The sequence below is a fragment of the Melospiza melodia genome, chromosome 3, assembly GCF_035770615.1.
Source record: "Melospiza melodia melodia isolate bMelMel2 chromosome 3, bMelMel2.pri, whole genome shotgun sequence".
Lineage (NCBI taxonomy): Eukaryota > Metazoa > Chordata > Aves > Passeriformes > Passerellidae > Melospiza > Melospiza melodia.
In genome coordinates this window covers 32,897,291-32,968,701 of record NC_086196.1, presented here as the reverse complement: position 1 = coordinate 32,968,701, position 71,411 = coordinate 32,897,291, and the positions used below count along the sequence as shown (strand labels likewise).

General features: G+C 39.8%; 1 protein-coding gene across 1 annotated transcript; it reads left to right on the top strand.

Moving 5' to 3' along the window:
* Window positions 1-18,328: 18,328 nt before the first annotated feature.
* MOXD1 (monooxygenase DBH like 1) lies at window positions 18,329-68,072 on the top strand. Its single transcript, XM_063153439.1, has 12 exons — window positions 18,329-18,622; window positions 31,172-31,318; window positions 32,726-32,893; window positions 33,257-33,340; window positions 50,569-50,748; window positions 53,032-53,134; window positions 55,872-56,038; window positions 57,466-57,657; window positions 60,320-60,379; window positions 62,155-62,297; window positions 64,729-64,897; window positions 67,582-68,072. The coding sequence occupies exons 1-12, from the start codon at window positions 18,344-18,346 to the stop codon at window positions 67,744-67,746; spliced, it is 1,857 nt and encodes a 618-aa protein (XP_063009509.1). The 5' UTR covers window positions 18,329-18,343; the 3' UTR covers window positions 67,747-68,072.
* Window positions 68,073-71,411: the final 3,339 nt, after the last annotated feature.

Sequence of the window (71,411 nt, the reverse complement as noted above, 5' to 3'; positions counted from 1 at the left end):
CTGGGATTTTTGGTTTCAGACTACACTAGTCTAAACTAGAACAGCAGTCAACATTTAGCCGGGTAGCTTTCTTACCAATGGACTGTCTAAAACTGACTTTGGAAATTTCCTGGCTTTACTGTTTAATAAACTCTTTGTGCTACTGCAAACAGGCACAGAAGGATGACCTAATCCTATTTGCCCAGGAGAATCTTTTCCCTGTTGCAATACCTCATATCTGTCTCTGTCAGTGACTGATTTCATTGACATGCTGAGGAATGAAAAGAGCTCTTTGGCAGCAGAACTTCACATCTGACTCCTGACAGATCAGAAATTCTGTCTATGGTTGATACTCATTACATTGCATTTGTTCTTGTTTGGTTTTCTATTAGGAGGATTCTCTACTAAAATGCATACCACCTTGAATAATATTGTTCTTAGAAAGAGATGGCATATTTACCATCTTGTTTGATTGTTTACCTTGTGAAGGGGTGAATACCCTCTTCACTGAGTTTGTCCAGTAGTGAGTGCATGGTGGGACAGCCAGTACATAAAAGCTTCCACTATGAGGAGCTGGTGAGAATCAAGCTGGGGCAACAACACCAAATAACTTGGAAATTCTGCAAGTTTCACAGCATTGCATTTCCCAAACCCCTGCTGCAACCTGCGGTCACTGCTCTTCTGTGTCTGATTTGTGTGCATGTCTTTATTTCCCACATGGAATTGTCTCTTTATTTTCAGAGTCATGTGCCTGTTCAGCTGCTCTCTGGTGTTAGTGGTTGGGGCACTCTGAGGGAGAAGAATGCTGCTGAGAGTGCCCGTGGGTGCCTTGCTTTCTTTCATTCATGATTTATTGAAATAAAACCCTGTTTGTGGTGTGGAGGTGCCTCCCCCACATGCTCTCAGATGAAAGAATTCTTCCTTGAATCCTATGGAGGTGTGGGGTACTGGAGCTCTTTACCTCTGGATGAGACAATGGGCCAGTTCTCAGAAGTCACAGGGATGTTGTGGCAGATATGGTGGTGGCTGCTGTGGCCCCAGGGGCTGGTGGGGAGGTCAGTGCTGGAGTGTTTACACACAAGCTCCTGTACCTGTTGGAGAGACCAGCCTGCAAGGCCCTAATTGCATATTAAGGATCTTGGTGCTGTTCATTTTCAAACTTGATTAGGCAGAAACAAAGTGCTGGGAGGGGTTGTATTTAGTGTCCATGTTGGGGGGCATAAATACTCCTTTCTAAGCTGCTCTTAATGGAGCTTCTCTCTATCATTTCCCTCCCCTACATGCATACACTCTTAAATGTATGAAATGCAACTTTCAAGTTTTTAAAGGAAGTTTTGATATCTATTAAGAATCCAATAAAACATCTGGGTGTAACATGTATGAGTCAATGTTTTTAGAACAAAGATTTTGGCTGTTCTGAATTATCCATCAATATCTGTCAGATTAGGAAGGCCAAAAAATGCAATCAAAGCACCCTTCATTTTACTGAAGGAACCTGCTAAGAATAGTTCCTTTGTAGTTATCTTAACCACACACCAGGGGTGTTTTTCTGTTCTTTCTTACTTTTTCAAAGGGCTGAAAATCACAGGGGCACACAGCTTTTTAAAGGTTTTTCTTTTCTTTTTCCCTGCACCCTTTTAAATTGTTCTGGTAATCAGCAGTGTATGCAATACCAATACCAAGCTCACTTCGTACCTAGGAGCTTTCTTAAGTCACCCACCCGCACATTGTGTGTGTATTGTCAGCAAATATGTTTGGTGTCAGAGGAGTGGGCTAGATTTTGGATATCAGTAGTTTGAAACCATGAAAAAAAGGAGTAAGGCGTCTAAAGGTGGGGGGAGGGAGGGAGAGAATGACGTGATCTGTTAGTGAAGTTGAACCAATACCCTCATAGTTTATCACTGGCCTAGGATGTTTCAAGCACTGTGTTGTTGAGTATCACATGTGAAATAATATACTTGCTTGGCTTTTGTTTAATTCTGATTGAACCTCGTTGATGATTTAGGGAGCACCAGTGAGAGAGGAAAGTACAGAGATCTCCTTGCTGCTGGGTATCAACAGCTGATGACTTTCTGTTTCTTAGGGTACCTGGGGTGCAAAGTGGTGCTTAAGTGGGTACCACACAGCTTTCCCTTTCAGTTTGCAATTAACTCCAGAGCTCTCACCCAAAGCTGTTGTGGAGTGAGGACTAATTATGCTCTGATGAGGTGCCCACCTGCGGAGCCATTCTAGATGCCATTGCAATATAAGTGTTGCAAGAATAAATATCTGAAAGCAATCAGCTACCAGGCATCTTTGTCCATGTAGGAGTCTCTGAGGGGGCCCCTGATGCTACAGGGGTTTCTGTAGTTCAAGAATGCAGATAACAAAGTATTTACTTAGCTTTCTGTATCCTGATACATGATATCCTTCTATGATAAAGGGAGTTGTGTTTGCATAATAATAAAGAACTCCACAAATCCAGGAATAACCAGAAAAGTTAGCAAAATCTTCACCTTTTAGAGGCAGAGAACAACAAATGATGCTGTAACTTGCTTCTTAACTCATTCTCAACTTCTCCTGTTGGCTGTATTGAATGTCTAGTGTTAAGCACAGCTGTAGTGATTTGGTTTGCTCCTATCCCAAGTATATCACTATTTCAAATACCAGAAAAGTACTCAAGAAGGGAAATGCATCCCACTTGTGGGTGTGGTGCAGAGGAGCAAAATGGCTGGAGCACCTCCTTTCTGAGGTCTGAGAGAGCTGAGTTTGTTCAGCCTGGAGAAGAGTTCAGGGAAACCTAATTGTGGCTTTCCTGTACTTGAAGTCCTCCAAGAGACCTGGAGAGAGACTTTTTACAAGGGTGTGTAGTGATAGGACAAGGGGGAATGGTTTTGAACTGCAAAGTGGGTAGGTTTAGATTAGATATAAGGAAGAAATTATTTACAATAAGGGTGGTGAAATGCTGGCATAGGTTGCCCAGAACGGTGGTGGATGACCCAGCCCTGGAAGCATTCAAGACCAGGATGAACTGGGCTCTAATTACTAATTACTGAGTAACCTAGTCTAGTTGAAGATGTCACTGCACATCTCAGGAGGGCTGGACTACTTTTAAAGGATCCTTCCAATCCAAACTATTCTATGATTCTGCATTTGCAAGAATATCCTAAGAAGAAATACTCAATATAAATGTCTGCTCTTTAATAGTTATATCTCTGTGTATATGAACACAACACTTCTTTGCTACTGCTGCTAAAATATATTTTTTTATTTAAGATAAAAATAACCTAGATTAAAATGCTTGTTAGCACAATAAAAATAATAATTTTGAAGCTTTTTCTTTTTATTGCTGTCACATCTCAAAATATGTCTTGCATATTTTGAAAAACTGTAAAAGCAGAAAATTAAAAATAAACACCAAGAAAATTGGAAGTCACTAGCAGCCCATTTCACCCCTCCTTCCTCCTTCAAGATTCATCCTGGACTGAGTTGTAATTGTGTTTTTCCTTTTTTAAATATTTATGCAGAAAATGTTTGGTCTTTGGCAGTACAGTTTGAAGTCTGAAGAGATAATAAGGGTGGGAAGGAGTAAGCACACTGCGTAATCCAGGCAGTATAAATGATAATCTGCCTTCCCACCTTTACTCATAAAAGCTGCTGGAGCTCACTGTAGCTGCCAAGTTTGATCTTAGAAGGAAGGACTCCAGGACCCACAGGGAATTCCTCAGCAACAGCTTCAGCTGCTCCCAAGTCCTGCAGGCTGGATGGACCTTTATCTAAAGGAGGTAAGCAGGGACAAGGAGAGGATCTTTTCCCCTCCACAGGAGAACATCAGCCAGCAAAATGGGGAGGGGGTAGATAAATACACTCCTTGCCATCTGCACCATGTTTACTCCCTTCCCACCCACCTCCTGTCCCCCCTCCTCTCTCCCCTCTCATAGACACAGATGTTCTCAATGCAGAGGAAACTGGAACCCCAAAATCGGGTCCTTCATATCTTGTCTTCAAGAACTTCTCTGCCACAGTATTACTGAAATAGGGAGATGCCTCATTGCCTAATATGCTGTTCTCCAACAGCTTTGCTTCAACTAGATAAAGAATAACTATTGTCTTGGAGATTATCCACTGTGTTGTCAGGGAGAACTAGGCTAAAGAAGTTTGGGGGATCAGAAATGCTTATTAAAAAGTAGATTTGTACTGTCTTTGTAAGATGAGAAAAACAAATTGAGGCTTTCTTATCGTGTATCAGCCATAGTTTTGATGTCTTCAGCAAATCATTATTTAAAATAATCTGAGAACTTCAAATAGAAAAGCGAAGTAGACCATTTGTCTCTGATTTGTATTGTTTCTGTTAGTTTACAAAGCAGTCTGTAAATTCCCAAGCAGGGACTGCAAGGCTTGAAGCTCTAGGGTAGGGGAGATGTCTGCAGCAGTGAGCCACTACTGTTCATCTGCCCCACAGCGGCATCCCTGGAAAAAGGGCAATCGGGCACTTGAGTGGCCACACAACAGAACAGGGTATCATTAATTTCAATTATCTCAGGTCCAAGGAGAAGTAAACAAAGCTGGGGGAGAAGAATGTATCCACAAGGAAAGTCAATTCAGCAGCTGTCCTGAAAATCAGCTCTGTCTGTTTGGGGCAGGGGGAGGCCATAGCCCACAGACTCATTTGCTAAGGTCAGGTATACTCACTCTGCTGCTAGCTGAGGGGGAGGAGAGGTTTGGAGGGTTTGGGGAGTTTTGGCTCAGTTGTAAAGGAGGCAGCTCTCATGTCTTAGAAGGGGTCATAAATCATCAAAGACCCTCAGACTCATTCCTGAGACCTTCCACCAGAGGTCTGTTAACTGCTGGGGAGGAGGTGCTTGGGTATTCCTGCATACACCTGAACATATAATAATCCATTGAACTCCATGTTTCCTGGAGGCCCCACTGGGAGCAGGGTGAAGAGTAGCAACAAAATGCCACTGGATCCATGGGGGTGGGGTCTCTCTTCCTACTTAATCTGTTTCTCACTCTCTCTTCTCCTCTATTTCTCTGTCTCTCTCCACCTGATATTTACTGTTAAATAAAATCCGTACTATTGACTTTGGCACGTGGTCTCACCTGCACTTTGGTTTGGGCAGAGGAATCTCTCTAATAAGCATAATCATATCTTAACATTGTGTCAATTCACCCAAACAGGAAGTAATTTTTTAAAATAACAACACTGCATGACTTTTCCTGATCTTGCCTTTTGTACCGGCAACTTTTCCTCTGCTCCCCTGGCAGCCTGTACAGGCAGAACCAACTCTGCTTTAAGGCAGTGCTCACCCCACTGTGATGACTCTCTGCAAATAAGGTCAGTTAGGTTGGCTACATGATTGCTGTACAAGTCAGTAGTTCTAGGCTGGGAACAAACATTGTATTCACTCAGTGTCAAAGGCATTCAGTGATGAAGCAATGTGACATCATCAATTCAGAAACTTCCATGAACTTCTCAACCAGTTATAGCCTTGATCTTATCACTCTCCTCCCAGTAAAGATAAAAATTCAGATCGTTTATTCTAGCAGATACTGGAGTGAGATTTTTTTGTTATTTAATCCCTGCAGTCCTAATTTTATGATGGAGCTGCACCTGAAAAAAGGCAAGTGTCCAGTGAGCCAAGCATTTCCTTGCAATACAACCCTCCTGTCATCTCCTCTCCCCACCCACAGTCCCAAATTTACTTCTGAACATTGCCAGGACCATAGAAGTTTGACTTCAAGTTTCTTTCCCCTTGGACATAAGATATCCATAAACACTCTAGTTAAACTTCAACTCCTCTGCATTTTAGGTAGAAATTATTTCTCAAAAAAAAAAAAAAAAAAAAAAGAAAGTTATGAGGTTTATGATTCATCCTTTTGCAAACACAGCTCTACCAGAAAAAAGAAAAAAAGGCTAAAGGGATATTTTGTAAGTCTTGCACATAGACTAGAAGAGTTCTGAAAACCCAGAAATGTTACAAAAAGACCACAAGACTAAATGAAAGTAAGAAAAATATTTGAGAGGAGAGGACAGGATGAGGAGGGGAGACAGAAAAGGATCTTTCTATAGCTTGTGCTCTGTAGCTTGTGCTACAGAGAAGGGCAGAAACAAATGTAACAACTGTAGGTCTGAGAAACTGGAGGTGACTGTGGAGGGTTGTACTGAAGAACACCATGCAACTTTGTTCTGGGCAATAAATGGTGGCTGACTGTACAGATGTCTCAAATTTTGGAAATGACTCTTCTATGAATAGTCTTCTGAAGCTGGCCTTCTCTACAGCCAGAAAAACCATCTTTGCTGTTGTTGTTTTATGGCTTTGGAAGGGGAAAAACAGAAGCTGTTCTGCATGTTGTATTTCATTTGAATCCTGAGAATTCAGTAGTTTGGTGGAGTCATTTTGGCTATGACTCTAGGGAAGTGGTCAATTCCCTGAACTTTTATTGACTTGCCAGTTGTTTTCTTGTTTTCTGGGAGGGCTGCAGTTGGAGTAAAAATGCAAAGAGGGCTGGAGCCCCCCAGGACACGTTAGGAAGGGTTGCAAAAGGATTAAGAAGACCAAAGTAGTGGCATTACAGTAATATAAAGAAATTGAGATATAGAGCCATAATTCAGTTTGGCTATGCATGAATGAGACAAATGTATGTCAGTCTCAAAAACTTAAACACTTTACAAGTCAGATATTTTATTAAATCATATTTAAAATTTCAAGAAGGCATAAATATTTTTGCCTTGGTAACATCCTTGAGGTTGCAAAGTCAGAGGGTGTTGTATTTTAATTACTTTTTGTTCGTCATTACTTTTATGTCTCATCTCTTCTGCCAGGAAGGTGCTGTTGAAATATGAGATGTTCTCTATGCAAGTTTGTTCATTTGTGCTTTTCAACATGATTCCTTTGCACCAAAATCATATCTCCAATACTCCTGCTCCATTCTGTTGGGATGTTTCTAACAAGAACTCTGCCCCAAGCTGTGTTCTCTGCTTGTATGCAACAATTCCAATCCCCAAAGGAATGCAGGGACATGACTCTTCAAGACTGATATAATTTGAAAGGTGTGTACAAAATACCATGGCTGGTATGGAAGAGGTAGTAAAATCTTATGCTAATCTGACTTGCTGCTCTTTGATGCTAAGGACACCTTGAATATTTTCATCAGGCAACTGAACTCCTTTTCTTTTCTTTTCTTTTCTTTTCTTTTCTTTTCTTTTCTTTTCTTTTCTTTTCTTTTCTTTTCTTTTCTTTTCTTTTCTTTTCTTTTCTTTTCTTTTCTTTTCTTTTCTTTTCTTTTCTTTTCTTTTCTTTTCTTTTCACAAATTTGAGCTGGTCTTCTGAAATTGTTTCGAGAGGGAGAAGGGAGGACGTTCCTCAGCTACCTGCTGTGTCTTTCCTCATTAAGTTTTGCCATGTAGGTACACAGAGGATCTTTTGATGAGGTCCTTAACAAAATCAGACCAAAAGCTTTTAAGGAAGGCAAAAAGTACAACATTATCAAACGCTTTACCAGGAAAACATTTGTCTGATAAAACTTCCTTTATCTGACTGATGAAGAAAAAAAGACTTATGGGGATTGTAAATCAAAATGAGAAAGGACAATGCAAATTGTTTAAAAATTGTTTAACCCAGTTCTAACACAAGCTCCTTTTAGGAGTTGCTTGTTTTGTTTTTTCTACTTATGCAAAATTTTTCATGGATACTCATTACAGGATACTTCCCACTGTGCTGAGTGGTGCCTAATGACCATTAGTCATTATGGTGCTAATAGTACTGATTTGCTTTTAATGGGCGCCAAGGTAACTTGAGTGTTTATTCCATGAAAGATGCTGTGGGCAAGGGGAGGAAGAAGACTTAACAGGATGGCACAGGACTGGGGCTAGTCTGGGCTGCTGCATGGGAGTCATCCTGGATGAGAACACGTATGTGACAACTGCACCTCTGAACTGTGCTGCTTCTGAGGTAGTGATGGGGAAATCATTATTTTAAAAATCCAACAAGCCAACAGGCAAATCAACAAACCCAGAGTGGCAGCCTGAAACTCACGCAACAGCCTAGCAGTAGAGTCTGAGATGCTGTGGCATTCCTACTTATGCTGTCTTCTCCCTCAAAGAAGATCAGATCAATCGGGACAAGCTCCACACTAATCACTCTATTGACAGCTTTATTTTCCACCAGATGTAAGAGCAAGGTTTGGTGACACACAGTACAGAATCTGCCCAAGACCTGCAGATGTTACCTGGAAAACCCTAAAGACTTTTGTTTTAAATTATTAGTCGAGATGCAGGTTTTCTGGAAGAATAAACAGGTGACTGTGGATATCCCTTGAGCTAGCAGCGACATACTTCACAGAGAAAACCCTGACAAGAGGCTGTGAGCAGTAAACTAGTAATTTGCAGGGAAGTCTGGGTTTGGACTGAAACCTCACATCCTACCAGGGATAACAAGAGTATGGTGCTAAAATAACACAGATGCTCCTGAAAATGCTGAGGAGTCAGACTCTGGTCTATACTTAGCACTATGAAATTGCAGTACAGCACCCACAAACTAAAATCCATCACATGTGGACCTTCTATTTAATTGAAAACTGAGATTTTGGCTATTGCAATGTCAAGCTTGTAAGAATAGAGAGAGATGAATGAAGCTAAACAAAAAACGAAACAATTTTGATTTAAAGTCTGTGAAATGGCACTACTTACTGAAAATGACACATTGTGTATCTAGGTTGGAAAGAGGTCAACAACAGCATTGGCATCAAATGAACCTTCTGAGGTTGTGACCGCAGATGGATGTGTACTGTGACCGCCTTCTCCAGCTTCTAGAGGGTCTGGGAAAGATGCTGAATTCACTTTTTCCTTGAGGAGCTCTAAAGCACTAAAACTGCTTAAGGAGTTTCTAAAGCAGAACCACTATGGGTCCAGATATGTGACCTCCAGAGTGTTATGCTGCCAGGAGAAAATGTTGATCTCACTAGGGTGATGTTTTTCTCCTGCTGATTGAAGAAAAAGGGGAAAAAAAAAGAAGAAAAAGAAAAAAGCTTATTTTCCTGATAGAGTAGTGTATAAAAACATCACTTGTCTTCAAAATGCTGTATCATAAAGAAATCATGGACTGGTGAAGAACTTTCTATTTACAAGGTGCTTATAAATCAAGCAAGGACCCCAAACTGGTATCACCTGAAGAATGTGTTGACTACAGCTCCTTCCAGAAGTTCCCACAAATAGTCTGTGGTTATTGAGTTCAGCTGGTACAGCCACATGTCCAAAGGTTGCTTATATAAGTCTGAGTTTCAGGCTACACTCTCATGGGTATAGTAACAAACCTGTCATCACCAAAAACCGAAATCACATGTATTCATTCATTGGATTCGTATTGTGTGCTCCAAGCAAAGATTTGTTTAGTTATGTTTGGAATACTCCAACTTTGGTGAAGTGAGCCCTAATTTGAAAAAGTTGTTGCTTAGGAATGTCAGGCAGCTGCAAATCTTTTCTGCAGTGCTCATATGGGAGCATCAGACAACTGCTTTTCTCCTGATGTTTAGAAGAAAAATCTGCAGTAGTCTGGAGTTCAACTTTCTCAAAAATTCTAGAAATCTGTCCGTCATATCAACTGTTTTTCTGCAGGACTTGCATAGTGTCTTTGAAAAAATGTCAGTGATTTGTAAAATAATATGTATTGGTAACACTGTATCCTCAACATAGCTTTTTTTATAAAAGCCTAAGAACACAAATGTATAAATAATTCTGTTGAAATAACTCTCAAATAACCAGACTGAGCATCAACCTGCCTTTTCAATGTGTGGATCCTGGCAGAGGGGACACAGCACAGCAATGCTTGTCTTCTTCCCTGGTGGCAGAGCCAGTTCTACTTTGTCTCGTTGTTTCACACTGAAAGTTCCTGCTCAGTAGATTGTGTACCAAAAGTTAATACCAAGGGTCAGTCTCTTTCAGCATCACAGCCTTCAGGCTACTTTTTCTATCATATACCTGTGGCTTCATTTTTTTAACACTTGATCTTCTGGTTCTGCATTTTTTTATTCCTTCTCAAGGAATATCCCTGGATGTTATTGAACCAATGTCAATAGGTGATATTTTAGGGATTTTAATTTGATTGCTTTTTGTCATATTCCTTTCACTTTCATAATAAGAGTGCTTGTCATTCTAGGTTGTAAACTTGATAAAAACATCCATGACCATGACAAGCAACTCAAAAAATTCAGGAGAGATGTCCAGACACTTTCATGATGGCCATTTCCATGGCCATTGGATGGAAAATTCCATTTCCATGGCAATTTCCAAGATTTCTCTTGGAAATCTTACTTTAGACTCACTATCAAATCAGCAGGCAGGAATCTCATCCCTCAGCCTATGTACACTTTATATGCACACATTCATTTATAAGCTCCACATTTTGACAGAATTTTCTTTGCTTTAATACAAGCCGTCTTATGTGTGTGTAAGTGCCTGGGGGCGGGGATGGGAGTGTTTTATATGCAGGAACAAAATGTACTGCATCAGTTCAAAGTAAAAAAAGCTCATCAAAATGCTTAAAAGTTTTAGAGATGGGTAATTTTTTTTCCACCAAAACACATCTTCCTTCTCAAAAGAAAGGTTACTTCTCCTGTTTGCATTAGAAACTTACCACTGACTTCAGTGAAAACAGGTTTGGGTTCTACATTTTGCTGCGTCGAAAAATTCTGGAGACATTTTCCTTAGATGGAGTAACTGCGAGCTAATCTTAATTTGTGGGAAAGACAGATGTTTCTGTGGTTGTCCAGAAGATGCAGAGATTTGGCACCCTCTTACTGATACATTTTTGGCTTTTGTGTGCATTTATGGGCTTGACTGACTAAGGAGGCTGTTTGCACAGGGGGTAGAGCATGGGCATGCTCTCCCTTTCTGCAGAGCAACACATGCCCCCAAAGGCCCCAAGTTCCTCCTCCTGCTCGCCTTCTGTTTTGTGTTTGTTCTGCTAATTTTAACATTATAAACAAGAGGGGGAAACTAAACCCAAAGGCCAATTATGCTCTCTGAATCCATCTGTCCAATTGGGAAAAAAAATGTAGAGACTGTTCATCTAGATTTAGAATACTGGACGCCTATTGAGCTTTGTGAAGGCTGCACAGGATGGATGCTCTTCATTTTCTTGCAAAAATCACACAGGCTGAAAACCTATATCCACCAGCTGCTTTCTGAACTAGATCAAGACAGAAAACAAGGCAGTGAGAGGTAGGGGCCAGGAAGTGCCTTCCTCCCCTCCAAAAGCAGCCATGTTGGCTCCCACACAGTCAAATAAATACATAAGGTGCAGAACAGCAGTCATGGGCCTAAACTGCTGCTTCCAAGATCAGCCACCTAACAAAGCCTTCTAACAGGAGGAATGATGATGGATCAGAGTTAATTCTACCCAAAGGGAGAAGGAGAAAGGCGAAGAGAAAAAAAGAATTGCACTGATAAACATCATAATTGGAAGGCTAGACAGACACCTCTCAGGTCTGACACAGGAAAAAGGTGATCCTGCCCATGAGTCAGGGTTTGGCTTAGGTGGTCTCAGAAAGTTAATTGCTACCTGGGAAGTGCATTACTCAGATAAAAATTTTTAATGAGTTCTGGAAATGTGAAATGCACTTAGCTTCCTGGTTTTACCTTAGTGAGAGTGCTCCCAGATATTGGTAAGAGCTGAGGCGCAAACAGCAAAGATCACAGATCCATAGAATGATTTGGGTTGGAGGGGACCTTAAAGATCATCTAGTTTCAACACCTCTGTCATGGCCAGGGACGCCTGCCACTAGATCAGTTTGCTTAAAGCCCCATCTAAACTGGCCTTGAACACTTCCAGGGATGGGACATCCACCATGTCTCTGAACAACCCGTTCCAGTGCTTCAACACGCTCACAATAAAGAATTTTTTTCCTAATATGTAAATATTAGATCTCTGTATCTAATATCTAATGCTAAAAAGCATTTAAATTGTCTATGTCCTGTGTGGCAGATGGACAGACAGCTAGAATTGTAAATAACAAAGATATATATGAAGCATAAGCAACCATTTTTAAATGGTACTTTATCCTTAAAAGTACATATGTTAAAAGCTATTCCACCTCACAGAACATCAGCATCAGAGCAGATACACTCAGTGAAAAGAAAAAACCTCAAATCAGGTTTAATTCAAATGAAAGGGAATTAATTCTTCCCCACACCTGAGGAGACCTGTATAGAAATGCCATTGCTGAGGTATCCACTTGTGGGAGCTGCTATGAATCAGTGCCCAGGATTACACTGCACCTAAGTGCCTCCTCTTGCAGAGGTGCTCGTAAAAGAGGGGAAAAGACAACAACCACAACCAAGGGAAATGAGAAACTCTTTGCTATAAAGCCTTCTGGCTTTTCCAACTGGTCTAATAAAACTCTTGCCCTCCAGTTTTCTCTCCCAGGAGAAGTAAGAAGTTTTTTATGAACCTGAGTCAAGGTATTTGGAAATTTGGCAACGTCTGCAGAAACCAGCCTGCTGATGAGGAAAAGAAAGCTAAATCAGTCTGCTTTTGCCCTGAGCAGAGGGCTGGATAAATAGTCTTTTTCTAACAATGATTTTATTTTTGTCTCCTCAGGCAATTAATTTAAAACATCAACAGACATGAGTCCAAACTCATCATAAGAATAGCTGAAAGCAAACTAGTCTTTATTTGTACTAGTTTGAGATTAACAGGCGTTTTAAAATGCAGATTGTAGGTAGCACAGCAAAGATCCAAAACTATCCTAACCTGAGCCAAAGTCAGGCTGAATCAAGAAAGAAAGGTAGAAATGGTTCACCTCTGTACTCACTGGTCTCAAACTTTGCTTCCAGCTCTGGTGATTAATGTATATCCCTTCATAAGAAGAATTTGCATCTCCTCAGTATGTGTAACTGAAAGCAAAGCCAACTGTGTCTTCTTCTCTAGTGCTCCCTGCAAAAGAAAAGAAAAATTCAAAACAAGGACATAAAATGCATAGAATGAGAACTAAAAATTTCTAAAAACCTTCATACAATTACTCTGTTTACAGTGATCACTTAAATTGTAGGCATTTTCCACTTTAAAATGTAAAAACAATTTTCAGGTATTTGGGAAATGGAACAGGAGAAGGCCAAGGTGGGAGTAAAGCTTAAAAAACCAATACACAATTCCTGCTACATTTACATGGCTATATTGCTATTCTATTCTCCCCAGCACATCTTTAATCAACATTAATAAAATAAGCATGGTGCTTTGTCCTTTCACCTTAGTTTAGGAGGTTAAGACAACAAACAAAATTTGAAGGTTTTTTTCTTTAAGATATATACTTTAAAACATGTTTGAGAGCAGCCAGGTTATCATGTGTGCCTGAGGAAAGGTATGATGCTGACAGAGGCATGGGTGGAATGTGTCCACCTTGCTCTTCGTGAAGCACTGGACTTGGATCAAGACAGAAAAGTTTTCTAACCCCTTCTACCTGTGCTGGCAGTAATGTTCCCTAGGAACCCATCCTGCTGGCTCAGCATTCCAAAGACAACATCCAGTTCAACCCAAAACCTTTCCTGCTCCAAGTTCCCTGTCCACATTGAACACAAACTGGATTGCCAGTGAAGCTGGTTTTATTCTGCATAGGCATTACCCCAATGTAAAAAGCTTCCAGCTGGATCTGCAAGATGCTTCTCTAACCCTTTTGCATTGCATTGATGTCAAAATCTGGATTAATGGAGATCAATCCAATGATAAAAATCATTACATTAAAAAAGGTAAGTAAAAGGTGATTAATTTACATTTCATAGGTGAGAGCAGAATTCTTGTTGCCCTCTATTAGAAAGATGATGTAGCTATTGGCTATCTATTTTACAAAAATTTTTATAAGACTTTACATTCATTATTAGTATCAAATCAATGTTCAATATTCATGAATTTCCTGCATGGAGGCTAAATTGTGTAAGAGAAAAGCCAGCAGGCAACTAAGCATGCCACATAGTACAGGGTACCTTAGAATTAGGCTGAAAACAAACCTTTTTTTTGCCTTTGAGAAATCCTGCTGCCTGCAAATGGGACAGGACACACAGCTCTTGCTGGACTGGTCTCTAGCAAGAACACCTCGGTGCCAGGATCCACCAGTAGGGATAAACCAGGTGATAGTAACTACCCATGATCAGGCCAAATCTTCATAATTAATTGACTCATTAAGGAACAGTAGAGAAGCACACACTTGAAAAACAGGATGTCATCCAGAGGGATCTGGGCAAGTTTAAGTGTGCTCAAGGGAATCTCATGTGGTTTAACAATTCCAGGCACAGGATGCTGTATCTGGCTCCAGGCAGCACCAGGTATCAACAGAGTTTGGGGGATTGGAACAGACTGACGGGCTGCCCTGCCCAGAAGGACTTGAGGATGCTGGTGGGTGAGAGGCTGGACATGACCCAGCAATGTGCACTTACAGCCCAGAAATCCAGTTGTATCCTGGGCTGCAGCCAAAGCAGCGTGTCCAGCAGGGCCGGGGAGGGGATTCCTTCCTTCTATCTGCTCTGGTGAGACCCCACCTGGAGAGCTGCATCCAGCTCTGGGTCCTCAGCACAAAAAGGACATCAGTCTGTTTGAGCAAGTCCAGAGCAGGCCACCAAGCTGATCCAAGAGAGGGAGAACCTCTTCTATGAGAAAAAAGCTGAGAGAACTAGGATTGTTCAGCCTAGAGAAGAGGCATCTTAAGAGATAACCTAATTTTGGCCTTCCAGTATCTCAAGGGAGCCTACAAGGAAGAAGAGGAGAGACCTCTTACAAGGATATGAAGTGACAGGACAAGGGAGAATGGCTTCAATCTGAAGGAGTAGGTTTAGATTAAGTATTAGGGGAAAATTCTTCCCTGTGAGGGTGGTGAGGCACTGGAAGAGCTTGCCCAGAGAAGCTGTTGGATGCACCATCCTTGGATGTGTTCAAGGCCAGGCTGGATGGGGCTTTGAGCAACCTGGTCTAGTTGAAGGTGCCCCTGCCCATGGCAGGAGAGTTGGAACTAGCCAATCTTTAACACAGACCATTCTATGATTCTGTGACTTTTTAATCAGTACTTCAGTATGTGAACCATGCCATGCAATGGTTTGAGGGAGCAATGGACAAGCTGATATTTAGTAATGGTAGTAAGAGTTTTTTAAAAAGAAAAACATTTTCTGAATCTCTCTGGGCTTGGTTAGGTGACTGCCTTCCTCCAGAAGAGGAGGTTCAGTTCAGAGAAGGTGGTAACCTGATGTCTCCCTGTGCTCCTGCCAGCAGCATCACTTATAGGCCAAGATCAGATTTAGAATGATTTAGACTGTGTTTTCTTCATATGTTTGGTCTCCTAATGGTGCAAAAAATTTCTGGTGAAGTTGCCAAAGTCTCTTAACGTGAGTTTTGGGAATTTTGCAGCCCTACCCACAAAGTGCCTTTTCTACTAGGAAAGTTTTATTGCATGAGCATTGTTCTTGGGATTATAAATAGCAGCAAGTTGAAAAAGGTTGGTTTTGTCACAGTATTTGTAGATCAAGTGTGCATCTCTGTAAAACTGTTTTGATGATTTATTTTAATGGAAAAATATTTTCTGGAAATTGGAAAGGAAGTGGACTGCTATTCCTGCACTTGTACTGGTGTGAACGTTGCCATCACAATGGGGTGAGCAGTGCTGCTGAGCGTGTGTAATGCCGGAAGACAGGATAGCATCGCCACCAGGTTTGGGTAGAAAGTCACAAGGATTTGGGAGGTACAGACTTCAGAGCAGCAGAGAAGCAGCAGACTAACCCTTGAGCTCTGCACAGACAAAATCATTCAGTCCCATAGGAGATTTCAAGAATTCAAGCATTGTTTCCATTCCAACTCTCAGCCTCCAAAATGCCAATTTTCTCTGCATAGGCAAAGTAAAGCTCAGGAGCAATCTGGTGCTAGCTCCAGAGCCATGGAACAGGAATGCCCTGGCCACTGGCTCTGCCAGCACAGGACTCCCATGCTGAGCTGGGTGGAACTGCCCACCCTCCATGGCCACTGCAGCTCACCAGAAATAGCACAGCTGTTTCCTGTGAGTGTCATCACTTCTACCCGACCCACTACAGCAAAACTCTGGCTTGTCGTGCCTGACATACTGAAATGTGTCCAAGGCCCTAGATGGTCCTGCTGCTTTGGCTTTTGGCAGAATGACTGGGAAGATCCCAGCCAACCACAAGTTTGTGTGTGTTGGAGTTTTCTTTCTGTGCCTGTGTGCTGTGAGAGGAGCAGGGGGCAGGGTCGTATGGGGGGTGTGCAGCTGTTGCTTGGACAGCATCTGCAGTGCACATCCATCTCCAGCCCTGCTTCCCTCATGGCATCTGCATCCAGGCTAGTTGGGAAACCCTATTTCTGTCCATTGTGCTGTGCAGCCCAGCATGCTGTGTAGGATAGTCCATCACCCCTCCCTGTACTAGAACATCCCATGTTGGGTACGGGCTCCTAAAATGTCATCAGCACCACCTTTACCAAACTGAGAAGTGCTGGAGTACTTCAAGTACATTTTGCACTCTTTTGTACAAATGCTTATACAATGCATGCTCTGGGAAGCACTAGCTGGACTTCAGTACCACCGCTGTGCTTTAAAGGCAGCAATTTTAAAGGCAGTACCAGATGTGTAATTCAATCATTCTTTTGAAGAGTGAGTATGTCATCTCCATGTGATTGAAACTTTATCTAGGACTTTCTGTCATCTAAGAACATAATGCACAGTCTTATTTGAAAATTAAGAAAAAACCTGCATTTAAGAAACATTCTTCATTCCTTCATTGTCCTTGCCCTCAGAAAAGATAAATGTGCACTTTTGGAACTGTGCTAAGGATTCCTCCCTCCTTTAGCACACAATTTTACAAAGGCTGAGTGCCCCCAGTTAGGTGCCAAGGTCACACCTTTGGCCTTGGCAGGGCCTATCACACACCTGCAATTTCTCCTTAAATTAATCCATATCCACTTGCAGGTGTTAACAATTTTGTAGAGGAGAATCTAAACACTCAGCATCTCACAATTTTCTGTTTTGTCAGTAATATGAGTACTTGAAGTTACTGCTGTAATTGCAAGAACGGTCACACTAATCTATTCCCTCTAAAGATTGCTTTCATTTCACCAGTATTTAATTTTTTTCCCCCTCTAAATTCTTATGATGCCTTAGGTAAAAGTGATTTTTGGTGCTTATCCTTTTATAAGCATTTTCTTTTCTAAAAGTAGTTTTGTAGTTTGATATATCCCTCACATTACAATGGGTGGCTGTATTCTAGAAACCCTAGTGACACTTGTGAAATATTATCATGCAGAAGCCAAAAAAAGGGAAGCAATACTAATTTCCTTTATGTACTAATTTGATCGGTTTTTACTGAATTAGTATGTATTTTTGGTTGACTACCAGGCTCTTTCTCTTTCATTTAAATGTGAAGAACACACATTTCAAATAGCATACCTTCCTTTTAAGGAAGCTCAGAGCTTTTAAGGGTCAATATGACTTCTTGTGATCTCTAACTTTCCCGTTTTGGGTGCCACGTTTTGGGTTTTTTTTTTTTTGTTTCCGTCCAGATCTGCAGAGGGCTGGGGAGCATTCCCCCAAGAGCATCTTTCTGCTCGTTGCTCTCGCCGCCGCCGCGCTGGTGATGCTGTGAGCAAGGGGAGGGAGGCAGCTGCTGCTGCTGCGGGAGCGCCGGGTCCGCATGGCCGGGCGGGCCGAGTGGCGGAGCCGCCGGGGCCGGTGCGGGGGTGTCAAGGGACGCCAGCGCGCTTTTGAGATGCGCTTTTGTAGCCGTCTCAGTGCAAACCACTCGGGGGGTCCCCGTTTTCCACTTAAAATGCAAAAAGAACTCTCCCGACGGGGGATCTCCTGCTTAGCTCCGTCCGTCCGCCGCACCGTGCGCTCCTCGCACTGAGTGAGGAGGCGGCCGAGAGTGGGGAAGCGCTCCTTCGCCTCCGGGCTTCCTCCCGTGAATTCTTCCAGCGGAGTTAGGGTTGCCGGGAGGCCGGGCAGGTCTCCCGTCCACCGCCTTCCCTCCGCTCCCCTGGTCAGGAGGGGCGTTTTGGGTCGCTAACGCGCACTCCGAGCATCTCGGCGAGAAGCCCCCGCGGCCGTGCCCGGCAGGTGCTCCCGGCGCGGCGGGGTCCGGCCCGGCCCCGATGGGGGCGCGGGCAGCGCCGGGCCGGGCGGGGGCGAACAAAGCGCGGCCGAGGGCGTGCTGCCCCGACGGGGCCGGCGCGGAGCCGCCCGCAGCGGGGGCGGGGTGACCGGGGCACCCGGCCCCCCTTCCCCACACACACACACACACACACACACGCACAGACACACAGACAGACACACAGCCCCCGCACACGTACACCGCGCCCGGACACACGCCGAGACGCACGGGCGGCCGCTGGTGCGCGGCGAGAGGATGCGGCCGCTGCGCCCCTGGGCGCTGGTGCTGGGCGGGATCCTGTATGCCTGGGCCGGGGCCGGGGCCGGGGCGGCGGCGCGGAGCTACCCGCACAGCGCGGTGCTGGACGGCGCGGGCGCCTACCGCCTGCTCTGGGGCCGCCGCGGCAGCGCCCTCGCCCTCCGCCTGGAGGTGCGCACCCGCGGCTACGTGGGCTTCGGGCTCTCGGCCAGCGGCGGCATGGCCTCGGCCGACATCGTGGTGGGGGGCGTGGAGAGGGGCCAGCCCTACCTGCAGGTAAGGCCCTGCTCCTTCCCCTCGGCCGCCGAGACGGGTCCTCCTTGTCCTCCCACTTTCCCCGCGCTGTCCCCGTCTCGGGACGCCCTTCTTTCCCTGCCCCACGTTTCTTCTGCAGCCTTCTTGTCCTGCATCCCTTCACCTCTTTACTTCTTCCTTCCACCCTTCGGGTAATCTCTATTCTGCCTTCCTTTGCCCTGGAGGAGACAGTTCTTTTCGATCCTCTCCTTACCAACCTTCCCTCTAAACTTCTACATAGATTTCGTTGGAGGTGTCAGGTTTCTTTGCTCTTTACCCAGAAGATGTAACAGCCCTATCCTCTCTCCTTGGGGCACTCTCTCCTGCCTGCCCGCTGAGCCCAGACCCGCGGAGGGGAGGGATGGGAGGGCAGAGTCTCTGCCGGGGAGGTGCGGCACCTTTCCCTTCACCTTGCCAACAGCTGCTGCAGCTTGGCCCTGCTGGTGCCGCCTGAGCTTGCTCTCTCTAATCCCACCGGCATGAGGGCAGCATCCCACCAGCTTCCAAGCCTGCTGACGTCCCCTTCTGCAGGGGCACAGCCGGTGCTGCTCCTGTTCTTGGTGTTCCTCCTCTCCTCCCCTGGTAGTGTTTTGAGCCAGATGTTGGAAAGGACTTGCAGAGTAACCACTGGGAGGACTCCTCGTACATGTCCTTGGTCTGGCAAAGCAGCCTCAGAGGTGCCCAACTCTGCTGGTATAATTTCCTTGGGATATTTTTGTAGTAGTCTGGATATTGTCAGGGCTACGTCTGGGAACAGGAGTGTGGAACAGAGGCCTTGCTGGTGCTTAGAGCAAGTCATCCCCTCCAAGAGGCACTGGTGGAGCAGGAGCTATGAGAGGGGAGGGGACCCACACCTTTTGTCCCATCTCATCAACCTGAGATCCAGCCGGCAGGAGTTGCTCTGGGGTCAGGGGAGAAGGGACAGCTTGTCCCACGGATGACTGAAAGGGCAAGCGGGCCAGGAATGACATGTTGTCACCCCCAGATGCTTGAATAAGTCAGAGCTGCAGTTTAAGAGCAGAGTGGTTGTTAGAGTATGGTCTAGGAGAAGTCATCTGTCTTTCCTTCATTATGCTAGAGCTAGTTGATCTTTGAAGCTCCTGCTTAAATTTTAAGAGGTTTTCCCATAAGAATATGGATTTTCTATTCACAATTCACCATAAGAAAACAAAATGCATAATATGATCTCCCTACTGTTTGTCAAGGTTTTATAAAATCAAAACTTTTCCAGAAGAATTGAGCTTTCAGTACAAATATTTTGCTTTAAAATGTCTTTTTCTTTCCTCCATTCATTTGCTGTATGAAGTTTAGGCAAATATTTGTCTTCCTTAAATGCAGACCAGTGATTTTCAGAATATTGCTTTCTCCATATTTCAAAATGAAGATAATTTTTCTTGAAGTATAAATAAAAGACTAATAACAGTACAAAAAACCCACTCTAGACTACTCATTGAGCAGTGAGCTCTTCACTCACAGAATGAAAGGCTTTCTGAAAGGCTTTGCAATTCTCAGAAGACACACCTATTAACCATTAAAAGAAACCTCAGCTTTTTTCCTGGTTAGTTCATAGATCCTGTTAGGGTAAAGCAAGTATTTTAGAGAGACATCCAAACCTAGTGTAAAGACATCCAGTGGTGGAGGATCCATCACTTCCGTTGCTAGTTTGTGGCAAAAACGAGTCTGTGCTGTTCCTGATTGCCAGGATTAGTTTGTCTTGATTTAGCTTTCAGCTATGCATTTTCTCTACTATATTAAAAACTCTACTCCCCCTGCATACCGCCTTCATAAAGTTATTTATATACTGCAATCGAGACAATCAAGTTGCTGCTCCATTTTCTTTTTTGTTAAATAAATAGGCTGAGCTCTTTAGCATCACAGGACATTTCCCCCAGCACTCACAGCACTTTTCTGGCTCTTTTCAGCACTCTTCACAGGTTTTCAGTATCTTTAAAAATGGCCCCATGCTAACTCCATTCTTCCAGCTGGTTTTATCCACCAACATTATGTTACAAATAGAAAAGGACTGTAGCCAATGCCCACCGATAGAAACCTACTGATATTTTTCCTGAAACACTAATTTAGCACATAAATTGTTATGCTAAGAGCTGTGAGTTATTTTGTTGCACTTTTGAGCAGGTAAGAAGAATTACTTTCCTCATGCTTGCTTGCCACTTGGGGCTTGCTCCATCCCCGTTCCTTCTTCAGTTCTAGGGAGCATGGTTTCTTTCTAAACAGAACTGAGGTTTTTTTAAAGTTGCTCGGTTAAAATTTTTCCATACTTGCACCAACAAGGAACGGCCAGAAACAAAGATGATAAACAAAATTTGTCCAGAGGCTTTTTCTGGTCAGGCAGCAGGGATTGCCAGAAAATGAACAAATTGTTCTAGGATGTTGTTCCAATAATATTCAATTCTTCACTTTACTGGACAAACAAATACAGTTAATATTTTAAAAATACATTCTGTGTTAAGTGTAGACCATCATAATTTAGATTATTACTACTGAAAAAGATTTTTTCATAGATAGCACCCTTGAAAGTATGTGGTTTTATGCCTAGCTGAACTCCATGAAATATGTACACCCTATAATGAATGAACTTACTTTTCTTTTTGGTTTTAGAAATATGTTTTTATTCCATGACCATCTGTTGGAAAATGTGCATCGTGGTCTAAACTCTTAGAGGGGTCATTTTTTGGTTTCTTTGAAAGTTTTGAGACGCTTGTTAGTGGCCTGACATTCAGATGTTCTGAAACACCTTTATAGCCTTTCAAGTGGGCATTGAAATTGCTAGTCCCTTGGGTCAGTTTTGCCTTTTTCCCCCCCCCAAATTCTCTCACCTTCTTTAAAAATAGAAAGTGTTCTCAGAGGTAAGAGTTCTCTTCTGGGAATAAACATGTAAATATAGTTAGACTTACAGCTGCCAGTTAGGGTAAAAGCACATAATCCTGTCTGTGGAAGACCCATGTATTGGGGTAGAGGAAAACTGCCAGCTAGTTTTCAGAGAAAAGAAAAGAAAAATATTATTTCCTCTGGCATTTAGTCTTCATCCTCTCAGTGCAAGTAAATGCTATTACCACCATCAGCAGGCAGTGTTTGCCTTGAAAAAACTCCAAGTCCTGGATATCCTGGGTTGGATTTTACTTTCTCAATTTTCAGTGTATCCCGAACTTGGGTGCAATGAGCTGTTGGTTTTGGTTTGCTTTTCCATGTTGGAGCTGCATTTAATCTGAAAGGGTGTCTGACATAAGGAAAGGCTAAAACAATTTGGAAGCCTGTGGCTTAGTTTTGTCTAAATATATCAAGATGGAAAGTGTTACGATGTCAGGAAAGAAGAAGAAAAAGTTTTTTGAAGAGCATCAGAATGATCAGGGAATTATACATTTACAGTCCTAACATTTAAGAAGTTTGATACTTGAAATAGGGAACCTTAACATATTTTGGGAGAACATAGAATGGATATGTGTACACATACATGCATGACTTAGTGCTTTGTCATGAGGGAGGCATCTCCATCAAGCAGAAGGAGAAAAAGGAGATCAGTGAACAGGCTGTTCTCACACACTGCTGAGAGCCTGTGGTGTCAGAGCAGCAGATTGTGTGGTGTTTGGCTGAGCATGTTTGAGAACAAGAAGATGCCAATGGGGGTCGGTATTGGAAAGCTGGGAGCTGTCTCTGTAGGGAGGAGTTGGACTTAGGAGAGTTCATTCTTAGCAAAATGTTACCTTGAAATATTTCCATGGTCATTTGCAGCATGTGTTACTCTTCATACAAGATCTTGGGGCGGCCTTAGATTTTACGTCTAGTTTTCTTAATTCTTTTTTTCTTTTCTTGTTTTTTTCCTTTTTTCCTTTTTTTTTTTTTTTTTTTTTTTTTTCCCTTAATGCATCTCTTTTGTGCTTATGAATTGACACAGCATGCATTTTCTTGCTAGACCCATGCCTTTTCCTTGGTCTCCACCCCTGTCTGGAATTGTGCATCCCCACCCACAGCACGTAGCTTCTGAGAGCCCCATTTTGGGGAGAGTAATCCTCCTTGATGAATGCCTATTTTGTGCAAGTTATACAAGAGGGTTGCATTGTTAGAATCTTCTGTTGAACTTGCACAAAAATAGTCCCTACTCAGGGTGAATAGGGACTGTATGTCACTAAAAAGTACTTTATTATTCATTAGAGCCCTGCTTGTTAACTGTCACCCAAACTAAAGAATATCTGTTATCAAATGTATCCCATAGAGTTAGCTTAATTGCTCACAGGGAAGTACTTGGAAGAGATTTTAAAGGACAGAAAACAGTGAGCATTTTCAGTACTTAACGATATGCTGCTTTTAAGTGCACTCATGCCAACAGCAACAAAAGAAGTGTTTAGAAAACAACTTGAAAGGCAGCAAGAGAGAGATGCGAAGCGAGTGCCACACTGACATATCTCAGTCGGTGTTTTGTTGGAGGTATTTCATGCCTTTGGGCATCGGGGCAGAATCTCCAGATGACTAATATCTCCCTCTTGGCTTCAGTGTGGGGCATAAAGAGACACTCCAGCGTACATCTCCACTGGCTGGGTGCTTTGTAGTTCCCTTTGAGAGGTACAATAGTTAGGACAAGGAAGCAACAGTTGGTGAACAAAAGATGAGAAGAATTCTGAAGCTTGTAATTTGCAGGCCTTCAGGGGACTGTTTTCAAGTGTTTGGTTGGGATTTTTTTTTCTTTTTTTTCCTTTGTCATATTTTTTTTTCTCCTTTGCATTTGGAAACACCAAGAAAATTAAATTTTCTCACATCTCCCCAAAAATATGGAATTTTAGCCACTGTGAGTGATGCAAAGACTTAAAATAATGGGAGGATGATTTAATTCCCCATATAAACAAGTACCACAGAAGGAGGAAAGGGAGGAAGGGAGATTTTCTAAGGCAGATCCAGAAATTTTGGGAACAAGTATCCCTAATTGTTGTGCTTGAAAATCCCCTAAGTGTTTTTAATCTTCCTCATAATTGAAGTAATTAAAATAATTAAACCCAGAAAACTTGTACTGAATAAATGTGGCTCCTATGTAAGGAATGTTCCTTGTGATAAACTGCAGTTCTAAGATTGTATCGTGCAGTATCGCCTCATTACTGATTTTCTTTCCCTTAAAACACTTTGCTACATGTTTTGTCTAGTCTCTTTCTGTTAGGACAGCCTTTAATCTAGCTTTATATTTTCTGATATAGCTGGAATATAAACTCTTAAATTGACATTTATTCTTGATGTAAAGACTTGTATAGGGCCTTGGGACTCCACCACAATGTCAAATTATCCATGTCAATATGCAATATCATTGTAATGGGGTGACTTTATGATGTGGAATTGTATCCCCATTTGTCTTTTCAGCCCAGAAATAAGTTTTTGCACCTTTCAAACTAGATCTGAGAGTGAAGGGGGGGAGAAGGAGAAGTGGTGGATTGTCTGAGGTGACTGTATTCAAAAACAGAGATGAGAGCTTCAGCATTCCTGCTCACAGACTGTGTTGCCTGCAGCATGAACAGCAGGAGAGAGCTCTCCTTTGGTTTGGTTAGGGTGGTTTTTTTTTGAGCTGGCTGAGGCAGAGAAGTACCTTGGACTGTGGCTTTTCTTTTTCTTGGAACTGACTGGCCATGCTCTGGATCAAAAAATCCAGAACATCGGGAGCTCACACCTGTGGCCCCTGGGGCCTGGGACACGGCATTTTCCAGCACAGGAGGGACTGATAAGAGACTGAGCAAGCCAAGCTACAGCCCATCACAAGGACTCCCTGAATTTGCCATCTCTTCAGGACAGCAAGAGGTTTTATTGTTTGATATTATTCAATTTTTATGCTTGTGAATACTTTGTTTGCTAAATAAACGTTTTTCTTCCACTTTTCTCCCAGGAAATCTTTTCCTGAACCAGTTGGGGGAGGGGCAGCCGGAATCTGCTTTCTAGAGGAACCCCTTTGGAATTTTCCTCCTAAATTTGCCCTAAACCAGGACAGTCATATTTCAACCTCTAGCCACTAGTGCCTCTCATACCTTCTTGTGCTAAGATAGACAGGTCTCCACACTTCAGTGTTTTCATTTGTGTGCAGAGAAAGTGATGGGTTTTACTTCTCATGAATTTCACAAACACAAAGGGATGCCACTGCCAGCTGTTGGCCTCCCTGGGCACCATTTAACTGGATATAAGAAATATACAGAAGTGTATTCAAGTGAATATACGCTTCTATAAGAAGTATAAGAAATGTAAGAAGATATTCTTCTATTCTCTCGTATAAGAAATATACAGAAGTGTATTCAAGTCTGAATGAGAAAAGGCATATTTCTAAGTAAATAATTGTGTTTCATGTATAAAAAATACAAACCCTCTTTTGTGAAGAAAATATATGAACATGTACACACATATGCAGGCATTATCTGTTTCTGTAAATACACAAATGGAAATGTGTGTCTTTGTGTATATGTTTATGTCTGCATTTAAAATACAGACACACACACACAATCATTTGTTAGAGATAAAAACTTTCTGTCCTTGTCAGAGTTAGTAGTGCACCTGAAGTAAATAATCCACAACCTAGTGTATGTCAGCCAGTTTAACTGGAGTTGTACCAAGAATTGTGTACAGCTTCTCAAAACTGTCCATGTGAGCGAGATCCAGGCTTCCTAGCAAGGACTGAATCCCTTCTGATAATCTGCTGTGTAGGTAAAAATGTAAAACAAAAGAACCCAAACCCACACCCCCAACCTCCCAAAAACCCACCCACCCAAACAACCAGAAGCAAACAAAAAACCTCCTGAACAAAAGCCAATGCAACATGCTCCCACCCCCCCCTAAACTAATAAATCAATTATAAACTGACTGCCCATGGGACAGTGGCTGTGAACTTACTGATCCCAGTTACTTTAGGAACGTACTGCAACTACTTGATTGCTGTTGCTGTACCCTTTTGTATGGTTATTTTTTCATTTGCAGCCAATCTCAAGATTGGTTCAGTCAACTGGAATGCTCTCAAGGTGTTCTTGTACAGAACAGTGATGCTTTCAGGCTCCTGCCTCATGTTTGGCTGCTGTGAGTGGGCTCTGCTTTTCCCCAGCATAAGAACATAGTAAGATCTTTGCCTGAAACTCAAGCTGAAATTTATTTGAGGTTGCAAAACAGTTTGGTTTGCTTATTTGTAAACTCATGCTCTGTTTGGTTCTTGCCAAATACAGTGTAAAACCAGCTTCTTTTAGGTGGTAACATCTAGCGTGTACTGGAACCTTGAGCAGCAGGATTCCATTTAAATTGAATGCAACAATAAAAAAAAGAGAAATGTTAACCACAGTTATTTTTTTGGAAACCCAGAAAGGCATAACTTGGTGCTTATTTCAAACAAATGTTTGGTTCCATTCTTTTCCTTACCGTAGCAGTTTATCCAGCCTATTTATACTAAGATAAATCCTCTCCTACACCAACTTTCATCTTTGTTACAGCTTCATGATCCTTTTTGCCAAGCTTCTCTTTGGTCCTGGTCATTGGCATCAGCTTGGTAATTTGGGGATTGTTCTAGGGTGACTTTATCATGCTTGTATCCCCAGTTGTCTGTTCTGTTCATGCTGGATGTTAAGTTCTGCACCTTTCAAAGTAGATCTGAGTAAAGTGGGGAGAAGGACTGGAATGTCTGAGGTGACTGTATTCAAAAGCAGAGATAAGAGCTTCAGCATTCCTGCTCACTGTGGTGTCTGCAGCATGGAGAGAGCAGGAGAGAGTTCTCCTTTGCTTTTTAGCTAGTTTTTAGCTAGCTGAGGCAGAGAAGTTCCCTGGACTGTTTTCTTGGAACTGATCAGCCTGCTTTGGATCAAAAAATGCAGGAAAACACCAGGAGCTCACACATGTGGCTCACTGGGGCCCAGGACATGGCATTTTCCAGCACAGGAGGGATGGATAAGAGATTGAGTGAGCTGAGCTATGCCCCATGACAAGGACTTCCTGAATTTGCCATCTCTTCAGAACAGCAAGAGGTTTTATTGTTTGATATTATTCAATTTTTATGCTTGTGAATACTTTGCTAAATAAACAGTTTTCTTCCACTTTTCTCCCAGGAAATCTTTTCCTGAACCAGTTGGGGGAGGGGCAGCCGGAATCTGCTTTCTAGAGGAACCCCTTTGGAATTTTCCTCCCAAATTTGCCCTAAACCAGGACAGGGATGTTTCAAATTCCATGGATTGGCTGCAGAACGTCAGTGAGGACAAGTAGAAAGATGGCTTATTTTCCTGTCATTTCCCGTTCCTGACTTGTCCCTTTTTCCACTTTTGAGTGTTAGACTGGTGCTGGAGCAGCAGTGATGGCCCAGTTAGAGAAAGGCAGTGCACATAAATGGGGTGGCTGAGTTTCTCACAAGCTGAGCTCATGAGGCAATTGCTGGATGGGGCCACAATCTGAGAATTATTTTATGCTCCTTGAGGTTGAAAGGTGATATATATAATTTAGGACGGGAAACTGATATCACAAACAAAACAATCTTGTACATTGTAAAGGTCTGGGGGGAGAGTCCCATAAACACCTGTTTCAGTGTGTGATGACAGCTGGTGGGGCTTTTGGGGTCAGGCTTCCCTCTGCAGCTGTGCTTGCATTCTCAAAGGAGAAACCAGCATCTTTTCACATCCTTAAGAAATTACTCTCCCTGACTGTTTGTGGAACAGAAATCAGAAACCATATATGCCACAAAGTATTTTTTTTAAGAAGGAGAGTGGCTAATGGTATCTGAAAAACAGTATAACATGATCTGCCGCACATCTGGAAAAGAGCATAAAATATCTTGTAATGTCAGGAAGATTTTTCATTTTCCATATCTTATTTCAACTTTTAGGTAATGTGAGGAAGGAGATACTTAATTATTTGATGGATTGCACAACTTAGTTCAGAGTTCAATATGCCATTTTATGCAATATCATCAAAGGGTGTACAACAAATTTAAACAATGGTATGTAAACAATTTACATACCTAAATCCTGAAACAGACATCTTTGTTATCATGTAGCATGACCAGTAACACTTGTGAAGCTTTTTTAAACACTTAGTCTTTAAAGAACAAATAGAAAAATAAAGTTACTTTATTCTTCTCTTTAACTAATTCTTATAGTTCTGCAAAGCTGATGTGTAATTTGAAAACTTTATTAAACATATGATATATAATTTTTGTCTGGAGAACCTGGATACAAGTACAGAATCAGTATATAAAACCATATTGTGGGTTTTTCCACATACATGAGAGTGTTTTAGAAATCCAGTTTGCAGGACTTGACAATTCCTGTAGATCTGTTGGAACTTCATGAAATTCAGGGGACTTGTATCAGTATAATCTACCCTACAAAAGACACAGGTTTTCTGCCGAACTGTCTGGGGTAGCAAAACCAGATCTGTGTAAAAAAAGATTGTATCATGTTAGAGCCTTTTTCTGCTTGTTGGGAAGGATAAACTGTTCCAGAAGCCCATTTTAGAACTATCTCTGATAGATATCAAAGCTCTGCAATACTGTGGATTAAATCATCCCACTGCTTTACAGAATTAAATAAGTGAAACTTGTGAATTTGGATAAACTCTGTGTTATAGTAGTTGGGACCTGAGAGAGTTTCAAATTAAATTTATATTCCTTTAGTTTAACTGAAACCGAAATGCCCAGTTTACCCTCTCTGGGCTCTGTAGATCCATCCTCTGTACTGCCACATTTCAAAGGCCTTCAGAGCTATACAGCTTTCTCCTTTGACTAGATAAAAGAGTGGAGTGTAGGCAGTCCAAATGTGATGGTTTTAATTGCATTTGCACCAGGACTTTTGGCATCAGGACTTTATTTTTATTGTTCTACTCTGAAATGAACCATAGAATATATATAGCAGTACAGACATATATCTACATAGATATATGTAACATTTTTTTACTTTTCCAGATGGCAGGTTTTTCCAAATTGTGGCTGAAAAAGATGTGGCATCGCAGATTGTCACTGTGTTGTCATTTTTGAAAACCTTTTGTTCATTCTGTTTTGTACATAAACGCATCTTAAAGGCTTTTAAGCTTTGATGAGTAAATTGAGCAAAGTCTACATAGTTTGACTTAAAACCTTCTGTGTGAACAGAGAGAGATTCATATGGTTCCTGGACAATGAGGCATTATTTTGTTTTAAAACTGGAACACAAACCATTTTCATGTGAGAGGTTGAGCAATCAAATTTTGAGTTGTTCAGGCTTTTTGTTTTTGCTGTTTTATGTTGTTGTTCTTTGTTTTATTTTGGGGGATTTTGTTGGTGGCATTTTTTGTGTGACATAATTTGATTTTATTTTTATGATGAACGTCTGGATAATTTTCAACAAAGGAAGTAAAAATAGCATTAGCTACATCGAGCCACCAAATAATTTCAGGTGAAATCACTGAAATCAGCAAGGTTCTGTTCATTTTTGACAGCAGGGTTGGGCACCCAGTGCCTGAGCAGGCAGCAGTGTGAGTTCCCAGTGCAGTTCTCATCCCATGGGGAGCAGCCTGGTCCTCTCTGGGGGCCTGGGATTTGGGGCCACCTTCCCCAAAGCATTCACCAGCCATAAAATGGGCCCCTCTTGGTGAGCCAGAACTGTGACCTGTCTGTGACTGTCATCCAGCTGGGTGAGATAATTACACTGACAATCACGTTATCAAGGCATATCTGAGCTTATTCCTTAATTACAGAACTTCTTTGCATTATTGTTGCATTCTTGCCTCAGGCTCATGGAAATCAGGACTTTATCAAAGGGGTTTTTTTCTGGTTAGAGCTGTGTCCTCTAGACTTGTCATGAAATTGTGAAGTTTACCACAAAACATTTGAGTGTGCACATCTTTTCTTCACATTTCTCAGCTTTCCTTCACACTGGTTTCAGGCAGAGACTTTGAGTCTGTTCACATGAGCAAAAGTTGCTCTTGAATTTGTATTCCTCAATATTTCAAAGTGTGGGGGCATTCACTAAGAATGTGTTCCTCCAATTTAAGGTAACATTTAAGCAAAGATATCACACTTCAAGAAAAACTGATGTTCACAGGGTTACAATTCTTGTCCAGGCAAACGCTTACTGAAAGATGGAAATGGAGATTCCACAGAAGAGTGTTTTCAGAGCAGGAATTGTACTAATGCATAGGCAATACACTGCCTCTTCCCAAGTTCTGATGCATGGTAAAAGTGGAGGGTTTTGATCCCATAAAGTATCTATCTTCAAAGAACCATTGCAAAACAACTGTTATTATTTCTGTCTGGAAAACAGCAAATCCAAGTTATTTCTCTAAACAAATACAACTCATCAGTTCACTTTCTTTCAGGTCCCAGGCCTGTGTTTTGCTCTTTTTAGTGATTATTTTTCCATTTGCCTATTCTCTCATGTATGTACTTAATCATTTGTATTTGTAAGAAGTGGTGACAGGAAAAGAAGAACTCTCTGGTGTCTTGCCCACACACAGATTTCTAGGGTGGAATTAAGTTTAAGATTACAGCTCCTAAATGACCCTTTAGTGAATTAATGAAGTTTCAGTTATTTTTTTACTGCTATCAAAATACTTGGACATAACCTTTTACTGTTTTTCAGATTGGTTACCTCAACCTTACTGAAAGGGGAAAGTTAGAAATGTCCAAAAGTGAACAGAGGTCCGAGCAGATACAGAAATAAATGCCTGTTGGGACCAGACAGTGCTGCATTATTTTGCAAAGACACCACACAATTAATGGTGTCTGCCAGTAGCCTGTTTGGCATGAGAAATACATTGCTTACTTAAAAGACCCTTCCCTACCCCAAAGCAAGCAGAAACAGCCTAAAACCCCAAGGAGGGTGACCAGAGGAGGTGGTTCTGAGGCAGTGGCCAGCCCTTCCTAGGTGGCCAGGGTGGGAGGAGAGGGAGGGACGGGTCCCAGCTGCAGGAATCCGGGGTGAGGAGGTTAATGACCTGACATTGCTGCCACGCTACTCCTTTGTGCTGGGCCTCTGCAGAACCCTGGATGGGAAGCATCTTTCTTACAAACAGCTCCCTTGCCTCTTCCAAAACCTCAACCTAATCCCAGCAGCTTTTGTATGAAATGAGCACTTTTCGTGCTAGTTAAGCCGTAGGGTTTCTGGTTCCAGTCAATGTTCATTCAAGAGGTTTGTTTTTTGTGGGAAAGAAAAAAAACATGGGAAAAGTTGTGAAAAAAAGGAGTGACACTATTGTTGATGCAAATATTAAGTGAATTTCATTCTCTCTTTAATTTCTCCTGGAGCTCATGACATCCCAGTTATGATAAATAAAGCTTCTTGGTTGCTGGATCCAACCTTTATTTCTGCAGTTGCATACAGGCAGCATGTTGCTAAAATTACCTAAAGCATTCTTGAAGCTGTTTATCAGGAGGGTTGCTTTCTTGGAGATTTTGTATAAAAAATAGTTCAGTGCCACCTCAAATTTAATGTTTAATTCAAAACTGACACTGCAGAAATTTACATGATTTGAAAAAGGCTTCAGTACTGTACATCGAGTTTCCTTTTTAATATTATATTTTAATAATGGGCCACCTTTCTTTCATAACAGGATTATTTTACAGATGAAAATAGAGTACTAAAAAAGGACCCTCAACAGGATTACCATCTGGAATATGCCATGGAAAACAGTACACATACAATACTGGCTTTTAGCAGAGAACTGCACACTTGTGACACAAATGACAAGAGCATAACGGTAAGAGTCTCTGACTCTATGTAGAGAGATGAAGTAATTAACACAGGATAAATGTGTGTATGGTTATTAAGCTGGTAATTGAAATATCTTTTTAGTAAAAGGACAGAATTAGAGAAATTCACTTTCCTGTTTGCTCAGGTAAAATACTTGCGCTAGTTTTTTTAAACTATTATGTTTAAATTTCAGCTTTCTTTGTTTTTGTACTTTAATACATTATGTTCTATAATTTCTAACAAGTGTACACAAGATTGAAATAGATACTTCTGCGCCATCAAGTCCTATATGCCATTGTTACAACCATTCAAGGGAGGCCAAATTGAGAAATACTTTTAAGATTCTGCACTAACTTTTAATTGATCTAAAAAACAAATTTTTTTAAAAAATTTGAGAATATATATTTAAAGGGTCTGTTTGCTTTATTTCTTTATTCAAAATTAAGAGTGAAAAAAATTATGGTAAAACTTCCCATGGTAAAATAATTCTCATGGTAAATTCTTCTGTTGCCCTAGGGATTGCTGCGCTATTTCCTAAACATAATCTTAAATTACATGAAGGTGATGACTTTGGTATTGGAAATGACAGAAAGGTTAGAGAGATTTGCAAGGCTTTCTCTGCTTTGGCTTGTTTACTTCTTCTTTTGGAGGCATTACTATAGGAGTAAAACACTATGTCAATTATCTGTGTTTTTACAATATATGCAATTATAGCAACATGAGAGGCTGAAAATGCAGGAAGCAAATGCCACCTGTATAAACCACCAGTTTCCCAGGCAGTCAGTGGGTATCTGGTTTGCACACCTGCTCCAAATTCTCAGTATAATTTAGCATTTTGAGACACTTCAGGATTTATTATAGCACTTAGTCTCAAGGGTCATTCTTGTAATCTGAGAATCGTTTACAGAGAACTGATCTGTGTAGTGGCTGTAGATTGATTTTTAATATGTAAATCTGTTCTGTAATTGAATGTTAATTTTCCATAACATCTAAGGACAGCAATTCACTGAAGGTGTTCACATCTTCACAGACTTGAGCCTGGAAAATGTCTGGTGGGGAAACATTCTGGTTGCTGATCAAATAAGTAATATCTCTAGAGAAATGTTTGTAATGCATTTAGCTTGTTACTTCTTTATGAGTCTTTTCTGCCATTTGAAGATATGATTTCAGTTCACAACATTAGGGAAGGAGTCTTTCAGAGAACAATTTAATTTCTGTGTATTTCCAGTTAACCCACTGAGTATAAAACAGTATCTATTTCAAAGGCCACATTCTGTAGGTAGATGACTGCTCCTCTAGCATACATTGTCATTGCTTAAATACACCTGTGTCACAGCTATTGCAGGAATTATAGGAACTATGTAAGGAAGATGTTGCTCCTATCCCTTGTGGACATTCTGCTTTGATTTTTCAGGAGAGCACAGTGCGGGTAATATGGGCCTACCACCACAAAGATATGGGAGAAGCAGGGCAAAATTACCACGGATCGAATCGTGGTACGAAGAGTCTGCGCCTGCTGAACCCTGAGAGAGAGGAAGTCTCATCCGCCTCTTTGCCGTACTTTGACTTGACAAACAAAGACGTAAGTTACTCCTACATGCTGTAGAAACCTACATGCTGTGGGTTTCTGTGGAGAAGGGAATAAGGCGGTAGCCAAAGCCTTGACTCACACAACGAGTAGTGTGACTTTTATATGTAGATTAAACATAAGGAAGAAATTCTTCACTGTGAGGTTGATGAGGCTTTGGAACACCCTGCCCAGAGAAGCTGTGGATCCCTGGAAGTTTTCAAGGGATGGGGCTTTGAGCAATCTGGTCTAGAGGAAGGTGTCCCTGCCTAAAGCAAGGGGATTGGAACTGGATCTGGACCTCTAAGGTCCCTTCCAACCCAAACCACTCTGTGATTCTATGATAATACTGTGTTCGTGCCCTTTTTATTAAGACAGGTGCCTGTGCCAGACAAGGACACAACATATTGGTGCCAAATGTTTAAGATTCCTGTACAACATGAAAAGCATCACGTGACAAAGGTGAGTGATTCAGACTCAGAAAATTTAGAGGAATTTAGAGTATAGTTACACTTCAAATCAGTTCTTGCACTTTTGAAGTTTTTTTCACTGCTTACTGGAGGGAAACAAGACTTCTTCCTGTATTCACAAATATGGATCAAGTGTTTGTGTATGTGAGCCCAGAAACTTGCTCAAGTGTGCCCTTCAAACTGCCCTGAACAGTGACAGAGCCTCTTTCTTGCAGCTCTTTTCTCCTTCATCCTCTCTCCCATAAGAAAATGAGGTTGAAAATAATTTGTGTCTGTAAATATTTCTGACAAGGACTAAGTAAAATTGTCTAAAAGCATGTTACATCAAGTTTTTACTTTTATATAGGAATTTAATGAATTTCTTTTAACAGATAGTAATTTTAAATTTAAAAAATAATTAAATGGTGGTGTTTGTTTAAATAAAGGGCCAGATTCTTATTTGATTCCAGTCGTCTTTCTTGTGATGACCAGTGTGGAGCCAGGGTACATCACATAAGAACACACACCAGTGTTTTCAGCAGTTTAAAACATAAATATTATTTCAAAAAGAGATGAACATTGCTGTTTATTTAAAAAATAATGAAAATGTGTGAATAAACATTCACACAAAGCTCACCAGGATCCTAGGTGACTTGAAAACTCATATGCATAAACATGTTTTCCTATAACACATTCTGTAACTTTTCTTTCTATTTTAAATTGAAAGCTTGAGTGCTGAGGGAAAGATGATTCTCACATTTCTCCCCAAAAGCAATATACTGAAGACCTAATGAAACAACAAATTCTTATTTTTCTAATATGCTGAGGATAGCTCAGTGAGATAGTTCTGGCCCTTATTTTTATCTTTCTTTGAACCCACAGATGCATTGTGTAGAATTCTACTTCTTCTGTTTTGTTACAATTGTCAGGCATATTTCTTCAGTGCATTCAGTAAGACTGAAATTTTTAATTAATTCAGAGAACTTTAACATGTGATATCAATGTCTGTATGATAAATACTTTTAATTACTCTGAAATATTGCATGTTTCTACACTTTATCAGAATGAACAATTGCAAGGCCCAATTTTCTGCCTTCAGGTACTTTATCTTTAATCACATTTGTGACAGCTACTTTCACTCTATGAAATAGAGAATTTGTTGTGTTATAATATGTATGTCAAGATCCCTAGTTTTTCTGCTTTAAAGTGAGAGACCTTTAAAATGGTAGTATAGAAATCAAGCTTCTCATGTTAAATTTGGTGGAAGTTGTAGGTATTTGCTGCTTTGCTAAAAAAGTTCCCTGGAAGTATTCATTATTTATAATTTCTGATTTTATTTTCTAAATGCTTTGCATGACTGCACATACAGTTGCTCAGTCCTTAAAAAATAGTGTTTGGTTGAAGCTAAAACAAGATTTTAGCTCAGAAATACACTGATTGATTTTTCAGGATAATTTTATATTCTTTGTTTTTACAATAATGGATAAAAAGTATTGAAGTTTTAGAAGTCATATTTTCAAATCAGCATCTATTTTATAAAGTTAAAAATTAGAGTAAAACCCTCAGTGATTTTTCCATCTTCACAAAAGCAAGAAAATTCAATTTTGTGGCTTAAAAATTTTTAGAGAGGGAAAAATGAATACAGAAAGAGAGTAGATTTAAGTAGGAACACTTCCATAGCCTTTCTTCTCAGGGGCACAACTTATATTTTCCTTTAAGTGGCACTTTCAGATGCCACATAGAGGGTTGTTGTGGAATTGTATCTATGTGCTCTTGCAAACTGATTAAACATTTCCTAAAGCCTGCTGATACACAAAGGATGGGGCTTATGGCTACTGGGGGAGATATTAGCTGTGCAAACAGAGCTTGAGTTCCACAAAGGGGAGGGCGGATGAGCTCTCTGCCCTGATCAAACTGTCCGGGTTAGTTAAATACTTACATGGATGTTGATGCTGGATTCCCTCTGTAGCACGGTTTTCACACAAACCTATGCATCTCATTTTTGCAGACAGAAAAAAAGAGGTGTAGACATGGTGCAGATTTGTCTGTGGCACAACTTAGCCTGCTTCAGCAGTGTACATGTGAGCTGGCTTTGGCCATTTCTGTGCTCCTGTATGGTTCTGTGGAGTGTTGGACTGCTCAGTTTGGCTCTTGCTGGACAATGTGTGCCATCAACAGTGTGTACACTGGTGTGTAAATCTGGTGGTGACCTGGGATCTCAAGGAGGTGCATCAGCCACAATTGGAATTTTTTTTCCTATGTTCCACCATTCTCTTTCTTCTTGAAAATTGCTCTGAGGACTTTATAACCAAGTACTTCTTAAATACCAATTTCATCTGGAAAGCATGATGTCTTACTGAAGGACACTGAAAAAAAATTAGACCTGTCATTAAAGGTAGAGGTCAAGACTTTTAATTGTCTCTGGTTAACAAATACCAGATTCTGAATTCAGATTCTGAGTTTAAAGCGTTTTTAATGTCTATTAAAGATGCATTATTTAAAAAAATATTGTCTTTAAACCAGAATATATTTAAGGTATTTACAAATACGTTTTGTAAATACAATCTAATGGTGCCAAAGCTGGCTGCCTGATAACACATGGGTCTTAGGGTTCACCTGCAGTAGTGTTTTAGTTTCTTCTGTTTGCACAAGATGAAGAAATAACTAGTGCAAGAGATCTCAGAACTAATCAAAGATAAATTATGTAAGACCTTAGGTCTTTTCTTTCTCCTTAGATAATATTCATGTTACTTTCCAGGAATCACAGGTAATGGGAAACAGCATATTTTCATTGATCAAGCTGCTCTACGTGATATGTAAATTGTGCAACAGATAAGATTGTAATCTTCTGTTCATTTCAGAGGTAGAATAAGGACATGGACAAGTAATTTCTCCTTATTCTGCATTTACCAATGGAGAACAGATCTTCACTGGAATAAAGGGACAGACATTCAGGTTTAGAACTTCTCTGTTAAATCTTCTTTTGTTTCAGATTTCTTGCAACATTCTCTTCAGGGAAGAGATTGTGTCTTCCTCCTACATGTCCCTACAATGCCTTCTGTTTCTAATGCCTCCAGGAACTTCTGGAGAGACAGCTCGTAATGACATGACTGCTAAGAAATGAAACAGAATAGGACAGCTTCTCAATAACTGGGCATAATAGTCAGTTATGCTATAAATGACAATAGTGATACAGGAAACAACCAAAACCTGGCACTGAGCTGGTTTTGTGGCTCTAATGGTTTGCATCACTCCTCAGCTTTAAACTGCCTACCTGGCTGAATTGTTGCTCCTTAAAAATTTATTAAACTTCTATAGGATTTTCCCCCAGAGCATTTTCTATTAACAGAACTAATTGTAAGGGTAATAGGTAAATTTTGAAAATAATATATGCAGAACAGATGAAAGGGCTTGCTTGGAGGTAATAGCAGGCATTCAAATCAGATATTTGCAGGATGGCCCTGCAGTGGTCCCAGAGTGGTGGACTTTGGCTGCTCTTCACATGGAGAGCACTCGGCTGCCTGTCTGCAAACTCCTCCTGCAGCTCTGTACTGTGCATTGACCTGTTCTGCTGCTCTGAGCTTCAGGCAGTGCTGTGTGCCTCAGGCTCACTACCCAGGGGATTTTCACTTTTCTCCCATGCAGAAGTTAGCTAGGAGCTTTCTCAGAAGTAGGTTTCTTAGAAAAATGCATTCCACTTATTAGCCCAGACTTTCTGGCGATGGGTTTAAGACTATGTCTTGCTGGGATTATTTGCAGTTCTCTGTAAATGTCATTATTCTGACTGATCTTGAATGTGCCCTTTAATCACATTCCTAAAGAAAATTCTCTGGTTTCGCCAACTGCACCTCAGGAAGAAACTCCACTCCAGCAGGACCTCTTAGAAGGAGGGAGAGCGGATCCACTGGTAGAGCAGACATCCAGGCAGGTCCACACACCTACCTTTGCATGAAAATGTGTTTCTGTCTCTCTGCTAAAGCCATGCTGAGGGCAGGTTCCTGGGTGTGAAGAGCCCACACAGGCAGAGACACCACTGCACCAGGCTGGGAGCAGGGCTGACAGACAGAGGTGATCATCCCAGGGAGCACACCCTGAAAATGGGTCTCTGCAGTATGCTCCCCCTTGTAAATTACCTGGATTGTCGCTTTCTTTTTGCTCATTCAGTTGGAAAAAAAAAAAGTTATTCAGTGACAGTCAACTGGATTTTCTGAAGTCTTGTCATTTTTGTACTGTTGAGATGTCCAATTTTCATGATTGTCACTGTATGTGGATATATGTGTGCTGACACACATCTCTCTATTTTGACAAGTTTTAAGACTATTTGCTGATAGGTTTTTTCAGCCTATTTGCTGAATTTATTTTTTCCTTGCTGTGAGCAGGCATCATGAATGTATTTACCAGCAGCAAGAAAGTGAAAATTTGTTTCACATTCATGAGAAATACTTCCCAGTGTTTCAATGAACACAGCTCTTGCTTTGTATTCAAAGCTTGTTCTACAGATGCAGCTCTTTTTTATTACTATCTTTAGTTTAGGTTTCAATACTCCATGTCTTCTGTCACTTCAATTTAACTGTATTGCTTATTCAAATAACTGCATCTGCTAAGGATTCATGACTCTGTCTTTGCATTTACATCAAGTCTTCCATGTGCTTGATTGTTTTTTCTGCTGCAATTAAAAGACCTTAAGATACAATGTTTCTTCTACTGTCTACATTTTTTGTGAATCCTGTAGACCTGTGGTCTCCCTCTCCACCTGACAAAGTGTTTAATGCTGTGTGTAAACTGGAAATTTAGAGTACATACTGGTGAAAGACTGGTATGGATATCCTGCATGCCAGACGTGCCAAAATCTATTTGTGTGAGACTTTTCAGCATAGCATGCCTGTGCTAGTTCCAACGCTGTAAATTTCCCCGCTATGTTTTCTTAATTTCTTTCAAAAACACTGTGTTTTCCTCAGGAAAAGTAGTTCCTCAGGCTTCATTAGTAATAATCCCCTTGTCAAAACCATGTCAAATATTAAATTTTCCTCCAAGAGTAGGAAAAGAATTTTATGTAAAATAAACCCCAAAATTGGGTAGTACAGTCACTTGTATCTGCATGTCTTTTCTCTAAGAATAATTCATTTTTCCTTAGTTCTAAACTTTATAGGTTGTTTCAGAACTAGTATAGTCAGAGAAATACCAGCAGAAATGCTGTGATGTGGCTGTGTCCAAGAGCATAAAATATTTCTGATTCTGGAAGAGAACTTTTTACATGGGACTTCTAGTAGAGGGCATTTGGCATTGGAAAGGAGGATAGTAGTTGCATTTTGTAAGCTCTTAGAACCTTTGGTTCCTGTATAAAGCAGTCCTTCCACATGCATTATTTGAACCTGCTTATGAGAATGGTGTGAGCAGGTTTAGCTCTGCTGAAATGGGGAAGAATCCCCACACTTGGAATTAAGCTGTGTGGTCAAAATCCAATATCTTTTCAGTACAACGTATGGATACTCAAGCAACATATTAGAGACAGTAAATTTTCAGCCATAGAGAGGGGCTTCCTCTCATCTAACCTGACTTATCTATGGGCCTGAGCCAGCTGCTTAATTGACCTTACAGTGGCAAAACTCGCTGTTGGTATCATCCTAGAGGAGTTGTCAGAAATGTATGAGCTCAATCTCTCCACTGATGGATGAGAGAACCCAGACCACCAGCCTTTGTTGCATAAGTAACACCCAGATGAATGAATCAAGAGAGATATATCTGAACCAAAAAGGTCAGGGGAGAGAAGAGACTGTAATAAAAGCAAAAATTGCAAAATAATACTTTTAAAAAAAAATTTGCCTGTGGGAAAAATGATCTTCTCTCAACCACAGCCCTGTGTAATTTTTTTGGCACTAAGCCTATGATGTGACTAGTGAAACAGGCTAATCATAAAAGCAGGAAAAAACCTTAATTATTTAGCATTAGCTGAGAAGTGTTACATTAGGCATATTTTTATATAGCACTAAAGTTTTCCATTGCTGATGTCCTTAGAAGAGGGAGCCTCTTTTCTATTAAAGAAAGGCCTGTATTAGAAATACCAGCAGCTGCCAGTTAATCTTCATGTTCTGTTTTGGGGCAAACTGATAAGGAAGTAAAAACTCTAAAAAACTTGTTGCCATGGGTAACTGTGCTTTTTGACAATGGAATGCTTTAGTAATACCAAAGACCTCAGTGTGAAAATACAAAGGGACTCCAGTTTAAGAGACTGATTGATTGGAAGCCAGAAGGGCAGCTTGTAGCCTGCAGTACCTAAATGAGGGCACTGATTTTTAACTTGAGTGATAGCAGACAGTAACTGCTTGTTACTCTCTGGCTTGAACTTTTACATTTTGCTAAATGTGATAACTCTAGCAAATTGCATCATGCAGCCTGACATAAACAAATGTTCTATATTTTCCCATGCATTCCCCTGCAAAGCAATTTCAGCCCAAGTAAATTAGATTGGCAACCAGACAATCATCTTACGCTGCAGAGCTTGTAAGCTATCTGCCCTTTGATCTGCAGGGCTGGCTCTTTGGTGCAAGCCTGAATTGGCCCATTAGGCTTTCCAGTGCTAAGATTCATGTAACTGAACAGGCTGAAAATTAAAAGTTTCCCAAGCACTGTTGGAGGAAATAACAAAAATGCATTATTTTCTCAAATTCTGCTAAATTATTTAATATGCAAAATTGCTTGAGGTATTATTCCGTTCTGTGACCACAGATTAAATTATATATGACCACCGATTTTGCTGTCCTACCAAACTTTCTATTTCTTACATAAATTATTTTATGGTAGTCTTCTTTCATTTCACTTGTGTATCTTAACTAAAAGAATTATTAAATTATGCAGTTATTACTGCATTATTTATTCCATACTTGACATGCAAAAATAACCTACTTCTGTCGTCAGCAAAGTTGAATGTCTGGTTAATTTAATCCATTTTCTTCGATTTTTGTTTTCTAAATAAAAGCAACATTGTCCATTATGGCAACGTATTGACCATGCCAGCAGGTGGTAGGAAAATATGTGTGCTGTGTGACTTTTTGATTAAATAAATGTCAGATGACAACAGTCTTACTTTAAAATGTGACCAAAAGTAAGCATGAAAAGGGGGAAGTAAAAGTTTTTTGAAGACCTCTGAGTTTTACCTCCCAATTCTGAGAGAATTTGTGGGGTGTTCTTCAGGAGACCATTGATATTGGTTTTGATATTGATATTGGACCATTGATATTAACCCTATTTTGTCTTGTGCCATGTCTTTATTTTTTTTTCCTTATTCTTAGCTTTATATATGATTTTAAAGTAAACCTATGTCTAGGTGAGGCACTGAAAAGATAAGAAAATAGTCTGCAGCCAAACATCTAGCACTTCTTATCATAGCAGGCAACAAAACACCTCAGAGCAGCATTTGTCCTTAGATGAGCAGTTCCAAAGTATCTTTTGTGCAAATACCAGAATAGCAGGCTCATAGGTAGTAAAATCTCTCTTGATGGGACTTGTGTAGATGGATCACAAAACAAACCTAGCTTGGTTCTGCTAGCATCTTGGCATTGTTTCTAAAGATCAGCCTTCTAATTCAGACAAATCACATTGTAGCAGCATCTTAAACAGATTTTCAATAAGGCAAATTAAATTGCTCCAATGGTATTTAAATGGAGCAGAACTATCTATTCTCATCTAATTGAAGTATTTCTCTTCAGTACCAATCTTTTAATCTGCAACCCCAGCTACTGGTGGTAGTTTCAGAAAATGATATTATGACTCTCTCCCTCTTTGCTTTCACTTGCAGTGCGCAGTAGTCACAGCTATGAACAAAGCATAGATTCATAAACTCCCCATAAGTAACAGTGGAAAAATAGACAGACAGTGGTCAGAACATGCCTCCACACCATGTTACGTACAGTCCACGTAGCAGACTGTATTGGGTTTGCATGGCTAATGTTCTGGTGGCAGGAGAGCTACAGGGGTGGCTTCTGTGAGGAGCCGCCAGAAGCTTGCCTGATGTGCAGCAGAGCCAGTCCCAGGTGGCTCCAGGATGGATGTTTCAGTGGCCAAGGCTGGGCCCATCAGAAATGGTAGGAATGCCTCTGCTGTAACAGATCTAAGAAGAAAAAAAAGAAGAATTATTGTGCAGATGTAATTGTGGCTGGTGAATAGCAGAGTGAGAAGAGGAACAGCTATTCCAACCCCAAGGTCACTGAGGAAAGAGGAGCTGCTGCAGGTACTGGAGCTGAGATTCTGCTGCAGCCCCTGGTGCAGACCATGGAGCTGTGCATCTGCAGCTGTGCTCCTGCAGCCCATGGAGGATCACAGGGATGCAGAGGTCCACCTGCAGCCTGTGGAGGAGCCCATGCTGGAACAGGTTTCCTGGCGGGACCTGTCACCCTGTGGAGGACCTGTGTTGGAACAGGATGTGCCTGATGGACTGCATCCTGTGGAATAGTGACCCACTTAGAGCACTTTGCGGAGAACTGTTGCCCATGAGATGGACTCACATTGGAGAAGCTCGTGGAGATCACGCATAATAGGGACCCCACACTGGAGCAGGAGGAAGACTCCTCTCCCTGAGAAGTGGGAGAAACAAGGTGTGCAATGAACTGACCATAACCCCCTTTCTCCTTCTTCCTGTGCTGCTGTGATCTTTCTATTACTGTGTCTTAAGTTGCTGGGACTGAAACTGTATCTTTCTGTTTTATGAAGTGCCAATCACAGTTTTGGTTTCTAGAGAATTGCCATGGTATAATTTTATTGCAGACTTTTAAAAAGAATCATGTAATCTGAAAATAACCCTTGTTGTGTGACTTCTTGCATGTGTTGATGGGTGATGAAGTCCTGCAAAAGGGTATACCAGGATTTGACTGGGTGAGAAAACGTGGAAATAGTATTAAGGTGATCATTACTTAACTACTTATTTGTAAGCTCTCTTATGTTTGTATATTAACCCTGAAGATACAAATTTTTAGAGGGTTATGAGCAATAGTTCCTGAGTGTTGCTCTGGAGGCTGTCCTGTCAAAATTGGGAGCCTTGTGCTTACTTTATCCCCTGCTTTCCCTTCAAACTGAAGGTGCCAGGATGTGCAAATTGGTGGCTCCTCTGGGAGCTCAGTATCCGAGCACACTAGGTTTTTCTCACATATGGTCCTTTTTGGTAGCCCCTCACAGAAGTCCGAGTGTCACTTTCAGAAAACATGTTTCCTGGTAATGTACTTCTGCATGTGCAAAACAAGAAAGGGACACGCTGTCAATTCTCATGTGTTCTGTCTTCAGGCAAAGCTGCGCACTCACTCATAAGCAGGAGGAGAAAAAGTGTGATGTTATTTTAGCTGCATGATCGAGGGAATTACTTTGCAGTTCTACAATAGAATCAAAACCTCTGCCATTTTGCCCTCAAAGAAATAGACATTGCTGTGCAAGAGTGGTGATGCCATGAACAAATGGGAGTACCTTCGCTGACTTTATTATTTATACTGTTCAAATTGTACGTTCCTCTTGAATAACTATAAACTCTTTATTGGTTACCCACTTTGGCCTTAGATATTTGGCCTGATACATATTTGGTTACATATTAATTTATGATGATACTGTTTTCATAAGGAAGTAATGATGCTCATGATTAATTGCCAATTAATTCTGCTTGAAGTGTGTCAACTATGCTGAGAGACTATGGTCATCCTTTAGACCACAACCACTGCCGGTGGCTCTGCTGCTTAGGAATACAGTGAGTGTACTGCCAGGATGCTTAACCAAAAGAAACATGTTTTTGCTTGACCTGAGCTTTTTATGAGATTTCTCCTCAGGGTTATACTTCTTAACTATTAGTAAATGCATTATCTTAAATCTTCAGGCGTACGTCAGGCAGAAACAATGTGTTATTGGTATTTCTTTGAGCTAAACTTCTTTTGGATTTAGTCTAAATTACTGTAAGTCTTTAAAGTCTGAAACTCTTTAGGAGTGGCAGAGTTCCAGGTAATTAATTAGGAATAAAAATTTAAGAATGAGCATGATAACAGAGAGAACAAGAAACCGTCTCTAACTCGTGTTTTTAAATGTTTGGGCTTATTGTTTATTATGTGTTTTGATTCCTCTTTCTTAATTAAAATATTTAAGTTGTTCTGCAGAAATTCTGGATAGACAGTGCAATTATTAGTAGGATTATATGGGGATAGAAAGATTTATGTAAATTTAGATATATCGCCTTCTCTCCAAGCTAAAAGCACAGCAACCCTTAGGTTTTACCTGAAAGTACATATTTTTTTCCAATAAAATTTCTAAAGCTTAAAACAGAGGTATGGTAATTACTTCTTAATGCTGTATAGAAATAAAACCTAAATAAGAGCTTTCATTGAACAACACAGTCACAGAGTAAACAAACCCTTTTTTTACGCCAAGAGCAGGAAATATCTGTGCTTTGAATTAGATTTTCCATTCATGTGGTAAAGATCTTTCCTTCTCAGTTTTGTTAGAATTCTTATTCTACATTTAAAAGAGGGCCCAAAACCAGGTAAACTCAACTGCCAACAATGCAGCTTCAGTCAATCAATCAATCAATCAATCAATCAATCAATCAAATTACATTGTTATTTCAAATTAAAATTATTATTTGAATCTCACTTTAAGGGGGAAAAACCCTCCACACATATTAAGTACAAATCGCACAAATTTCAGTGCCTTAGATTGCATAGAGCTTTCAGTCTGGAAAACTTCCATCCTCCAAGGAAACCTTACCTAATCACATTATGAGATTAGGGCTGGGGATGGTTTCTGTTGCCTGGGCCTTTTTCTTGTCTACATCTCTGTTTTTATTCAAATACAAAAATCAAGAGCTGTCACTAAATGCTCAGGTTAGATTTTTCTCCAGCTAGAAAGTACGAAAAATGTGTATGAGAATAATTTGGTTTAACATTTTTACCTTTGAAAGACAATTTAAGTTAAGCAGTTGTACCTCCCTGTTGTACCTCAGAAGTAATCATCCCTGATGACCATGAGGGAACCAGAAGCAGTGGCTTTGCTCTATTTCCTGCAATTAACTCACCAAAACATACACCTTTCTAAGTGGCACAGTATAAACGCAGAAGCCCTTGGAATATAGAATGATTTAAATGGATTTGTTAGAGGTGGCGACTGAATTTAGGGTCGGGGTTGTACAGTGAGGAAAACAGAATGAGCACTAAACTGTGTTATGTGCAAATGATCTCAGGAAAGATTACAGCAGCTAGTCCACACTAGACTGCAGCCAGCTGAGCACTGGAAGTGTCTCTTTCAGCTCTAACTATTCTGTGGCATTAATTTAATGCCTTCTGACAGATGGGGTAGGGTGGAGGCATGGGGAGGGTGGTCCCTGCCTGACCCCAGAATGCCTTAACTCTGGGCTGAAAGTCTGCACCGTAATTGTGTCCCAGATGTGGCTCTGCTGTAGGCAGGCTCTCCTGCTAACGTGAGATAGCTGTTCAGTTGTTGGTGCTAAAATCCTGCTCCATCCTGCAGTCAGGGACTTCAACATCTACCCCAGCCCAGAGGCGTGTTTCCAGCTCTTGTTTTAGCTCAGCACACCTCTGGGCTTTGTGCAAGAAGCAGTGTTAGGCAACAAACGTCTGGTGGTTTTCTTTCAGAATATTTATAGGAAAATAAAGCCATATTACTGACAGGTTTTTTCTGGAATACATTTTTTTTTGTCTGAAAAAGACCTAACTTTATAAAGCCAAATATTTTAAGTATGTGCTCTGCTGAAGAAAATCTAAAACCCTAAGGGTGATGTTTGGATAAATATTTGATAATTTCACAATTACACTTTTAAAAACTCAGAAAAAAACCTTGATGAGTTCTAACAAGAAGAAATCATGTCACCCTTTGAAAAAGTTTTCTAAGTCAGATAATTTTTTAATATATATGCTTGGTACACATTTTCAAAAGATGTACAAAGACCAAAGTAATCAGTAAGCATGCAATAGTTCTTCCTGATGAGGAGTACAGGAAGCAGAGACCCTATGACTTGGTCTTTAGCGAAAATTTTCAAGTGAACTCAGCCAGTACTCAGTTTCACAGCCATCACTTTTTGCTCTGAGTTAATCAGAGACATGGCAAGTTCATATAAATGAATTAACCAACCACAGACTGGAAATTCTCCTAGATGTAGCAGTGCTAGCATAAAAATCAAATTTTTACTCTCCATTTTGAGACTAAAGAATTACATTTTCTTCCCTGTGGCACCACTGTCTACCTACATGAGGTGTTGTGTAAGGCCTTATTCAGAATCATTTACATGGCAATATATCATACCATCATGTCTTTAAAATGTAAGATTGATTTGGAATTACCTGTTTGAGCCAGAAAAAAAAAATCATTAATTTCTCGGACATTTTAGTGTAGTAACATTGCTGCCAGCAGATCAGAAACCTGCTGCTATTTCCATATATAAAAATAAAGTCAGGTTTTTGTTTTCAGACATTTGGTGGGCTGTATTTTCTAAATGGGGACACTAAGGTGAGACTATGGATATATTTGAATAACTTTCATCATTTGCACAAGAAGGCATAAAGACAAATCATGTTTATTACCATCAAAGAAATCAGAGCAAATAAAAAGGTAGGAAAACAGGAATAAGCAAGAAAGACTTTTGGATTTCTGGAGATGTTTTTAACTTGTAGGAAATTTAACTTCTTGGACCACTTGAACTGTTTGCATTTTCCTCCTGTTTAATACATCACACATTAGTATCTTGACCCTGCTTATCATCAGCTTGAGATGCAAAGCACTGTTATATTAAAATTTTGGCTTCTTTTATAAGGAAAAAAACCCCTAAACATATGACAATGTTCAGACTGTGCATTAGATAAAGTGATAATAGGAAACAAAGAAGAGAGGAAGAAAAATTGAGGATGAGAAGATATAAACATTTTCTTTGTTCATGTGATGTCAGCCTGTTGAAATGAGAGGTGAACAGCACACATATCATCTGGCTTAACAGTAGAAAAACTAGATTTTTTTTTTATTTTGTATTTTTTGAAAGTCAGCATTTTCTCAAGTCCTAAGAGATTCAGGACCATGAAGGGAGCTCTCTAAAACCTCTCAGCCTGCCTGATGAGTACAAACCAATCACTATGACCATAACCCATACTTTTGGTTGCAGAAGACAGTACCTTCACTTACATTTGAATGTGATATATTTTAAATACCTCCTTCCTTGGGAACCCTGATTTGAAGTGCTGGGGGTTTATGTACATACAGTACGTAAACAATAGTACATCTATTATTTTTTACCTCTGTTAGTGGAAGTGTGGTTCATGTATGTCAGTTGCTCAGTTTGAAAGACTTTTTGGCCAAGCTTTCAAGAAGGGTGGAGAGAAAGAAGCAAAAAGCAAACGATCATGAATAATAAATAATGATCTTCTTCCTGCAGGTTTCATGAAAACCAGAGGAGGTTGAGCCTTGTTGCATGCACTTACATTTTTGCAATCCCAAACACTTCGGGCAATTTGATGTAGAGTGGATGTAGGGCTTTTGTTCTCCATGCCTCTGGCAGTTAGGAAATGTCAAGCAGAAAATGCACTTTGCCTGCAGGGGAAGAAGTCACTGAGGTGCCCAGTGGTGCAGTATCTCTGCAGGCTTATTCACAACACAGCAAAGAGATGAACCCTGACAGCTGGGTCTTCCCTGCGTGTCAGCAACAGTGAAAATTCCACAGATGGTCCTCAAAGAATGAGGTAAATTGGGGAAGATAGGTAGTTATATGCATATTCCATTTTTAGTCACCTTTCAGTTTCTTTCTTTACTTCTTTGGCTAACAAGAGATTGGTAGGAAGTGGCAAGGACAGAGGAAGGAAATACATTTCAAAGTCACAGGTTTCTTCATAATTAATGAAAATGAAAGGTGGATTCCCATTTTCACTACATCCCATCTAAATTACTCAATTATTGCTTATCTTATTGCTTGGCTCCAGGTGTCATTTTAGAGTGCCCTTGTAGTAAGAGAGCAAACAAGGCTGTGTATAATATTGATGTGTCCAAATAAAAATTAGCTGTTGACTTACATCTGCAGAGTTTACTGAATATTATGTACTATGCCTGTTTTTATCAATTTTTGTGTGTGTATTTCACTCCTTAAGTGGCCCTAGTGTGCCACTTCGAATAATTTTCTTTCCATAAGTATCCTGAAAGTTGCACAAATTTACAAAACAGTCCTGGTGACCCTTCAGGGCTGGTCCTCTATCATTGTGACTGGAGACCAGGAGAAGTAGAGCTCTGAAAATTGTGTTATCATTCATTGAGGCTATGAGTACTCTGGTAAAAGAGCCGCCCTGATCTGGGGACTTAATTATAGGTACCTACTTTAGCAACTGATTTTACATCTAGGACTACTTATGTGCACTTCTGAATGCATTAATGATTTCCTGAATTTGGCCCCTTATTTGAGAAACTCAGTTGTTGTTCATCATTACTTGTAAGGCTGGCCAGAAAACAATATTTTGTTTATTTGAGAAAAAAAAAGGAGGTTTAGAAATTTCTTTTTGGCTTGGAACAAAGTAATCTGTACAGATGTACTTTGTGGAAAATCAGAGAGGAAGTATGAGGCAACCTGAATAACCAATCTATTCTATAAGCTAAAATGACCAATAGCTGAGCAAATAGGGCAGAACTCAGCTGGGATGTATAATGGCATATTTAAACCCCTGCTCCAGTTAAACACTACAATAGAATATGGGATTGTATTTTTAAATTTTCTTTTCTGCTGAAGTTATCCTAGTATGTAAATACAGTTAGTTATTTTTCAGATCAGAGAAGTGTCTAAGGGCTCTGGCCCTCTACCTTCTCTTGTTTCATTTAGCAGTAATGCTGTGAGCCTTAAGGAGGAACCCATTAAAATACTTCCATGCATTTTGGAACAATGAGGGATTAATGAAATTTTCCTAAAATTTTTTAAAATAGAATTTTGACCTCTCTAGTATTTTCTTTCTTTCTTATTTATATGCTATTTAAAAGGGGAAAAAGAAATTTCTCTTTAACCAGATTGTAGTAAAAATATGTGAAAAGCATGCCTTCACTGCCGCTCTTCATTATTTATTTCTGCATCTGAAGAATGTAAGTTTTCCTACAAGATGCATTGGAAAGATGTGTAAGGATTTGTTCTAGTTTTTTATTTCCTTTTCTTCACTACAGAAAGCCGAACAAAACTGCTTTTTGAAGTGCTGTAATTGTTTAGGTAACTGACACTAAAAATCAATGACAGGATGTGAGTTTCTAATTTTGGTGATGTCCCATTGTTTTGAGGGGAAGCTGGGTTTGAAGTAGTGATTGTAAGCACAGCAGGTGCTGGGATCTTGTAGCAGCAGGCAGAGCTATCACATGTTGGGACAAAAGTTCCTGTTTTTCTTGCTAGATAGAGGGATAACATTCCCACAACCATTTCTTGACTAACATATACAGTATGCAGAGTTTCAAAAATCTAGAGATACCTTCTAGTATTTAATGTATAAGCTGCCGTGTCCTGACTGTGGGTCTGCAGTACTTGGATAAATATGCAGGTGTGTGATGGAAAGAGGGAAGAAGCAACATCAAGCTGGAATGGATTTCTGAATCTTTGTCATTCGGTCTGGTATATTGGGGAATACAGTCTTATTTCATGGAAAAACTGACTAATCTTCTTCAAAAATACCTTTTACTTCCACAGTGCAGTAATTCACAAGGGTGGTAATGCTAACTGAGCAGGGATTACTGAGAACAGTACAGATGATCCCCTATGGAGTATTTCAGCTTCCCTCCAGAATAAAACTTTGGTGCATCTGAATCAATTGGCATCCTTCCACTGATTTCTAAGTGCAGTGAAGTGGGTTGTGCTCTTCTTGGGTGGACATGCGGGTGCTCAGCAGCATCTGACCTCTCCAAGAGTCCAACTCCAATGAACTTTGCAGATTCATGTCAGCAAGGGTGGCCTTGGTGCACACAGGCTCTGGCTGCTTCCTCCTGCCCTTCCTCTTTTGTAATTAATCTAGTGGTTTCAACAAAATGCAGAGAGAGAAATCGTGTTGACAATATTTTAATAATGTAATAAACTGCTCCTGCTTACCCTGTTCCTGTCCTCCAGTAGCACATGGATGTGCCTGCAAAATGAAAGGGATGCAAATTAGGATGCATATATATTCTTTTCCTGTTTTAAGTAACCTTCTCTTTCCTAATACTGAAATGCAATACTGCATGGCACCCTGCATCTTAAGAGCTGCATTGTCAAAGCTTTACTTTCCTTGTGAAAATATTAATCTTTATCTTGTTGAACTTGAAGGTAGATATGATAGAATGGGACGAAATCTTTGAAAGGAAAAGCAAGGGAAAAACTCACTTTCATTTTAATACTCTCCTTTATATGCTGATATTTTGTGGAATATAGTCATTCTGAAATGCAAAATAATGTCCCCTTTGCCCCAGGGACATCATCTCTGACAGAGATGATTTAACATCACCCATCCAAACAGGGAGTGAACACTTACATGGAAATTAAATAATTTTAGCCTATGCAGAAATTCTGTGGTGTAATTATACTGGGGGCACTGGAGCACCCCTGAGAGCCCTCCAGCTCATCCCTGCCATAAACAGGCTGGAGCACCCAACCTCTCAAGAATGACTTCATGTTAATAAAGTCTTTACAACGGAGAGGATTAAAAAAAAATAATTCTAATTTCTTGTAAATGTCAAAAAAATTTCAAAGTCCATTTTGAGCTGCTGAGGAATGTGGGGTATATCTCTAGGCTCACCCTTGATATACAGAATTTATGGGCAGCTGTAATTTGAAATAGTACAAAAGAGGCAGAAACAGGGATGAAAACCTCTGAGTAGTTCAGACACCAAGCTGGTTCAGCAGAACACATTTTCAGCTGGTTTATATCCCCTCTCCTGCTGGAATGTGGCTAAACAAGACTGGGCAGGGAGAAAAAAGTGACAGTGCAAGACTAGGATGGGAGAAGAGAGAACAAGTAAGATTGTAACAGAGGTTTTGCCCAGATGCTGAATGTTTCTCATGACCCTCATTGATGCACTTGGGCAAAATGAAAATTTTGGAAACTTCACTCTTTGAGTTTGTAGAGTGCTGGGCTTACATCTCAAGCTAAGTACAATCTAACATCGAGTCTCCTCTTTTAAAATGAAAGTACCATAGAATTTTTAGTCCTGTCTTCATACCTGCATTGAAATAGTCACATTGAGATATGTTTTCTTTTTTTCTTCTTCTTTTAATTTTGCCATTGACAGGTTAAGCCATTGATCCAGAAAGGCCACGAGAACCTGGTGCACCACATCCTCCTGTACCAGTGCAGCAGCAATTTGAATGACAGTGTTCTGGACTATGGGCATGAGTGTTACCACCCCAACATGCCAGACTCTTTTCTTACATGTGAGACAGTCATTTTTGCCTGGGCCATTGGAGGAGAGGTAGGATGAATGTCTGTCTAGCATAGTTCATCAGTGGGGCTTTTTGAGGGTGTGTATAATCAGGAAATGTATTAGTGATTACTTAATCTGTCTGTTCTTAATGGTATGGGATCGCAGTCCCTAAATGCCTCAGCAGTAAGTCCTCAACCTCCTCGTGGCCTTTCAAGTATGCAGTGCAGTGATCATCCTGAGTGACAACCCAAAAGTAATGAAAAATAGAGAGGGAGTTGATGCCTTAGGGGAGGAAGATAGCTTTGGAGCATGGAAATCTCTTGCTGTATCAGCTTGTCCCATCTGACATGGAAATACAGTGCCTCCAGCAATGACCAGTATCTGCTACCTGTGGATAATGACAGAAAGAAAAGCAGTGTCTGTAGGTGGCTTCATAAAACACACACAGGGACAACTCTCCAAATGAAGTTATACATTAATTTAATTAATTTTGTGCCTTACCAGGACCTGGTTTCAGTGTTGCCCCATTCAGGCGTATCATTCTGAAGTTTCTTACCTGTCCAAAGAAACATTTCAGTGTAGAAGAGGTCCTGTGTCAGTGCAGGGCCAGCATAAGGACCACTTTACATATGGCAGTGAGGCATATCTACAGAAAACAGAGGCTGTGATGCCATGCTCACCCCAGGCTGTGTTTGCAGCTTATTTCATGTTAATTTAGGCTGCATTAAAGTTAATGCTTTCAGCTGACATAACACAGCATGACTACCAAAAGAATCCTAGCTCTTTACAACCCTGATTCACTGTGTGCCCAAATGATGGTTTGGGCACAGAGAGGGACTGGGGTGATGAAACTTTCTGGAACCTTCGTTTGCCAGCCTGCAGTCCAAAACCATCTGCAAATGCTGCAGTGTGAGGAAGCAAGAGTTGTTACATGGACCCATCCAAAGAAGTTTAATCCACTACGAGTGTTATCCCTGGTGTATGCTTTGTGCATTTTTGCCATCAGCTATGCTCTGACCTAGTATTTGTACTTTTAACTGTCTTAATCTAAGTGAAATTAAAAACTCATATAAATAAGTTATCATTTGACAAGCCCTATGGAGGTTCTTGCAAGGATGATGCTGTTGTTAAATCAGTAGAGAGGAATCTGACAGATCTGGGTTACATTCAGGTTTGCCCAAGTACCCATTTCACTAACTTTAGCTTTAGCTTACCCCTATGTAGAATGAAGATGATAATAAATTTTACTATGAACTAAAATTAATCCAATAATGTCTATCAAGCATCAAAAAGTTGGAATCTCAAATTGCACATTTCAGAAAGTTAGAATGTCAAATTGTGTATTAAAATATTAGCTTATAGCTAATACTATAAAATGGTGCAGATTAATTCCAATTAAAGTGAATTTGGTAAATGAGTTCACTTAGGAGGATACTGGTATTTTGGGTTGAATCAAGAGTGAGCTTTTGAAGTAAACCTCCCAGTTATCCCCACTTACAAAGCTTTGTTTATCATCATGAGTGGTTTGAGAATTTGCACAGGCCTCTCTGGGATGAAGTTAAAATAAATGTGCAGGGGTGAACCCAGCACCTTTAGCAATAAATGGAACCTGACCAGAGCTTGTCCAGAGGAGCATTGTTTGGGGGCAGTGGGTCCAGCACAAGCTGGACCATGCAGAGCTACTTCTTTATTGGCTTGCTAGTGGAAACATAGCCATAAAAATCACCTTTATTTTTCAAGTAATTTTACTTAGAATAGAGTTATTTGTGCACAAAAAGCAAGTTAATTACATGCAACCTCAGTATTCCCTGGAAATTACTGCTTTTAGAAGCTGGGAACATTTGAAATGTTGATTCATCTCTTCATAAGGGTTTTATTGTCAGACTAAGTGCTTGATGATGCAATGTTTGTAAGTTTAAAATGGAATTTTCCTTTTCTGCTCAAACAATAAATACAGAATAAATAATCATAAGATCACAGGATAATGCAGGTTGGAAAGGACCTCAGGAAGTCTCTAATTCAGCCTCCTACTCAAAGCAGGGTCAGAGGTGAAGTTAGACTAGTTTGCCCAGAGCCTTGTCCTCTGGGAAGCATTAGATCTACTATTTTATATTGACATAGTTATTAAGTTTATTAAGTACATAGTAGGTACATTTTATCACAATGCCATCTTCAGAAAGTTGTAAAAGAAGTGATATTTGTAAATTTTATCATTAATATGATGATACCATTGCAAGAAGGAGTCAATGTACTTCCAAAGAGAAATTAACTCTTAACTACGGCAAAAAACACCTTAACTCTGTATTGATTTCCATGTGCATTGGTTTCCAGGGCTTCACCTACCCTCCTCACGTTGGCTTATCCATCGGCACAGCAGCTGACCCTCTGTTCGTCCTTATGGAGGTGCATTATGACAATCCATCAGAGACAGAAGGTTTGTAGCCCCACAGGCTTTAAAGCATGCCAGACTGGAAAATGTACTGCACACAAGTGCTCATCCCTGCACTGCATGGCAAACAGAGCAAATAAAAAACTGAGGGTTATTTCTGCTCCTGATCGATAGTTCCTGGTTTACAGTGTTTTTCTCACTGCCCTTGAATTTTTTTTTTTTTTTGCTGCATTTTTTAAGATGTACAACTACCTGAACAGTGGACAGTTTCTGAAGCAGAAGTATAGACTCAAGCGTCTTGACCATTCACCAGCAAAAACCAGCTTATCTTAAAATATAAGTTTTTAATTTGTAATAGTGTTTTAAAATTGTTCTTCCTGAATTTAATTTATATTTAGAAGAAGTAAAAGGGAGAAACAAAAAATCCCAGGAAAATCAGGGGAACTTTGAAGATGCCTCTGGGAAAGAGACTTTTTTGTTCTGAAACAGAAGTTTATTAACTTACTGTACCCAGGAATATTATGGTGGTTGCTACATATGAACTGAGTAAAATCCAATGCAGGATAGTATACTGGCCTTTCTTTACACCCTCGTGAATAAAATAAAATAAAATAAAAATAAAATTTTAATTAAAATAAAATAAAATTTTAATTAAAATAAAATCTGCTATGTGGGCTATGGCACTCTGCCTTACTGTCATTTCCCATCTTCATCTTTTAAATTTTTTTTTTTTAATTTAGTGACAGACTCTGTGCTTTCAGGACGTGGGATACAATAAACTTAATTTGCATCCTTGATATTGTATGCATTTTCATCAAATGTTGCATGAAAAACCAAGAAATCCATGCTGAAAAACTGTGTCCCTTTGCTTTGTCCCTTTGATTTGGTTGTGTCCCGAAATCCATCATTTTGTTTTAATTGACAGTTCAAGATAGTGTTGGTTTAGCTGAAGTGGCACATACAAAAAACTGGAAAACTGATAATGTTTTGTTCCCTTTTAAGCAATAGGAACAATTGTGCCTTGCTGGGACAGTCCCAAAAGACCTGGGAAAATTCAGACAGCGTAGGCAGAGCAGAGTGTTTGTAATCCAGGTCATAGTTTTCCTCCTCCCTGGCAAAATACACAGTGTAAGATTGTGCCAGGAGTGCAAGAGAGCAGAGCTGGGTGCTCCATCTGCTTCAGGTGGGGACAAATGAGTTCTCCTGACCCAGCAGCAAACCTGCCACTGGGTCACCTTCCTTTGTGTGTTTTGGCACCTGCATTTTCCCAGTTTGGTGAAAGGCTGCACTGTTTGCCTCACTTTGTGACCTGGGGTAATGTTTTCCTAAGTGACTCAGATTGGTAGTGACTTTTGGCTCCCAGTTAGGAGGAGTTGAAACATGTTTTAGTTTAATATGGATGGGTTTCACTGTTTCTGGTTTTGTAGTCCTTAACATTCACTTCTCATTTGAAAGGTGGCCTCTTTTGAGATTGTTTATCAGAAACTCTGACATACCAGAGTTTTGCCATACAGCAGAGTGTCTGACATTTAGACATTAACAATGTCTAACAATTTCTGAAGCAGAAATAGCAAAAGGAAAAGGTCAAGTTGATGAGGTGGTACAAATTTCTCCAGGAAGGGAGTGAGTAGGGATTCCCAAATGCTAAAGTTGGGATGTTGTGGGACACAATGTATCACCTTAAATATGATTTGTATGTTGCAGAAGGTCTCAAGGCTGATTACAATTCTTAATTGGCTATGCACAGTTCATATCCTTCGTTCCTTAATATTTATATGCACTACTCCATCTTAGGTATTTTAGTGTGTAACAATCCCTGCTCTGTACCTCTGCCATTTGCTTATCTTAAAATAGACTGCTGATATCATATTGATGTAAAATTTGGCTCCAGGCACTGCTATGTCTGCTTTGTTTTTCAGAAGACTAATATAGGTCATTAGGAAGCATCTTACCTTCTCTGAGATATTCAATATGTTTTTTGCATTTTTCATTTTCAAAATTGAAATTGTTTCAGTTATTATTCAAAAATACAAAGAGATTAATAGATGAGCTAACAGAATTTAGTTCCTGTGCACAAACAGATTAATAATTTTTGTCAATATCTTTAAAAATAAAAATTACTAAAAGAAGACAAGTATTCTAAGCATTTAGATGAATAAGGCAACATCAATTATTAATAGATGCACAAACAAACACATATGGCTAAACATATGTGGGTGAACAAAATAGATTTGTATTATTTTGACTCTTAAAAACACAGACTCCAAACAGCAGGCTTTGGTTCTTTAAACCAATTTCTGAAATCAAGATAAGTTCTTGAGTCAGAGCAACATTAACATACTCTGTAATTCTCTTGTCTACTTCACTCAAGGTGGGGGTATTGTCTGCAAGTCTGGGATTTAGTAAGGCAATTTTCATGTTTAATTGATGCTCTCTTAATTGGAGAGATTGTAAAAAGGATGTATTTTTCATCTCAGGTAGTCTGTAATGTACCAGGCAATCCAAAGCCAAGGGAAAAATATAATTAATGGTAGGACCCAAGATGAAGAAATAGATAAAATTCTCAACAAGAAGACAACATGTGGCTTGAAAATTTTGAAAAGAAAAAACCACTTCCTGCATATGGTTTCACTCATTTCCATGATATTGAGATTGATTCCTTGATTTTCATGTAGAAAACTTATGATATAGCATGAAAAACATGAAACAATATGGTTTGGGTTTTTTTCTCCTTTAAAAAAACTGATTTTTAGCCATGGCTAAGTGTGTTCTTTTGTTGCAGGCTTGATAGATAACTCTGGTTTGAGGCTAATTTATACTCCAGTTTTAAGGAAATACGATGCTGGGGTTATTGAAGCTGGTCTTTGGGTCAGCCTTTTCCACAATATCCCACCAGGCATGCCTGAATTTGTGTCAGAGGGTCACTGCACACTGGAATGTCTGGAAGAGGTATGTCCCTTGCCTGAATCCACTGGTTTTCATTCATGGAAATAATTGGAAGAGTCACTTGAACCTCTTGGAAAATTTGATAGTTACAGTTAAAAGACGTGAGCAAAGGCATCTAGTGGTACATGTTGTCCTCCAAAATGTTGTCTTTTTGAACTGGGTACTTGGCATGCTCACTACTCAGGCTGCTATTTGAATAATAATGGATGACACAGGGGTTGCAATGTTTTTGTTTTGTGTTCAATATGTAAGCATACACTGCTTTCCGTGGCAAAGCTATTAATAACTTTGGTATTAATAGCTTTCTGGGTATAGCTAGCTCAGAAAAAAAAGTTTAGACTAATTCAGACGTGGGCATGTGCAAAAGACTTCTAATGATGAAATGAAAGCCTGAAAGGTGTTCTTACACCAGCCACAGAAACTGAAGACCTAAACAGGTTTTGCATTTATTAAGTTCTTGGTTTCATTAAGATAACTTAAATATCTCTGCAGGCAATGGAAGCACTGTCTAAAATCTGTGGTGACTGTATAATGGGAGATTCTCATATACTTTGTCTTCCATAGGGAAAGGTTGAATTAATAACACGGTTTACAATGAAGGCTAAATTAGATACAAAATTTAGTTTTGTTTTTGGTGGTGTTAAATGTTGTATATTTTCCTGGCATTTTCAGCCTTACAACTCTTGAGTTATCCATTATCATGAGGCTTCTGACCCTAGGGCTGTTCTTGAAAGGTATTGTGATGACAGATTATTTCTACCTTGAGCTCTGAACAATAATTATAGCATACTCATACTCAACATAAAGTTTAGATCAGTAGATGTCAGCCAGAATGGGAGTGATGCCAGATTTGTGTCAATTTGGAAAAGTTAATTTGCAAATGTTTTTTAATTTGCAAATGTTTTTGACCTGGAAAAAAACTTTTAGATTTAAACTTATGGTATTTCCCTACCAGTTCACTTAAAGATGGAAAGTAGAGGATGTTACAACTACAGCCTCTCAATTGGAAGTGCGTCTCTTGGCATCATTCATAACTGCAGAGAAATTCATTTTCACAATAAACATCCACATTCATTAGTGTTGGCCATTAGCACCAAAATAATGTGCAGGTTTTAGTACTATTCCTTTGAAAGTCTTAAAACTCTTGAGAATTATTTGCAGTCCAGTTGATTTTCATTTTAACAAATGGGTGTATTAGGAGTAAAAACATGTTTTGGTTATGAAAAATAATCACAGAAAAAACCATAGCCTTTTTTGTACATAAACCCTGAATTTCACTTAATGTCTTGGTTTTGCTTCAGACTGCATTTTTCAGTAAACTGAGTGAATTCAAAATGCATTAATGAATGTATTTTCACTGTTTGTAGATGGAATTATATTACATTACTTTTCATTTGGGAACAGTGATGATGTTGATTTCTCTTGGCCAGGCTCTGGGTGCTGAGAGACCTGCTGGGATTCAAGTGTTTGCAGTACTTCTCCATGCTCACCTTGCTGGCAGAGCTATCAGGATGCGCCACTTCCACAACGGCGAGGAGCAGAAGCTGCTTGCATATGACGACGAGTTTGACTTCAACTTCCAGGAGTTTCAGTACCTGAATGAAGAAAGAACCATCTTGCCAGTATGACACTCTTAGTTCTTTTCCTGAAAGTGTTTAAGAGATCATGTGCCTATAATTTTCTCACCTTTAGGATTAAATTTGCCACACAATTTCTTAGCCTAGCATCATAGAATTCTTGGATGTTCTGTTACGTTTTCCACTTATTGCAGAGTCACTCATGCATTAAAGTTTCAGTGTCTCAGGAGTATCCACATGAGTCACCACAGAACTGGCTTGGTTCACCAAATCAAACTATTCCTTGGATATGTTTGATATCCATAATAATTGAACTTTACTATCACAAATGTTTGAACAAAGCAGATTAGAAAATCCCTTGTTTTGGGCTGTACCATTTTCACTCATCCAGAAAGATGAATAATGGAAATGCCTCTGTGTGGCTTTACAGAGCTGTGGGACCAAGTAGCATATCTTCATTATTTGCACACAGCAAGTATCCAGCCTTACAAACATGTTTAAAAATCAGCCAAGTCTTCTGTTTGTTTCACACTTTTTCTTGTTGGGAGCAAAACTCCATGCCCATGTTCCACCTGATGTTTCTCTAGTAAACAAAACCCTTTGAAAGAAGAAATCATACAACTCTATCTACTGTATTCCTGAAAATAATGCAATAGAACTTGTAGAAATATTCCAACTACAGTTATATTATAAACCAGTAACTATGCATAGGTATTGAATGAAAGGAGTCTGCATTTTTAGTGTGTCACTCATTTAAAAATTATTCACTCTTCTTTTGTTCCACCCAGTATCCATATTTAAGTTTTGGCATGATGACAGAAATTTTAGTGCTGCAAAGATCTCCTTGGTGCTCCAGATCTGGCCAGGAGAGCAGCTTGTCCTGGTGCATGTGAAAAAGCATGTATTTAAATTGCCAGTTGCAAAGCATCAAAAAATTGAATTTATTTACAATTGGAATCACTAAGGGAGATGGGTCTGAAAAGAATATTGAAATGACTGAACTTCAAGTATGATCAGGAGCCCCATGGTTTAAACTTCAGGGGCTTCTCTTTAAGCCCCTTTCTCTCTTATGTCTCGTCTCCCACACTGTGAGGCTTTGATATTTGTACTTTAAAGACAAGAAGCTAAAATGCTAACTTTATAGTTTAATTTCTACAGCAAAACCTGGATGTTCAAGTGCAGAATTTACTCTTTGAAGTCAAATTGCTCGTAGTTTAGGGGCTTCAAAGACAAAGTACCTCCTTCAGGAAAGAAGGTTGAAGGGTTTAGGAAGAGGGCTGGCAGAAGATGACAGGTTTGCAGAGAAAGCCTGTAACATTTTTAGGAAAATTCATGCAATTATAACAGAAGGCCTCTTAAAATTCAAGAACATAAGGGAATAGACAACAGATAAACTATAACGAGCATTTGATAGTAACAGCAAAATGACAAAAAAACACCCCAGCTCAAGTAGAAGATGGAATTCTTTCTCTGAAGAGAACCATTTTTTATGCATTTCATTTTCATCTTATGCAAAATTACCAGTGCAGCTTTACATACATCATCTGGTATAATTCAGAGAACAGTTTAATCAATTAACTAATAATAGGATTTTTCACATAAATTCTTGTTATTCTCTCTTTCTATAAGCTCTCCCAAGAGTGTAACCTTCTTTCAGTTTGTGGAGTCCATGTTATTTTTTTTCCTCACATAGTAGCACTCTCTTCTCCATTTGGAAGCAGCAGATCTAGTCTAAGAGAAGGAACAATTTTAGTGAATGTTATCCAGTCTGTAAGATACAAGAGCCAGAGACCTCATTGACAGGAACAGAGTATTCCCACTGGAAGCAGTGACACTGTGCCAGCTCAAGCTACTTCAGAAACCTCTGTCTCCATTTACTGACATGAGGCTGATGCACCTTCTTCCAGCAGTCTGGAGTACAGATTGTGCTAGCCTTGATCTGGAGAAACAGCCTGTAGGAAAGGAGAAATTCTCAGCCTTTGAAGGGTGATCTGGTGTTTTTAGGGAAGTATAATGGTTGATAAGCAAAGATGATGATACAAAAAAAAAAAAAATCCATTTGATTATCACGGTGATTTTCAAATTTGTACTTGATTAGTTTCACAGGGAGTGAAACTATTACCAAACTGTAGATCAGTTTGTCAAGACACCAAAAAGTTAATTGTATGTGCTTGAGAAGGTAAGTATTCAGCCTTTCCCATACATATCTGTCAATGTAGTGAAGTCTTTGCCTGCCACTCCTCTACTCCCAGGCTTGGCAGAGATATAGTTGTTTTTGTGATGTGGAAAGCCTTCTTTTCCTCATTTGCCAAATATTTCTATTGAAGTTGGCAGTGTAAATTAGCCTGGGTAAAGTAGCACTGGATGAGTTTTGCAGCAAGTATCATTTGTTTACATTGTCTACTATATAATTTTCCAGAAAATTGGATGGTACCTGTGTACCTTCATTGCTATTTTAAAAGAAATCCAGACAACACTCTTATTAAGACTCTGTTTAAATCCATGGGGGATCCCTGAGGATCTGGATAATATGACTACTAAGTGCCAAGGCCTTAACATATGGCAATTACCTAATCCTTCACTCTTTCAAAAAGTCATATCCACTGCTCTGATATTTATTACTTAAGTGCTTGCTGTCATCTGTGGTTACCTGAAACTGGTGTTGATGAAGTTCAGAACTGTGAACTTCCTAAATTTTGTATTTCAGGGGGATAATTTAGTCACAGAATGCCACTACAGTACTGTGGACCGAATTCGTATGACATGGGTAAGCAATATTTTGGTGGATCAAAATAAGTACACAGATAAAACTGGGGACTAAAACCTTTTTCACAGAACACTGTTTGAAAAAAAGTGAATTTACTTACTAATTCCTGTGTGCACATAACTATTTATTGTCTTTCCTTTCATAGATTCTTAGTCTTTAAGGTCATCTGAGCTATTGTGATCTTAGTCTGATCTTTTGCTTAAGGCATTCATATGCATATTTTGTAAAAATAAGCATGTCAGCTCATAAAAAATCCTTAGAAGTCAAATTTTTCTGGTATAAGGAGTGCTTTCTTCACAACATGTATTAACATGCAAATTCTGCATACTGTAATGAATTATTTTTATGAACTTGTTACACATTTTTCCTTGGAGTTGTAATTGCCAGTTCTTTTGTATTGATTTTTAGATAAGCTGTGATCAGGAGGTTTTCCAACTATTTAGTTTTGTGCCTAATACAGAATCCAGGCAGAATGAAGGTCCTTGGGTTGGGAAGAGGTGTTGGGAACCCACTCCTCCCTGATGAGGGTGTCCGGCTCTGGTTTGGCACAGTCTCCCAGAAGCAGCTGGATAGGTTACCAGAGGCACTGGGCATTGCAATGCAGTCACTGGGTTTTGGAGGTGAAGTAAATTCGGTTGCTCAGACATGGGCTGGACTGTGCCAGTTCTCCAGGAACACACAGAGTGATGCCAAACCCACTTTGTCTATGGGAGGGATACAGCTGCCTGTGCCAGGGTCTGATGCTGCTTCCTGGGGAGTGGCTGGATCCAGACCTCTGGGAAGTGAGACCTGAGGGCTGTCTGTTTTGCAGGGAAAAGCTGTTCCTGGCATCCAGAGAGAAAAGGGATACTTCTCCCTGAGTAATGGATTGCATGTAGGCGCATGCAGTAGTTATTTAATGAGAAGCAAAAGAGCAAGAATGAAGGCTTTTGAGTTTTTGTCCTGTTTTCCTGTGTGGTGACCACACTAACTCTTGGCACATGTGTTTGTTTTCTCCATTCCTATTCCTGTGGTTCCATGAGACTTGTGGAACTGTTCCCACCCAGGATATAGGAACATGCAGTTTATAATCTTGTCCATGTTTACCAAGATTAATTTTAAGTTGGTTGTTTGCCCCATGGTTCTCAATGGAAGATTGCTTAAGAGTCTGTTTCTTCTGTTAGCTAGAAATATTATTCTAATAACTAATTTTATAATGCATGCTCATTTTTTCTTGAGTCAACATTATCTGTTAATAGAAATAATTCTTTTCCTTCTTGCTTTTTACTGGCATATGTACTTACAACCTAAGTTCATAGGTTGTAAGGAATATGAATCTTCCATCCCAGCCTCTGTTTTAATAGGCAAAGCTAAATTAATTTCTTATTAAATATATTTCTTATTAATAATATTTCTTATTAAACACATTAATTGTCCTACAAGATTTTTTTCCTTATTTCTTCACTTTTCTGAAACGTGGCAAATCTAAGTACCTCGGGGGCAAGTGAAAGCAAACCTGAACTTTTCAGATAGTACAGTTTAATATAATATGAGCCTTATTTCATTCACAGGTGTTCTTTCTGATGTCTTTTAAATTAGTAGCTGTTGCTTGACCTTCCAGAGTATTTTGTAATTAATTATGTAATAGCCTCTTGCTACTTGATAACCTCATGTACGAGATAAACTTGTCAAATTTGGCCTTCTCATACACCTTTCATTGGCATCTGAATGCTAATCAGTGGTTTAATCTGTGGGATTCCAGTGCTACCCTGATTAACGAAAAATCCCATTTTCAGGGTGGTCTGAGCACCAGGAATGAAATGTGCCTGTCATACCTGCTCTATTACCCAAGGATCAACCTCACCCGCTGTGCGAGTATTCCTGATATAATGGAACAGCTCCAGTTCATCGGTGTTAAGGAAATCTATCGACCAGTCAGGTATGTAAAATCTTTATGAATATGTGCAGCACCTCTCTTTCTGTCTGTGGGATTCTTGGATCATTTTTATACAACTTTTCTTTCTTTCTGGTAAGAAATAAAAGAAACATAGTCACTGTGCTGCTTTTTTTGGTCAATATGTTGTGCTGCCATTTTTCCTGCCAAATTATTTTGCATCTTTTTTTCTTCTGATAGAAAAGCAGTTTCTTCTTTTAAGGAAATGATACTGTTTACATTGTTTACATTGTTTTGTTTTGGTTGTTTTACCACATACATCTGTAAAGAGGCTATATATCAATGTTTTAAATCTATCAATTTATTAAAACATGTCAATGTCTCATATATAGAGAAGTAATCTTGGAAAAGAGTTTGTGAACTGGTTATTGAATTTCCCTGGGTAGTTTTGTTGACAGGAATTCCGAGGACAAAAATATGTTCCTTATAGTGCTTAAGATTAAAGCATCTCAACAGGAGGTTGTAAACAGTGAGAAGAGTCAGAATTGGAATGTTCTCAAATGAATGAAATGCAGAAAAATAATCAAACAATAAAAAGTTGAATGAACATTTTGTGGTGAAAGGTGAATTACATTTGTATTTTTAGTTGCACTAAACTAAGGTAATAGTAAGATTTTAAGATCAAATGGATAGACTAACTGTGTGTCATTACAAATTTTAAAAGTTGTCTTTGCTTATACAGTTTATCTTAACAAACCATATAAAGCTATTATTGCAAAATAATTTGACATACAGGCTTAGTGGTCTTAGTTCTGAAATTTATGTTCAAGAAGAGTTTGAAGGAAGTCACAGTGCAATCAATGTCTACATAATTTTCCACACTATTCCATTTACAACCTCTTTTAATGTAGGGAGAACAGAGTTCCTAAATTAGTCCTATCTAAAAGAGTCTTTCTGAGCTTAGAAAGAAAATACTCTAACAAATGTATGCTCTCTTGAGTGTTCATTCATGATAACTGTACTTAAGCAAAAAAATGCACATTTGGCCTGGGGAAATAAAGATGTTCTGAATAGAGTAAGTATGCAGACTGTCTGCCACAAATGGAATAGCAATTAGGAGAGGAGATTATTAATGCCTCTAGTATTTATGACCTAATCCACAATTCTTGTTTCATTAAACTCTGTCAGCCTAAGGATATGTGACCTGATCCTCATCTCTCTTGTGTCAGTTTAACACTAGAATTGCTTCACTGACTCTTCCAAAGTCTCTCTTGACATACAAATGCAAACTGGGAGTAGGATCAAAGCATTGTGGCTCCCTTTAAAACATTTTTCCTCTGTCTGGTGGCACAACAATAGTTTAAATCATGAGGAGCAGAGATAAAAGTGATTGGGCCATAATAGTGGCCTGAGTACCAAAATACTTGGTTAAAATCACAGTCTCTATGCCTAGATGTTGTGGAGCAGAACTCTGGCATAGGCAATTTCCCCAAAGCAAGTGGGAGACAGCCTAGTACAAGGTAACACAGATCTGTTTAAAGTATTCTGAAAAGATAACTCATGCTCCAATCACAGTATTAATTAGGTTACTTGATAAAGGTTTAATACTTCTGTTCTTCCTCCAGCTGTATTGATTTTGTGTTTGATTCCTCTACCATGTTTTTTCCATTCTTCTCAGTAAAGTCAAACAAGGAGAAAGCAGAAACAATTGAAAAGGTTGTGGGGTTTGGATTTTTGGATTTTTTTTAAAATTTTCCTATGTTACTTGTTTAGTTTTCTTTACTAAATGAAATCTCATTCCTTCCCTTTCCATATGGCTGGTGAGAAATGAGATTGTCCCCATTTGTTCATGGGAAGGATTCCCACACTTGGCCAGACAGATCTTCCAGAGCAGTGCAGCAGGTCTCTAAACCGCCTCTGGCCAAAAGCGCCCTTGCAGCCAGCTTGCAGGAATATGCCAAAGGGAATGTCCACAACACCTGTTATTATCTGCTGCCCACCAGTGCAGAGCAACTCCTCAGTTCTGACCTGAGCTTGGCAGAACCATCTGGAAGCAGCTTTGTAATGGCAAAGGTTCCTTGGCAACCTGGCCTGCCAAACCTAGGAGTGGATGTGGCTTTCTTTTGTTTTTGTTTTCTTCAGAAGTTACAGCAGATCTGTTTTGTATTGCTTGTGCATTGAGTTTGTGGATCAGAGAAGAGCAATGCAACTCTTGAAGTCTTTCATTTCTAAAAGCATTTGGTAGCAAGTACTAACCTGCTGACAGCCTTTCATAAGGTTGTCAAAATCAATGAAACTGCATCCGTTTTCAGTAGAAGAGAACTTAGTTGAAAAGAGAACTTAGTGAGCTAGGCATAATATACACAGTTGTAGTGTGTTTATTTTTCTGAGTAAATTCCCCAAAAGTTTTCCTCATTCATTTTAGCTTGATAGTTTTTTATCTATTTCTTTAAATTAATTGTTTCTTTTTCTTTAGGACTTGGCCTTTCATTATCAAGAGTCCTAAGCAATATAAAAACCTGTCTTTTATGGATGCAATGAACAAATTCAAATGGTCCAGATCAGAGGGCCTCTCCTATAATCAACTTGTGCTTAAACTACCTGTGAACGTGAGATGTTCAAAAACAGATAATGCAGAATGGTCGGTAAGTCTGTGAGCTGAAAAGGAGGCAACGATGACATGAAACTAATCTGATTTACTGTGTTTCAATGCATGTGAATAACTATCTGATTATATGTCTTCAGGATGTTTAAGCAGCTATATTTAATTTACATACAATAACAAATGATGAGAATGTTTTACCAGTACTTTCATCTAACTTGAGTTCTAGAAGCATTTAGAAAGAATAGAGAAGTTGGAGCTTTAATCAGCACTTGGGATCAGTAATAGGAGGATGGAGTCTTTCAGTGGGGCTGGGACTGATCAGAGAGCAGCCATGTGTGTCCAGGTGAAGTCACCATGCCAGGAAGCTGTCCTAGCTTGGCCACCTCCATGGTCAGGGACTTATGTTAGGGTCTTGCAACAGATGATTTGAAATCCCTAAATCAGGTTTCCTCTCTGAGACACCTTCTAAGGGAAGTTTACTGACTGCATAATGAAGCCTTAAGAATATGCCTTCTTAACTTGGGCATCTAGACAACCTAAAGCTGTATGAATACTCTTGCAATAAGTCTTGCTTTTTTAGTGGTCCTAGAATTGTCTATAGTGTTGGGCCAGAAAAATAAAATTGGGTAGTCTGTTCCCTTTGTGCAACTTACTAAGATTTTATCTTCCATGGTTTTACTTGCCCTATTGTCTTGATGAAAAAACCTGTAAGAGAAAAAATAATTCCCCAATAAATTATTATTTATTCTAAATACCTATTGGTATTTTACCAGGACACTGCTGAGAAAAGTTGTCATCTTTAATGTTGATGTTCGTTTAAAAAAAATGGCTAGTGCATGTCATATCATCCCTAAAAGGGATGCTTTAAAATATGTATTCCTCTTTGAATTCCTTTACAGACTCCAAATTCTAGGCTTTCACATTTTTGAGATTTTCTGTTCAGAATGAGAGGCAGTCTCACTGTACCAGCTTATTTCCTATTGTGATTTCAGTCCAGTGTAGCAGAGCTGCTGTGAGATACTACTGATGAAGTAATTCCTGTTAAAGGACTTCGGCTTCATCCTCCTCACCCTAGAAGATAGCCCATGCTTCCTCATAGTGTGTCACACAGTCCTTTCAGGTGGTGAAGAAATTGCCCTTCCTACAGCAGCATTCTTGTGTTTTTCCAGCATAGGTCAGACTGTTCTGCCCATTGGATGACAAAGGAATACTGTGTGCTATAAGTAATCAAAGAGGTTCTGTCCCATTGTAGACCTCCTGTGGAAAGTAGCTGTAGACAGAGAAAAAACAGTTGTAGACAATGCTGTGACTTTTCACCAGTTTTGGTCAAACTTCTTGACCTTTACAGCTGCTGGCTAGTAGCAATTGCATAGCCACCCTTTCACTGATTATTTGTCAGAGGACAAGTCAAGATGATGAAAAGCACAGAAATTTTATCAAGTGGGGATAGGCTGAGGTTTTTTTAATGGTATACTTTTAATGGAAAATACTGTTGCTCTTTATCTTACAGGATGAAGGAACAATACTTACAACTCAAAGAATGAGCTCACTGAACTGGGAGTTCTTAGATTTTCCTTAATCATAGTTTCCTTTTTCAAAATGACATGGGCATATTCTTCAAAGCTAAGATTAGGACTCTTTCCTTTCTCTTCCCTTATTAGTGATATTGCACTTAAATGACCATCCTCATCAAAATCAGGGACAGATTTAACCTGAATGTCCAAACAATCCCTCGGTTGTTACAAGACTGAAAAAAATTGAAGCAGAGGAACTGAGTTGAAAATACCTTCTTTTTTCTATAGAGTTGGTCTGTATTTCAGTTTTACTTTTGTGTTGCGTTTGCTAAGATTAAGTCAATATTTAGTTGGGGTTTCTTTCTAGGGTACAGAATAATAGCAACATAGATGAAGTCCCCAAAGCAAGCATATGCTGTACAGGTGGGCATTCAAACTTTCAAAAATGTGCCCAGGAGCATACTTTCTGCAGAGCTTATTTTCTTTAACATGTAGGGAGTAAATTTAGGAAAAGCAAGCTGGGTTGTGTACACAAATGTCTCCAATTTCATGTCAAAACTATAGCAAACACGTAGTTACGTCAAATCCCATAAAATTGCACTGAGTTCTATGGGAAGAATGAAAAATGCTCAGTACTTAGCAATATGACACTGCTGTATGTGACCTTGCTTGAGCAGGGACATGGAACCCAATGACCTACAGAGATCCTTTCCAACCACAACCATTCTGTGGTTCTGTGGAACAAAACCTGTGTACACAGTTTCAGCTGTTTTGTACATGCAAGTGTGAGTCTTGCACTCAGAAATGAACACATTCAAATATCATCCTATGTCCCCACAGCAGAGTGACACTGCCAGTTTTCATTTTTATTTGACAGAAAGATGTAAACAACAACCAAACCTGCCAAACTACTCCACAAAGCAAAATAAGGTTATCCAAATCAAGCAAACAAAGTCTATCCTTGCTTGACTGGGGAGGATGCCAGTGTGTACTGCTGCTCTCGAGCTGACAATGTTGGATATGGCTGATCATTTGGCATGCAGTATATTCATACTTTTACTGAGCTTGATGTTTCCACAGTGAGAGTCACAGCCCAAGTACAAAACTATCAATAGACTATGAGGCAAGCTGCCAATTATCTTGAGAGCAAAAAGAGTTTTCTAATCTTATGTGACAAAACTCTGATAATTTTTTGCTATTTTAATTTCAGATCCAAGGCATGACAGCTTTACCTCCTGAGATAGAGCGACCATACAAGACAGAGCCAGTAATATGCAGTTCATCTTCCTGTTTAAGTTGCAGTTTATTCCTTACCCTGTTGTGTATTGTATACATCACAGCCAGTACCATAGGAAACACTGGGCCCTTTGTATAATAATTTTTATTCATCTGTGTTCTGTATGCCATGCAAGTTCTGATGTGTTTGCACTGTTGCTATTGTAGATTTATTTTTTTACTTATTAATGAACTAAATTTGCTGGATCAAAACAAAATGTGTACATCCTCTGGAAACTGTGGGGTTTTTGGTTTTCAATGTAAAATATGTATGAAATACAGTAGGTACACTGACACATTGCATATTGAAATATTTTCCTGTACCATTTTCTTGTACTTTGTCCTGCCTCTTTCACGTGGTGCGTTCAAAGTCATCTATGTATATGGGTAAAATTAATAAACTAAAAGCAACTTAGTTAACCACAATCAGCCTGGTCCGTGCTGTATTATTTTGCCTTGACTGTTGTTATCTGCAGATAATGAAATCACTGCTATATGGACAGAACTTGCAAACATAAATTTGGGCATGTCTGGCTGACATGTGCCATAAAGCTATGGGAAGAAATCATTCTGTCTGGACATTTCTGGGAGCAGCACACTGCAAAACCATCTCAGCTCCTGAGATACGAGAACTAAGGGTGCTAAAGGGATGAAAAAGACAGGCAGAACCCCAAATCTCCTCATCGTGAATCCTGTATAAATCTTTTGGCTTGGTTGGCATTTCTTTTTTCCTGATCCCAGGTAGTTCAGGGCGTTCCTTGTGTCCTAAGATATTTGCACAGTGATTAAATCTTTGGCGAGAGGTAGGTACTCCTTTTTTAGATTTGATCTGGACAGCAGGAGCAATAAGGATTTATCTCACATTTAGGCTCTGCCATGCACAGGGAACTGATCCTGCCAGCAGCTATTGTTAGCATATGCTGAGCATTGCAATAGGCCAAACTGCTGATTAAGAGGTTGTTTTTCTGTCTCATATGTACAAAGTTTTATTTATATTCAGAAATTGGCAACTTTTCAACTCAGATGGTGTTGGGTAGGGAGTATTTCTGAAAGAGACAAAATTTATTGCTCCCCAGTGAAATTATGCCATGCAGTAGAAAAGGACTGAACATTTTAAAAAACCCATTCACTTTTGTAGCCCCACTGCAATTACAGTAAGCTATAATTTTTCAGTATTTTATAAACACTTTTGGAGTGTGGCTGTAAAAATAAGCGAGTCTGGATGCTGAGTGCTTCCCTGATCTCTGCAACACCTGCTCTACAACTAACCTCTGTAGGCTTAGTTACACACAGGCTTTGTTATGTACATTTTATGACATTGAGCACTTCTGTGCAGTGTGGTGAGTCCAGAGCAGATCAAGAACCTGAGCTGAGATAAAATGCTTTTCTGCCCATTTTTTAAAATTAACTCTTAATGACTGATATCAGCTCTCCATGCAGCTCCTCTTCTTAAGTAGGGCAGGCTGTTTTATGCAAAGAAATATCACATAAGAAGGAAGATGAGGAGAGGATGTGGCAGCTGTCTTCTCTGAATTTGAGAAGTAAAAAAGAAAGCATCACAGAGCTGGTAGGGCTCCTCTGCATGTAGCCAAAATTACAATGCATATGACAGGAGAGAGACACTGAAGCAGCTCCATGTCTCAAGTAGAGATGAAAGATTTAATCAAGGGTAGATTTATTTTCTAGGAGCTATAACAATCTCATTAGAGAACTTATGCATAAAGGGAGTTTAAGATGGACCATGAAGGTAAAAGTTCACAAGGCCAGCTTTATCCTCCTGATGGTATATCTGTACTTGGCTTGGAAAAACTCCTACATGGGAAAATTCTTTATCATTGTTGGGCAGCTCTTTGCTCTAAATATACCTGGACTGTGATATATTCTGTTATTCTTCCCTTTGGTCCTGGATGGGCTAAGGAAGTAGTGTATGCCAAATAGCATGTGGGATTTTTGGGATTAAGCTCCTGAAGTTTCAATAAAGAAATGTAACTATGTAGGTGTCTTCTTCCTGCCAGAAGAACTATGTTCTTCTGTTTTGTAGTCCCAAATAGAACTGGTTGAAAAGAGTAGTCATGGTGAATTATAGGCAGAAAAGTCTTCTGACTGATTATTTTTACAGATCTGTTCTGTATGTAAAAAAAGTGAGGGGCATCCTCCATCTACTAAGATATCTTGAAGTCTAGGATGCATCCTATTCTAACAGGAGTCAGCAGGGACCTTGGCCTTTCTTATGCTCAAACCCATCCCTAATCTGGGCATGTTTTAACAGCTTTTCTTCAGGGAGCAAGGGGAAAAATAACAATGAAATTAGAAAAGAGCTTTTGTGTGGGATAGGGGAGCCCTTTCACATGCAGTGTTGTGTCTCATTTGCTACTACTGGCATCCATCCTGGGCTGACTTGATTTGCAAAAAATATAAATCAGATCTAGGGTTAATTTCCATTCTGTCTCTTCTCTGACTGATGACTGCATCTTATCTACAGGGATTTCCTTTCTGTGGGCACCCATCCTAGGAACACGTGAACAGATGGGTGTTTGTTTTTGCTGTCCAGTATGGCACAAGATGATGTAAAGCAAAGCCAGCTCAGAAAGGATGTGTGTGAGAGATAGCTGCCAGCATATCAGGTAGACATGTCATATACACTAAACACTCATTTCTGTTTAACCCACAAGTGTCTTATGATTTCTGGGGGAATGGAAAGGAAAATTTTGCATCACAGGTAAATAAAAAGAGAAATTGGTGATAGAGTTCTGGGATATTTCCAAATAAAAGAATCCAAGACAGATGTGAACACATTTTTACAGAAACTTAGAACCAGAAAACAAATAAAAACCAGTCTGAAATTTTTGAAAATTCAAAGAAAGATAAAAGTGAGAAATGCCACGAGCTAACTCTATGTCACTGAAGAAAAACATGTAGCAAGCGCACACCTAGTCACACTGCACAGGAAAAAGCTCTCAGACACAGCTCTCTGTGGTTTTCTTTCAATATTGAGCTCTGGTAAAGCATATGTTCTTTGTGTTTCTACCCAAAGCATTCAATAGTTTAGTTATAGTTATAGTTATAGTATATACAGTAAATACTATTGTCAAGCAAACCATGGTGGTGAAGATGTATATACATTAGAAAATCTATGACTTGCAGATGATGAGCCCAAAAATGACTATGCACAATGCATTATCTTAACAATTATGTCATTCATGCTTTTCTTTGTGTGAAAAAAATATTTTAAAGTTTCTAGTGAGAAGCCAGACACATAAATATTTTAGTGAGATAAAATATTTGGTGGATTGCATTCTCCAATAGTTGCTGAAAATCCCATTCTGTTTTAATAATATTCATCACAAAATGATCCAGTCGCCTATCACCTGCAGACTATCTATAGATGTACTATTTATAGTATTTTATCCCTTTTCTGTCTATTATTTATCCATTACAGATCTTCCATTTAAACATGTGGCTCTCCTCAAATATCCCTCTCATCTAAATTGACAACCATTTGGGATTTTGCCTGTGTGTAGTAAAAACAGGATGCAGGATGTCTGGGACAGGAACATTGGAGTTTACATAGCTATAATATTTGTCCTTGTAGAGGAGAATGTCATTCTCTGATTTCATTTCCCATCCTGGAGGCCCATCTATACAACCCCATGTCAGCCCATCCTTGGCTGCATAGCGTGACATCTAGGCTGGGTGCAAGTGCGGACCAGTGCAAGGGGGAGAGGCTGAATCCCAGCTGGTGGGATCACAACTGTATTGGGCTTA

What these genes read in the sequence shown, in the direction of transcription:
- MOXD1 (XM_063153439.1), top strand. Translation starts at nt 18,344, where the DNA reads ATGCGGCCGCTGCGCCCCTGGGCGCTGGTGCTGGGCGGGATCCTGTAT. An exon ending in CACTGGAATGTCTGGAAGAG is followed by an intron (nt 56,039 to 57,465) that starts GTATGTCCCTTG and finishes TCTCTTGGCCAG; the next exon opens with GCTCTGGGTGCTGAGAGACC. An exon ending in GAAATCTATCGACCAGTCAG is followed by an intron (nt 62,298 to 64,728) that starts GTATGTAAAATC and finishes CTTTTTCTTTAG; the next exon opens with GACTTGGCCTTTCATTATCA.